We start from the raw sequence: 72,089 nt of genomic DNA, 5'->3' as shown, positions 1-72,089 counted from the left end.
TTTAATCGAAAGAGAACGAGAAATTGGTTCTCGGAAGACGCCATTAAAATACACTCGATACTGCATAACCAACTATCAGCGCCGATTTTAAAGGAAATACTGCGTTATGCATGGTATGCTTCCAAACTATCGTCTGAAAGAGAGGTTTTTGCAAATGTTAACAAGGTTTGTTTTTCCACAGAAAACGTCAAAAGACCTTGCATATGCGGAAACATTTATTCATTGCAGCTGGTGCCGTTTAACTTTATGTTTTCCATGTTTTTACGAAAAATACCATCCTGCAACTTTTACTCGTAATGTCGAAAGGGTCGATTAATTGCACATCTTTCGAAATGCGTCTGTGCCGGTCAAAACTCGAAGGTAACAAGTCGTTTCGGGTTCCTTCCAGGTATCAGGCATTTCTCAAATCACGGACAACCACACATTTTCAGTATGACTTTATGCATTTGGTCGTTTACTAGTCGATAGTTATGAATATTACATTATTTGTGATAATAAAAATTAGTAGATTGCCGAATAACATAATTTTCATAAAATTTCACCCGATTACACAGATTTTCCCCATTATATAAATTGTAATATAAATAATGAAGAAAATGACTTTGTTGAAAATTAAAAAAAATATGTATATAAAAAACTGACGAACGGAACTCGATGCAGTGATCCAGCGACTTGAACGCCAAACATCAAGAAGAAATTGTTCTATATTGTTCGTTGAATTTGTTCAGGGTGGACGTCCGATGACACCCGTTCAGTTTGTTCGTTCAGTTTTTTTTTTATTATTATTACAAAGGGTAGCTAACGCTCTGACCGAACACGCTGAGCTACCGTGCCGTCACCCCTTGGCTGACGCCGCTTCATGGTTAAAAGGGACACGCACAGATATATATTCGACGACCAAAATTATATTGTGATTTTCTCAATAACGCTTGAAAAGTACGCGCTACTGCTTACACATTTTGTTGTCCTCATGAAGTACTACAATTGTACGAAGTTTGCAGTAAATCCGCGTTCCCAACGTCGTGGCGTCCCCTTCTGAGACACGGACATGTTGTAACTTAAATTTCAGTAGTGCCGTTCCCTTTGTGGGGCTGGTGTTCAAGTGGTCGCTCAAATAGCTGGGGCCTAAATGCGGCCCTGCTCAGTACCACTAGTTTGGCTACCTTGTCTTGGACATCGTACGTCAAATAAAAATTTTCTGCTGTAAATGGCGGCGGGATGCAGAGTCGGCTGGTTCCAGTGGGATCCGTGTACAGAAAGCAATTATAAAATGCTCAGGAGTAAGTGGTGTTGTTTATGAATAAGGTGCGCCGCGCGCCGTACGCTGCGGCAGGTGTTTTCCCCAGGAAGGCGAGATCCCGAAATCCCCGGGAGGCGCCGTTAGGGCCTCATTAGCCCCGCGCTGCCTGCTTGCCCGCCTGCCGGCTTGCCTAATGCGGGATTTGCCTCCCAGGGAAAAAAGTATCCGCGGACTCTCCGTTCCCTCCCACTGGCCGCGAGTGGCCTCCTCGCAACGAAACAAGCCACGAATCGATTCCTACCGCACAGTAAACAGAAATACAAGAAAAAGAAGGAAACGTAGAGGGGAAGGAAAAGAGCACTGCCTCTGCACGTCCAGAAAACTTTATCAAACCCCATGTTTCCCTAAGGCGTGCCAAAGTGAAGCTAATAATAGCATGTTTCACGGAAAAAAGTCGTGATGTACTGTCACTCGCCTCTTTTGGGGTACAAGTGTTTAGATACCTTGTCATCTGTTACACTGAAGCTTTTTTACGTCACTCTTCAGACGGGTTTAATGAATCCCATCACAGCTTCCTTTCCCGTAGCAACCCCTTCATCTCAGAGACGCCTCTACATCCTTACATTTGTCCTCTAGCTATCCCTGCTTAGCCATTTTGTACTTCCTGTCGATCTCATTTTTGAGACGTTTGTATTCCTTTTTGCCTGCTTCATTTATTGGATTTTTGTATTTTCTCCTTTCATCAATTAAATTCAATATCTCTTCTGTTACGCAAAGATTTCTATTAGCCGTTGTCTTTTTACCTACTTGAACCTCTGCTACCTTAACTATTTCAGCTCTCAAAGCTACCCATTGTTCTTCTACTTTATTTCTTTCCCCCATTCCTGCCAATCGTTCCCTAATGACCTCCCTGAAGCTCTCTACAACCTCTGGTTCTTTTAGTGTATCCAGGTCCCATCTCCTCGAATTCCCACCTTTTTTGCAGTTTATTCAGTTTAAATCTACAGTTCATAACCAATAGATTGTGGTCAGAGTCCACATCTGCTCCTGGAAATATATTACAATTTAAAACCTGGTTCTTCAATCTCTGTCTTACCATTATATAATCTATCTGAGACCTTCCAGTATCTCCAGGCTTCTTCCACGTATACAACCTTCTTTCATGATTCTTGAACCAAGTGTTACCTATGATTAAGGTATGCTCTGTGCAAAATTCTACCAGGTGGCTTCCTCTTTCATTCCTTACTCCCATTCCATATTCACCTACTACGTTGCTTTCCCTTCCTTTTCCTACTACCGAGTTGAGTCACCCATGACTATTAATTTTTCGTTTCCCTTCACTACCTGAATAATTTCTTTTATCTCATCATATATTTCTTCAATTTCTTCGTCATCTGCAGAGCTAGTTGGCATATAAACTCGTACTACTGTAGTAGGCATGGGCTTCGTGTCTGTCTTGGCCACTATAATACGTTCACTATGCTGTTGGTAGTAGCTTACCCGCACTCCTACTTTTTTATTCATTATTAAACCTACTCCTGCATTACCCCCTATTTGATTTTGTATTTATAACCCTGTATTCACCTGACCAAAAGCCTTGTTCCTCCTGCCACCGAACTTCACTAATTCCCACTATATCTAACTTTAACCTATCCATTTCCCTTTTTAAATTTTCTAACCTACCTGCTTGACTAAGGGATCTGATATTCCACGCTACGATCCGTAGAAATCCAGTTTTCTTTCTCCTGATAACGACGTCCCCTTGAGTAGTCCCCGCCCGGAGATCCGAATGGGGGACTATTTTACCTCAGGAATATTTTACCTAAGAGGACGCCATCATCATTTAACAATACAGTAAAGCTGCATGCCCTCGGGAAAAATTACGGCTGTAGTTTCCCCTTGCTTTCAGCCTTTCGCAGTACCACAACAGCAAGGCCGTTTTGGTTAGTCTTACAAGGCCAGATCAGTCAATCATCCAGACTGTTGCCCCTGCAACTACTGAAAAGGCTGCTGCCCCTCTTCAGGAACCACACGTTTGTCTGGCCTCTCAACAGATACCCGTCCGTTGTGGTTGCACCTACGGTACGGCTATCTGTATCGCTGAGGCACGCAAGCCTCCCCACCAACGGCAAGGTCCATGGTTCATGGGGGGGATTATTTTAACAACACAGTTATTATTACTCATCTACATGCCTTCAGAAGTCGTTTCTTTATCGAATCTAAACGAGAGACACAGTTTCCTGTTCTGATGGATTCTCTTCTCTTTGATCTTTTTGCGTCAAAGTGTCACCATCTTCATTAGATTCATCAGACTCTGTGTCAGACTCGATGGGATTAAGTCTCTCCACCAATTCAACGATAGCTTCATTAGTTAACCTGAGAATCAAATGGAAATAGTAGTACTACACTTCAACTGAGATAAACAAAGTCGTCAAAGGTTCCCCAGATATCACATGCGATACCCAAAAGTTAAAGCTTATAAATCTGTTATACAGTTAATTTACGGTTCGCTGTTAACTAAGAGGTATCTGTATAATTTTAATACGATATTAAAGCATATAAAAACAGATGCAATTAGAAGAAGATATCTTTTTAGCTGAGACTGTGTACTTGCAGAATCCGAAGCTTCCAGCCAGTGCTGCCACCTCATAGCGCTTGGCAGAAGGAGGAGCAAGTTATCTGCCAAAAGCTCGATGTCTATTAAACATAAAAAAATTTGCTGGTTTGGGTCACGAGAAAAAAATAAAACTAGGAAGTATCGTGTATGATAACACGGAATTGAGAAGGTCAGTGTTTCCCACATACTTCTTTCTTCACTGTTTCTGCAAGGAATTTCTTCATTTCGTGCCTTGTCTGTGAACTGAATTTTTCGTATCCTTCCGTAGCAACAAAAATCAAAATACTTCCATATACTTCTTTTTCGGTTCTCCAATAACCCGTGATGGACTTCCATCGAGTATTGTGCTCCACATGCACGTTTTCAGACATATCTTCCTGAAGTTAAGACCTATGATAGACTGCTCAAAAGAAGTAGAGATCATGACTTCGGGCGTCTGCCATACTGCATTGAGCAATAGTTGAGGGCTGAGTGTCTTACGAAATTATACCGTTATCTTTCAGAATTTAAGTACTTAACAAAACGTCGTCACATCCTCGATAAAAACAACTTAAATGTCCGACTGGTATCGGAAGCAAAATGGAAACCATCATCCATCTTGCCATCGTGGGTGCTTTTCATCGGATTTTGAGAGCTTCAATAAGGCGTATGCACTCCATGAGCTTTTATCACTGCATGAAACCTACTTGGCATGCTTCTTATATTGCTACGGAGGTCCACCATCTGCTATCCATTCCAATTCTTCAATGAGAGCCCACGAGAGTTCTTGGAGAATCTGTGGCGTAACAGGTCATCCACAAATACGTTTGGCAAGCATGTTTCACTTATGCACGATTGGGACTTACGTTGGAACTCGGCGCCAGCCATCCCATTACTTCGATGTCCAGGATTCGTAAGACATCCCTGCTAACATCCGCTACATAGGCCAAGCCATTAGGAGGAATTCAGGCCACTAACGTTTACGGCAGCAATCTAACAAGATCTATTAGATGTACTGCTTGGCAGTAAGGCAAGCATGGACAACGCAAAGATCCGTATAGCTGTTAACAATGAAGCCTTCCACAACATCACAGATTCTTGGAAATCTATCGATTTCCTGGACAATATTTGGCAAGTACGGCTCGCCACAGATCTCCGCACACGAATACTGCCATAACCTTGCGTAAGAGGATATGTGGATTTCTCTGTGTACGAAGCCTTTTGCCAGCGACGAAGTTGTCAGTTGTCATGGAAACGGCAGAACTGCAGGCGAGCGATGGTGTGGGCCAGAAGAAACCTGTTGTTGAGGCCACAGACAATGCTACAGCACCCTTAAAGTTATGTAATGTGTAGTTTAGAAAGCTGATGGAAATTTTACTTATATGCATACATTATGCACAAAATTACACTGAAAAACAAATTTAAAAAATTGGCTGGTATCTTGGTATGCAAGACTTGTTTTATGACAAGTGGAACATGCTGATTCAAAATGCGCAAACCGTTTGTCACCATCACCCACTGCTTTCAGGTCTACTCCTTCAACTACTTATATCTCACTAGAACATTGTTACACCGAGTACAAATGACCATGTGACATTAGTTAAGAAAATAGTGAGACTGAGTCACATGAGATGTATTATGTATAGTAATATCTAATTCATGATGTAATACTAACGCAAAATCCATATAAACCGAAAATACTTCCTATGGTGTGCTTGGTTTGAATTTTTTGGCTATAGACTTGCGTTTGTGCTGAGAATTTGGCTTGTCACGGTGACGTGTCTGGCAGAAGTCAGCCAATATTGGTGTACTACATCGATCCTGATACAGTGATACCGTCAACAAAATGTCCTTGTTAAAACGTTCCCTATGTTCGTCAATGATCAAACGTAGCTTTTCGAGGAAGAGGTCAAGACATGAGTCGAGGAGATTAATTCTTAGGAACATGTCGACATCTAGTTCTTTGTTAGTATCTTCAGAATATTACCGTAGTCAGCAAATTTACAATTTTGAAGAAAATCTACTACAACTAATTTGAATGCCAACTCAACATTCCTTTGGCTGTCATTCAGTAAGTCCTGGAAATAGATGCAGCAATTGTCAACCTTATTTGTGGACCTTTGAAGACATCTTCTTTCGCTTTTTCAAAACTAAACTGTGCAAATTTGTTGCGACGTACAGGAACGCTCCTGAGACGTTGCCTAGTGCCCTCAAGACAGTCTTCATGAGCCCCAGCTTGAAGTTAAGCGGTGGCATAACACAGTGAGTCACATTTTTATTTCCTGCGTGCATTTTGTCCGACTTATCAGTTTTTCTTTACTTAGTGTTGTTTCCTATTTCCAATGTTCTACTCACAGGTAAATCAGCAGTACTTGATGTACCCAGTCAGAATTTCCATGACAGCGTTGATGATCTTTATATTACCACGGATACATAATTCATACTCATAACAGCGTATTTTTCAAAACAGTAGCAACATAATTTTACATGTATCTCTCAGGTGGGTGGAATACCCAACTGTTATTAACGCATACTTCTTTCCTTCGTGTAGTAAAACTCCTTTCGAACTCGTTTTAGATGAGTCGACGAACAATTTCCGTTCTTCAGCGTTGTATTCCAGCCCGAATTTTGACGTGAGACATTGAACGTCAGCACAGTAGCAAACAGAGTCACTAATTGCAAAGAATTTAACAAGTTATTTGCGTCTGTGGCGAAAGTGTGGAATTCTTGTACCCGCTGCAAACGAATTAAACTCCTTAAGACTTTAACAGAGCAGTTGAGTTTCACCTTTTCCTAGTGCTAGATCCTGTACGTCGTCACAAAGATAACCGTTGTTCATTAAACAAATATCTTCTCCAGATTTGTATTCAGGATCTGATATGTTGCTGGAATATGTAAGAGAATTTTATTATTGTGTTCCTTCAGCAATTGTATATTCTGTAGGTGATACTGATATTGAAAAAGGAACGAGATCATGTGGTACTGGTTTAGAAACTTAGGAAACGTTTTATACTTTACAGTTTTGTAAGAAAATACGATGACATTTGCCAAAAAGAAATAACAATTTGTGGTCTGGTTGTTTGACTCACGCCATATAGTAGGAACACCGAGTGCCAGATAGTTGTTCTTCTTCGCCTTTCTTGTCTGTCTGCGCAAATTTCACGCACATGTCACAAAGCTGAACTGTGGTTGTTTTACAGCTGTATGTCTTTTTTTTTTTTCATCAGTCTTTTGAATAGTTTGATGCGGCCCGTCATGAATACTGTGGCAGCCTCTAGATCTCACACTTGCCAACTGCGTCCTCAAATATTTGTCGGATATATTCCAATTTTTGTCTTCCTGTACAGTTTTTGTCCTGTACAACTCCCTCTAGTACCGTGGTAGTCACTCGCTGGTGTCTTAACGGATGTTCTATCATCCTGTCCCTTCTCCTTGTCAGTGTCTACCAAGTGTTCTTTTCCTCGCCGATTCTGCGCAGTACCTTCTCATTCCTTATCGTATCAATTCACCTAGTTTTCAACATTCGTCTATAGAACCACACCTCAAATGCTTGAATTCTCTTCTGTTCCGATTTTTCCGCAGTCCATTTTTCACTACCATACAATTCTGGGCTCCAAACGTAAATTGTCACAGATTAAGGCCTATGTTTGATACTAGTTGACTTCTCTTGGCGAGGAAGGAGATTTTCGTCAGTTCTAGTCTGCTTTTTGATGTCCTCCTTGTTCCTTCCGTTATTTTTTTTTTAATTTGCTGCTAAGGTAGCAGAATTCCTTAACGTCATCTACCTCGTGACCATCAATACCGATGTTAAGTTTCTCGCTGTTCTCATTTCTGTTACTTCTCATTACTTTCGTCTTTCGTCAGTTTACTTTCAGTCCATAATCTGTTCTCATTAGACTGTTCATACCATTCAACAGATCTTGTATGTCCTCTCCTCTTTCACAAAGGATAGTAATGTCATCAGCGAATCGTATTATTAATATTCCTTCAGCTTGAATTTTAATCCCACTCCTGAAGCTTTCTTTTATTTCCATCTTAGCTTCTTCGACGTACAGACTGAACAGAAGGGGCGAAAGAATGCACGCTTTTAACCGGAGCACTTCATACTTGGTCGTCCACTCTTATTATTCCCTACTGGCTCTTGTGAATATTGTATAATACCCATTTCTCCCTATAGCTTACCCCTATTTTTCTCAGATTTCAAACATCTTGCACCATTTCACATGGTGGAACGCGTTTTCTAAGTCAACAAATACTATGAACGTGTCTTGATTATTCTTTAGTCTTGATTCCATAATTAACCGCAACGTCAATATGGCCTCTCTGGTGCCTTTAACTTTCCTAAAGCCAAACTGATCCTCAATTTTCTTTTCCATTCTTCTTATTCCTGTCAGCATCTTGAATGCATCAGCTGTTAAGTTGATTGTGCGATAATTTTCGCAATTTCAGCTCTTGCAGTCTTCGGAGTTGTGTGGATGATATTTTTCAGAAGGTCAAATGGTATGTCGCCAGACTCACACTTTCTACACAACAATAGTCGTTTTGTTGCCATTTCCTCCAATGATTTTAGAAATCCTGCCTTATTTGACTTTAAGTCCTCCAAAGCTCTCTTAAATTCTAATTTTATACTGGATCCCTTATATCTTCTAAATCGGCTCTTGTTTCTTCTTCTATAGCATAAGACAAATCTTCCCCCTCACAGAGGCCTTCTTTGGACTATCTCCCGCTATCCACTCTCTCCTCTGCATTTAACAGTGCAATTCCCACTGCATTATTAATCTTACGACACTTGCTTTTAATTTCACCGAAAGTTTTTTAGCTCTCCTATATGGTGAGTCAGTCCTGCCGACCATCATTTCTTTTTCTATTTTTTCACATTTTTCATGGAGCCACTTTATCTTAGCTTCCCTGCACGTCCTGTTTACTTCATTCCCTAGTTACTTGTATTTCTATATTGCTGAATTTCCCTGAACATTATTGTCCTTCCTCCTTTCATCACTGACCTAAGCATTTCTCCTGTTACCCATGGCGTCTTTGTACCTAAGTTTTTCTTTGCAACTTCTGCGATTGCCCTTTCTAGAGATATCCATTCCTCTTCAACTCTACACTGCTTACTGAGCTATTCCTTATTGCTGTATCTATAGCCTTAGAGGACTTCAAGCGCATCTCGTCATTATGTAGTACTTCTGCATTCCACTTCTTTACGTGTTGATTCTTCCTGACTACTCTCTTAAATGTCAGCCTACTCTTCATGACTACTACATTATGATCTGAATTTATATCTGCCCCTGGGTACGCCTCACAATCCAGTATCTGATTTCGGAATCTCTGTCTGAGGATGATGCACTGTAACTGAAATCTTCCCGTATCACCCGGCCTTCCCAAGCATACCTCCTCGTCTTGCGATCCTTGAACAGAGTATTCGTTATTACAGCTGAAATTTATTACTGAATTGAATTAATCCTTTTCCTCTCTCCTTTCTCACTCAAGTCCCATATTCTCCTGTAACCATTTATTGTACTGCTTTCTCTACAACTGTATTCCAGTCCCCCACGACTATTACATTTTCATCTTCCTTTCCGTACTATATTACCCTTTCAGTATCCTCAGATACTTACTCTATTTCTTCGTTTTCAGATTGCGACGTCAGTATGTATACCAGCACTATCGTTGTCAGTATTAGCTTGCTGTCGATTCTGATAAGAACAAAACTATCATTGCGCTGTTAAAAGTGACTCAGTCTCTGTCTTACCTTCCTATTCATAACGAATCGTACTCCCGTTATACCACTTTCTGCTGCTGTTAGTATTACCCTATACTCATCTGCCCAAAAATCCTTGTTTTCTTTCCATTTCACTTCAGTGACCTCTGGTATATCTAGATTGACCTGTATCTCGTAACCAATAAAACGTGGAAATGTTACATGGAATCTCTCTACTTTTCCTACCGTTTTAGTGTCCAACCCTTACGTTGGTTTGGGACAGTATTTATTCCTAATTTCATACCACATCGTAAAATATTTGCTATTCTCTCAAGCTCTGCAATCACTAAGAAATCCCACTTACTCCCACTTGAAAAGAAATCTGAATATGCTTAGGGCGACCGTACGCTTTTCATGAACTTTATAAAAAGCATTTGATAATATTAACAGAAACTGTGCATGGATGACTAACAAAGAACTAGGAATCCCAGAGAGATTAATACAGCTGGTAAAAATGTGCATTCCATATTAAAATTTTAGGGTGCAGTATGGCCTCTCAGTAAGATACCCTGTTATTTCCAGAGCCAAACAAGGAAATGTTTTGTATACCATGAATTTTCAACCTCGATATATAACAGGTCATCAGGAAACTAAAATCATCACAATTCGAACAAATGTAGTGCACATTGTAACACACTGCACAAGCAGATGGACTCGTAATCTTAGGACAAAAAGATCAAGAAGTAAATTCATTCAGCACAATATTGTATAACAGCTCACTTGGGCCGGAACAAGAAATTAATACTAGCAAAACCAAATAATTCAGTGTCTCCCAACAAACTAAAGCAGATCAGGCGTTTAAAATTGGTGCAGACAATATCGCAACAGTAGCCCGGTTGATTTACCTTGTATCCTTCCTACTTACAGACAAAGAAAAAATAAATACGAGAATACGAAAAACTAACAAATGTTATTTCGTGTTACTGGAAGTATTAAAAAGCAAACTTATTTCATGAAATGCACGCAAGACTCGGATATATAAAACTCGTACATGTTTTGACATATCCTTGTGATACACGGACATTAATAAAATCAGAAGAAGTGTATGAAACCATAAGTTAATTACAAATTTCTTCCGTGCCCAGACACACTCATACCCAAAGATAAGACATTTAGTACGTTTGGAGGAATTACACTCCTCAGTTATTTTACTTGATGTCCAGTTATTCACTGTCTTCTTCTACGCTCTTCTGGTGTTGATATCTAAGGGAATAGGACGGAATCCCTCATTCCTCACACAAGAGGAATTCATTAAATTTTAACTGCTATATTGATAGAGAATCGAAGCATTTGGTGCCACAGACGAATGTTGAAAATTAAGTGGACTGATAAGGCAAGGAATGATGAGGTTCTACGCAAAATCGGAAAGGAACATACGGAAAACACTGATAAGGAGAAGCGACACGATGATAGGACATCTGTTCAGACATGAGGTAATGACTTCCATGGTATTAGAGGGAGCTGTAGAGGGCAAAAACTGCAGAGGAAAACAGAGATTGGAATACATCCAGCAAATAAATGAGGACGTATGTTGCAAGGGCTACTCTGGGATGAAGAGGTTAGCACAGGAGAGGAATTCGTGGCGGGTCGCATCAAACCAGTCAGAAGACTGATAACAAAAAAAAAAATACTGATAGGCCAGGAGTACAGGCATTGGTGTACTTCTTTTGCACGGTATGCAGTGGTTTAACGTTAATCTGAAAAATATGATAATTACTTTTACTTCGTCGTATTCTTTATAAAATTTTGAACAACTGTTTGAGAAAATCAAAAAGCATTTAAGTATTGGCAGTCCCCGTATACCCTCAGAGATGTAGACTCCAAAAAGATAGTAATATCATGAAAGATTCGGACCCGCAAGTACACACTGTTATTGCTAATCAAACCAAGAAAGCCTACGAGCACTCTTCAGTGACGTAGCTACGAATCTGAGCTGGTTCATTTTAATTAATGCTTGCAGTCAATAGCTAATATAAAAAAATCTTTCCATAGATTTGTATATGAAACGTATATTATTTTCAATGTTGCACTCAGTCTTTATGAAATGCGAATATTCACGTATCTTTGTATCCTTCTTATTTAATACACACAGACGCTACAGAAGCAAAATTAAAGAGTCCTTGAAAGGAAAATCTTGTGGAGGAGTTTTGGCGGGTTTCAGGATACGAATACATCTGAACAGAAAATAGTAACAAACAAAGAAGTATATGATCTGTAAGGAGAACCAGACATTGTATCCAAAATTAGAGCTAGGAGTCTTCTTTGGACAGGACGCGCAGTTTGAGCTCAAAACGCAAGGAAAATGCATAATGTATGTAGAGAACATCCTCAAAGAGGAAGACCCTTTCAAGACTACGTCAGTTCGGCAATAACAGTGAAGATGTGAAAATCAAACTTGTGGCGCACCGAAAAAGTAAATGCGAAGATACAGCTAGCTAGCAAATCATTGCGACGTCAGCAATAAAGAGCTCTCATGGATTGTGAAGTTAGTTAATAATAATAATAATAATAATAATAATAATAATAGTATAGTCAAGGGAAAACACACTAAACAAGAAGATTACATATTGGATAACCACAGCGACTGCACAGAAGCGATGGTAAAAACAGATGCTTATAAATATCTAGGATACAGACAAAAAATAGGAATAGATAATACAAATATTAAAGAAGAACTAAAAGAAAAATATAGACAAAGACTAACAACGATTCTGAAAACAGAATTGACAGCAAGAAACAAGACAAAAGCTATAAATACTTATGCTATACCAATATTGACCTACTCATTTGGAGTAGTGAAATGGAGTAACACAGACCTAGAAACACTCAATACACTTACACGATCACAATGCCACAAATATAGAACACATCACATAGATTCAGCAACAGAAAGATTCACATTAAGCAGAAAGGAAGGAGGAAGGGGATTTATCGACATAAAAAACCTACATTATGGACAGGTAGACAATTTAAGAATTTTTTTTATAGAACGAGCAGAAAGTAGCAAAATACACAAAGCAATCACTCTTATAAATACATCGGTTACACCGTTGCAATTTCATAACCATTTCTACAACCCTTTAGATCACATAACATCAACAGATACGAAGAAAGTAAATTGGAAAAAGAAAACACTACGTGGCAAGCACCCGTATCATCTAACACAGCCACACACAGATCAAGACGCATCCAACACATGGCTAAGAAAAGGCAATATATACAGTGATACGGAAGTATTCATGATTGCAATACAGGATCAAACAATAAATACCGGATATTACAGGAAGCATATTATCAAAGATCCCAATACCACAACAGATAAATGCAGACTTTGCAAACAACAAATAGAAACAGTAGATCACATCACAAGCGGATGTACAATACTAGCAAATACAGAATAAACCAGAAGACATGACAATGTAGCAAAAATAATACATCAACAACTTGCCACACAACATAAACTAATAAAACAACACGTTCCCGCATACAGGTCTGCACCACAAAACGTACTGGAGAATGATAAACACAAATTATACTGGAACAGAACCATTATAACACATAAAATAACACCACATAAAAAACCTGACATCATACTCACCAATAAAAAGAAGAAATTAACACAACTAATCGAAATATCCATACCCAATACAACAAATATACTGAAGAAAACAGGAGAAAAAATTGAAAAATACATCCAACTGGCTGAGGAAGTCAAGGACATGTAGCATCAGGATAAAGTTGACATTATACCAATTACACTATCAACTACAGGAGTTATACCATACAATATCCACCAGTACATCAACGCAATACAGCTACATCCAAACGTATATATACAACTACAGAATTCTGTAATTATTGATACATGTTCAATTACCCGAAAGTTCCTAAATGCAATGTAAAATATACCGTACAGTTAAAAGGAAGTCACGCTTGATCAAGGTCCGCCTCACTTTCCATTTTTAACCAGACATAACGTCTGAGAAAGGAAAGATAATAACAAAACGATAGTAATAGTCACGCATCAAAAGACTCAGAAGAATTCTAAGATTATTTCAACAAATTTTGAGGATAGTTTCCGTTAGTTTCGTCTTTCTTAGACTGTCTAATACATAGCAGGGAGCCTGTTAATTCTACGGACGACAGCTCGTAATGCAGTGAGGCGCCGGGCTCCGGCGACAGCCTACTTCCTTAGAGTTAATTGGAACTCGTCCCCGGTCCTGGCCGCGCCGGCCCTGGGGCGCCCTCTGCGGCGCCTCCTCGCCCTTTAAAGAGAGCGCGGCCGCCCAGTGACCTCACACCATCCCGCCCGACCCTCGTCCCGACCGCCATTTCCTCGGCCGTGTCGTCTTCCGTTGGTCGCGGAAAGCTCTTGCCCGGCAATCGAATTAGAAAAACCTCGGCCCGCAGCTCCGAGCCGCTCGCCGATGCCGACATCTGTGGAACTCTGGGGGAAAACCGACTCTTTTTACCAGCCGCTCTCTTCTTTATCCTCTGCACTACATCAGGACGAAAATTCTACCTTAATGGCTGTATCATAAACATATTAAACGGAAGTCTTAGGAAGTCAGATCCAACCATTCTAAATATTTCATTATACGCTTTTGCAGCCAGAGCCCATTTCAGTACACTGTCCCTGGTTGTGTGACTTAAAATCACCATCGCTTCTGTTATTATTACAGGCAGCCTTCACCAGCGTGAAACACCAGTCTGAACGTTCGTAATTATTTTCTTACGACACGGTCACGCAGCCATAAAAATTTCGTTAACATCCTGAATGTTGTTGCACACTGTGTAAGATGAGCTTTTCGTTCACTATAATATATACGACACAGATACGAAGCTCTGGGCACATTAACTCTGAACCGCTGTCGTGTTTGTTTTTGAAATATACTCTGGTTTGCAGTACTGGTGGTACCTCAGACCGTTACTTCATTTTTCACGCAGCAGCTTCAGTGTACGAATTTAATGAGGAACGTATGTTAATACTGCTACTATGTATCCTTTATTTACAACAAAACAAATTCACATACACAAAGCCAAATACTGAAGTGATTAAAACCGATTATCTCCGTTATGTACTAAATCAAAACCGCAGCACCATAATTATTTGCTAAAAATTTCAAATCACAACTTTGGTAATAAGAATAACACAGTTTTACGCATTAATATCTACAGTACAAAATTATGGTAAAGTACTGAAGGAAATGTCTGTTTCAGTCCATTCCACAAACCCTGAACTTGAGTTAATTTTCACTCATCGAGAGACTCGAAGCAGACTGAGCGTCTGAAGGGCTCTTCCATTTTGGTGTACCAACTCACTGACCTGTAGGAGACACAGATTTATTGAGATTACGTCCAATTGAACTTCTTCGTTCATGAAGCTGTTTAGAAAGGTTTTTCAGGAAATCAAATCATTGATGGTGAGCTACTGTCTCTGGATTTACAACAGCAATGTTGACAATTGCAGAAGCACTGCCACTGGCCAGTGTGCCATACACGCAATTTTTCTGACAACCTGCCAGCGATCGGTCGATCGAGTGCCGCTTTCCGATTTTGGCCAAGGCATTTACTGAGCTGAAATAGACGCACCTGAAATGAATTAGCTCTTTTTCATGACTCACCACTCATTTACAATAGAAAATAAATGAAAGGCACATTGCCCTTTAAACTTGGTTTATTCCAGTACTATACCTGTATTTTGATCTTATTTGATCCTATTTTGAAGTAACACAGATAATGAGTAAGGATTTTGTATTGTTTATTGAAATTTCCACGATATGACAAAGTTTTGGATTATTGATTTATTTTGCACTATCGTGGTTTTTTGGGTGATCGGAAAATGTTGTAACTTGAGATTTACATTAACAATATATTTGGCTATAATGTATTAAAATTTCATTAACCTCATACAAATACATCGCAAGCCATATATTTTTAAAGTGAACGTTTGCTTCCGAAGACGCCTAAAATCGCAAAATCCGTACCAGAATAAGAAAAAAAAATATAAATTTGACTGTAAAACGAAAGTGCTGCATATAGCCTTACGCAGAATAAAACAAGGAAAATATTGGTGTATCACATTTTGCGATACGTTTATCGGTTCGCTCGTAATTAAAGCGTAAATTCGAGAGCCCATAATAAAAATCGTATAGTAAGAGGAGTCGTCAGGAACCTAATCTAATCAGTTTAAACAAAGAAAAATAAAATAAAAACAGTTGATGTATACATAACATAATAATGAAATATACATAGCGGTATTACTACAAAGAACAATATGCAGTAGAGACGAACTCCGATGCAGAGGCGCTGAGTCGAGCAGGTCGAGCCGCGAGCTGTATTACTGCGTGAGCTGAGACCGCAGAGACCAGAGTGACACCTGAGTCGCTTTTCTCAACGCTCTGGCTAGAGTCGAGACGGTGGGGCGAGCGTTGAGCGGGCGAGTTCCGTGGGTGGTGGGGGGGGGAGCGGTGAACTCACCTGCTCCGAGACAAATCGTCCGTTCCCTTGCGATCAGGTTGTTGCAAGTAGTTCCTATGTTATCTGCTAGGTGGCTCTCTGTCCTGTTGCTCGCATCAACTGCCCAGAGGGCAGGACGTGCGACTGAAACGATCGCCGACAGAGTGCGATGCGAAGTTACGCTGCGCCAGACACTGCAGGCGGCAGACGCCGCACAGAGACGGCACGGCATATGTGAAACACAAAATCCAATGGGGCACTGCACAATGCAGGCAGCCAAGGTAGAAGCAGGGCAGAGGCCGGCGCTGGCTGTGTTGTGTGGCGTGCACTGTGCTCTGACCAGCAGAGGCGCTGCTGATATGCTCCGTCTCTCTCTCTCTCTCTCTCTCTCTCTCTCTCTCTCTCTGCCGTGGGAAACGTTTGGAGCTACCGTTCTTTTTTTCTGAATCACTGATTGTTCACTCCTTTGAAAGATGCAACTCTATGCATTAGTTCAAGAGCGGATCCCCCATCTCTACTGCTTATATCTGCTGAACAAAGCTTGGATGTAGGCTGCAGATACCGGAGTAGGCAGTTGTTGATCCATGGCAGTCTCATTGGACAGCCATCTGAAATTACACGGACGGCGGCTGAGCGTTTGCCGATAGGGCTACAGACCGAGCGAGGTGTGCAGTGGTTAACACACTGGCTTCGCATTCGGGAGGACGGTGGTTAAAGCCCGCGTCCGATCATCCTGATTTGGTTTTCCGTGATTTTCCCTAAATCGCTACAGGCAAATGCCGAGATGGTTCCTTTGGAAGAGCGCAGCCGACTTTCTTCCCATTCCTTCCCTAATCCAATGGGACTGATGACCTCGCTGTGTGCCCCCCTCCGCCCCCCCCTCTCAAATCAAGCAAGCAACTAGCGTAACTTAACGTTGCAGACTGGAACTTAAGGTGAGCATTCCAGCTCCTGGTCATTAAGCAGATTTTTACATTTCTGTCGCTGAGGCATTGTGCTGAGTCGTGTTCGTTGGCTGTGATTTAGTCTGAGTGAATTTAGGCCATTGCCAGTACCTGTTAAATTACCAAAAACCTACTGAACTTTTATACAATGTGATCCTAATTAACGTGTCGGTAGGTCCCGTATGTAGTAATCCTATCCACTGAGCGTTCAGATTCGTATTTTGTAGTTACTGTGATACATAAATTTTCTGTTAACTGGAGAGATTAGTCAACGCTTAAAATTATCTTCTTGTCTTGTGGCGATGTTGGTTCAAAACCGTAAGGACTGATTTATGTCAGTGATAGTTCACTCACAATTCTTTTCACCATGTGCATTCGGACTTGCATATTGTACTACAGAAATTTCATTTCTGTCTATTTCCGTTGTCAGCAGACTGCGCGTCGGTAATGGTTTCTATATTACACTGTGTAGTGCCATGTGGGTCACTCCATCGAATCTAACAGACTGTGTTATGTCTGTTTGGGTGCGGATCATGATCAAACAAGATAGCAAGTTAAGCAGTTTTTAAGCTCTTATACTTGAAACAAAGATTCAGGTTTTAGACAGTTTGGTGTTTAAGTGTTCCTTTAGATTTTAGAAGTGCTTACCGTTTTATTTTCGATAGCTGGTAATTGCTGTATTGTATATTTCAGCTATTACCAAGTTGTTTTAAATGCATTAAGGTAGAACATAGATTGAGATTTTCAGTCGGCAGCGGAATGTGCTCAGCTCAGTTGGTAGAGCACTTGCCCACGAAAGGCAAAGATCCCGAGTTCGAGCCTCGGTCCGGCACACAGTTCTAATCTGCCAGGAAGTTTCATTTTAGAACATAGATGTTTGATTACCTAAGTGGCGTGAATACGAGAGAGCGTAAAAATTAGTTTTATGCCTTGCTAGCCCGTGTGAAAAAAGGTACATCTGTTGGTCTACTGTTTCAATCTCTGTGTCAGTAAACTGTTTCATTGTGTTCTGGGTGAAAGGTTAATTGCTGTTGAGAGTTGGCGTCTTTTGGTGTGCCTATCCGATATGTTTCACTGCTGTCATCCACCGGTTAAGCACGTACCTGTCTTAAATAGTAAATTGAGGCGTTTGCTCGGCAGTTAGAATTGAGTGCTGAGTAGCGAAATGTAGCTTAAAATTATCTCATGGGCCGAGCGCTGTGAAGTTTAAGTAATTTGGAAATTCTTTGAATAATTGTCTTGGGTAAGTTTCCTGAAACACCTAGTGAGTATAAGCTGTTGTTCTGTGGTATTAGGCCTGAAGCAGCTGTTGCTGCCAAAACGTACTTGTACAGAGCGTGTCGATATTGTTTATCAATACATTGTGATTTTGTTGTCTATTCAACTAGTATATCTTTGGCTATTGGTTACTCTGTTACGAATTTCTTTGCATACAAACTTGATGTAAATTCTGGAGCAGCCGTCAAATGTGTATTTCTGAATCCTTTTCAATTTAACTGAATGGCTGGCTTGGTCTTAATTTCAAAACAGCCGCCGTTATTGATCTCTGAAGCTTGAATAATCTTTGATTGATTACCTTAGAGTAGTAAATACAGTAAAATTCCGGTAATTTTTGGTTGGCCGAGGGCGGTGTGCCATGTAAGGACCCCTGTAATTTGTCAAGATATCGTGTACTCTGATTCATTTGAACAGCGGCACATTACCGCTCTAACCAATCTGTCTACCGCCTGAGCCAACGGTAGATGCAACTACTACTTGAAAATGCCAAACATTTCTGATCGAATCCATAAGAATCCATAGACGCCCATTTTTGTTTGATGGTAAAACAATATACAGTTTCTCCTTTCCCAGATCATGCAGTGATGTGTAGATGAAATTAATAGGACAACCTTATTTTCCTTGGGCCGATAAGAAAAACATTAGTGTCATTAGTAAAACCATATTTAGATGGCCCTTTTTAAGATTCTTTTTGACAAGAATTGTAATGGAATATTCCAAATGAAAATCAGAGATCTTATTGCCCTTCACCATCCACTTATGAAGCTAAACATTTTAGTCTTATGTCTCCATGTTCCTAGCTCCTGCACTTTCTAACTTACCATTTCCATTAATATACTGTTCCACATTTGAGTATATGCTGACTCTGGACACAGGGCATTCTTATAAACTTTACTATATTGTATATAATAATGACAGATGTTTAGTGAATCTTTTAAACAAAATATTCACTCTGTATTGCCTCTTGTAATAAATTAATCTCCATTAGGTCAGCTACCGAAAATTTTGAGGTTCTACTACAATCATATCGTTGTATCTGTGACTGATGTTCGATTATCATCTGTTCAACTTTTATTTATTAGAAAATGTATCATTATCCTTCACTAAGGATATGCAAAGCCACTTTTTATGTCTCAGTTTTTAATAACAATGGCAAGTGCTAAGTTTGATGATGTGTCGATTGCACGTCGTCTGTGAGACACTACTTGTATATTTGTGTTTCATAATTAGAACCTTGCAAAATAAATTCCTTGCTAAAAAAACCGATTACTGTTTTTCTTTGCGTAATGAACATTATTCTGTTGCATTATACATCATATTATCATGGTCTGCAGTCACCAAGCTTTTCTGTTTCTGCCCCCTACTACAATGGAAACATAGATACCAAAAGGTAACAGAGCTATGGTGAAGTAGTAGGAGGTCTAAATACTAATGATATCATTTTCTTTACAGTACTTTTCCTGTGGTCATTGTGACCAATTACCGTTCAGACGAATTAAGTTCAACCATTTCATTTAATCCCTTCTTTTTTAATGGGATACGTTACAATCTACAGAAAAGCTATTAAATGCTACCTAGGTGTCAATAACTGCAGCAACTTCATAACGAAGCTGTGCTGCACTTATCATAACTTTCAGTTTAGGAGATGTATCCTTAAAACCAAAATCAGTCCTATGCATTTTTCGCAAAGTCTGAAACACCTTCCTGGTGATCCAGAATTACCGCCCTCTGAATAAATTCGGAACTGGCCTCTTTTCTAACCCGTATTGTATTTTATATCTCAGTAGAGCATTTATAGTATTATTTACCGGTTTTGGGACGAGATAAACCACCGCAATAGGATCATCACACATTACGCAAACTAGCTTCAGCCCTATTTCTTGCAGAGAATTTTTAAACTAGTACTTGAAACTGAGTTCTGAGTGGAGTAATATGCAACAACCTGTTTCCAACTTTTATGTGTGGCTGTAACCATGAGTACTGATACATTGTTTGCATGTACACTTGGCCTTCCTAAATGGCTTGGTTCCTGTAACAGTGTTATTTGTTGCTTGCTTGCATCGTAAGGCAACCCTCTCCCCTGAGAGGTTCCATCAAACGCCAAACGCAAGTAGATACCGTATGTATGTTCAAGCACAGCCACGGCCGGGGGCCCTCGAGCTCTTACCAGTGACGTCAGAATGATGTTATATGATGACGTTATTGATAAGAGTGCTGAGTGTCTTATCAGTGGCATCATCAGATGATGTCATGTGATAAGGGTCCTGCCATGTCTTATTGGTGACACCATCAGATGATGTCATGTGATGAGGGTCCCGACATGTCTTATTGGTGACGTCATCAGATGATGCTATGTGATAAGGGTGCTGAAGTGTCTTATTGGTGATGTCATCAGGTGACGTCATGTGATGTGTGTTGATGTATGTTATCTGTAACGTCATTGAATGTTGTCGTGTTTTTACTTGGCGTTGCAAGTTCTAACATGTTTTTTTCCTGTAGCTTATGGACTTACGTCTCAGTTTCTGTTAAGAGTAAAAAATTAGTAATTTTCAGAGATGTGACGTTATAGCCCTATGGTCTGTACCCTTGATAACATCCATTGTTGTTTTGCTGTATGCATTCTAGCCTTAAGGCTAAGATTTTAATATTTTGATTTTCTTTTAGAGAGGTCATTGCCTTCAAACTCTCTCTCTGTTCCTCTCTCTAACACACGCACGCACACACACACACACACACACACACACACACACACACACACACACACACACAAGGTAAGAGACATGTTGAAACTCGTGTAGCTGTTATGATCAGAGTCTATGATACACTCCTGGAAATTGAAATAAGAACACCGTGAATTCATTGTCCCAGGAAGGGGAAAATTTATTGACACATTCCTGGGGTCAAATACATCACATGATCACACTGACAGAACCACAGGCACATAGACACCGGCAACAGAGCATGCACAATGTCGGCACTAGTACAGTGTATATCCACCTTTCACAGCAATGCCGGCTGCTATTCTCCCATGGAGACGATCGTAGAGATGCTGGATGTAGTCCTGTGGAACGGCTTGCCATGCCATTTCCACCTGGCGCCTCAGTTGGACCAGCGTTCGTGCTGGACGTGCAGACCGCGTGAGACGACGCTTCATCCAGTCCCAAACATGCTCAATGGGGGATAGATCCGGAGATCTTGCTGGCCAGGGTAGTTGACTTACACCTTCTAGAGCACGTTGGGTGGCACGGGATATATGCGGACGTGCATTGTCCTGTTGGAACAGCAAGTTCCCTTGCCGGTCTAGGAATGGTAGAACGATGGGTTCGATGACGGTTTGGATGTACCGTGCACTATTCAGTGTCCCCTCGACGATCACCAGTGGTGTACGGCCAGTGTAGGAGATCGCTCCCCACACCATGATGCCGGGTGTTGGCCCTGTGTGCCTCGGTCGTATGCAGTCGTGATTGTGGCGCTCACCTGCATGGCGGCAAACACGCATACGACCATCATTGGCACCAAGGCAGAAGCGACTCTCATCGCTGAAGACGACACCTCTCCATTCGTCCCTCCATTCACGCCTGTCGCGACACCACTGGAGGCGGGCTGCACGATGTTGGGGCGTGAGCGGAAGATGGCCTAACGGTGTGCGGGACCGTAGCCCAGCTTCATGGAGACGGTTGTGAATGGTCCTCGCCGATACCCCAGGAGCAACAGTGTCCCTAATTTGCTGGGAAGTGGCGGTGCGGTCCCCTACGGCACTGCGTAGGATCCTACGGTCTTGGCGTGCATCCTTGCGTCGCTGCGGTCCGGTCCCAGGTCGACGGGCACGTGCACCTTCCGCCGACCACTGGCGACAACATCGATGTACTGTGGAGACCTCACGCCCCACGTGTTGAGCAATTCGGTGGTACGTCCACCCGGCCTCCCACATGCCCACTATACGCCTTCGCTCAAAGTCCGTCAACTGCACATACGGTTCACGTCCACGCTGTCGCGGCATGCTACCAGTGTTAAAGACTGCGATGGAGCTCCGTATGCCACGGCAAAATGGCTGACACTGACGGCGGAGGTGCACAAATGCTGCGCAGCTAGCGCCATTCGACGGCCAACACCGCGGTTCCTGGTGTGTCCGCTGTGCCGTGCGTGTGATCATTGCTTGTACAGCCCTCTCGCAGTGTCCGGAGCAAGTATGGTGGGTCTGACACACCGGTGTCAATGTGTTCTTTTTTCCATTTCCAGGAGTGTATGTTTGTATAAGACAATGCTAATACATAAATATCACCTCATTTTCGTACAAGGATGTCACCGAATATGGCTCAGCATGTTATTGCTAATGAACTGCATCGCAGTGCTAGACGAGTATTTCCTAGACGATCAGTCATCACAAAAGGACTTGATGATTTACATCAAGCTGATTTGGTAGAAATGAGAGATTATTCTAAATACAATTCAGGATATAAGTACATAATAACAGTCATTGATGTATTTTCTAAATAAGCTTGGGCAGTACCTTTAAGGACAAAAACTGGGCTGAAGTATCAAGAGCTTCTGAAAATCTATACAAAAATAGTAAGAGAGTTCCTGCATTACTACAAACACACTTGGGTAAAGAATTCTATATTTCTAAAGTTAGATCTTTAATGACGCGTTTTAGTATCCATCATTGTTCTGTTTATTCTAATCTGAAGGCTTCTGTTGTTGAAAGATTTAACAGAACATTAAAAGGACTGATGTTCAAAGAGTTTACAGCTCTAGGTTGTATACAATGGGTTGACTTGCTTCCACATTTAATTGATAAATATAATAAAACAAAGCATTCTACTATTAAGATGAGGCCATGTGATGTTAAAGATAACAGCCTTCTATCTACAGTATATAATAAAATACAGACTTTGGGTAAGTCCAAAAAGAAATTTAAGATAGGTGATTATGTGAGAATCAGCAAGCATAAAGCCGTATTTGATAAAGGTTACACACCAAATTGGTCAACTGAAATATTTAAGATAGTTAAAGTTCAAGAAACAAATCCAAAAACATATATAATACAAGACAATCAATCACGTAATATTACTGGCTCATTTCATGGATTCGAGCTACAGAAAACTGACTATCCGCATACGTATCTTGTAGAGAAAGTGTTGAGGAAGAGGGGAAAGAAGGTATTTGTGAAATGGTTAGGGTTTCATAAAAAAAACATAACAGTTGGATTACTATAAAATAAAACGAAATTTATTACATTGCTGTACAATGTAATACAGGTAATAAACACTATTCAGTTCTTTATAAAACGACGACTGCAGGACTTGTGAGATTCACGTCACATACCATTCATAAATATAGGACAGTAACAGATACCTTGAGTTAATATCTGCAGAAATCTGTTCTCACTGGCATGTTTTACTAGATGCTCGCACACTGAACTACTGAACTAACAGTCACTATCACAGTGGAATGTTCAGCTTACAGTCACTACGTCCACGACACAAAATATGATGAAGATGTACTTAGAAGAGCACACAGCAGCAAAAGTCGATGTCGGTATCACTGATTAAGTAGAGATGGTGGGAAGTTGTCTCTCTTCTTTCTTGTAGAAGAAAGGCAGGTTAATCATCCCATCAACATCAAGCCAATTACAGACGACTCTTTTGTTGAGGGAATCTGCTAAGAGTAGAATCGATCCACCATTTTTGAAGCAAGTCAACATTTAATTTTGCTGTTGTGGGTTGTGTCCTGCTAATACCCATTATCATGTGCAGTGCATGCAGTGATGGACATCCCTTACCTTCAAAGTAGATGATCGTAAATGTAGGTAGCAGGTTTCTTACCCAAAGCACTTTTTCTGTACCTTTAACAAGTACTGATGTTTGAGGTGGAATAATAGAATGAATTGTCTGAATCACATATTCCAGTGGCACACCAGGTGAATATACCTCCAGCTGGTGATGATGACTGCTGAACCATGCTGCTGTTTTCATATCCAGCTCTTCATAGGGTACAGTGCAGTTTATTATGTAGTATGCTGTGGAAACTACACTCTTATCACACAGTAAACTAAAAGCACTTTCTTTAAACATAAAGACATTGCTCGTCGTTTTGAAGCCCTGACAGTCAAAGATTACAGTATACATTCTGACAAATATATTTTGCTTGCACGAAGTGAAGCAAACTGAAACCGCTCTGTGAATTCGCTTATAAATACGCTCCAAACTTTTGGAAGTGATGATCTATGATGTAACAGGCACTCTGAAGCAGTACATTGACCGACCTCTTCGAATAACCTCAAACACATGATAAAATACACTCCAAACGTGTTGGAAGTGATGACCTATGATGAAACAGATACTCTGAAGCTGTACATTGACCGACTTCTTCGGATAACCTCAAACATGTGATAATACAGACGCAGTTAATTAGTACATTGACTGCCCTATTCAGATAACCTCATACATGAGATGAAACAGTCACTGTTAATTAGTACATTAGCTGACCTATTCGGATAACCTTATACATGTGATAAAAAACACAGTTCATTAATACGCTAGCTGATCTATTAAGATAACCTCATGCATGTCATGAAAGCTGTATTTGGCTAAGATAAATGATCTAAGCATGATAACTCCTTTAGAGTCTGACCTCTACAGATAAAGTTCTAAGGTCCTTCACTCCTCTCATGTCAGTGGAGCATGCGATTTTTCTGATGTAAATGATCCCAGTATGGTAACCTCTTTATCAGCTGACCCACGTGGATAACCCTATACACATTGCAAACAGTGTACGATCATGTGAGTGGAAGTTTCAGTTGATATTGGGTCTTTGACTCCATAGAATTTTTAGATATATATTTGACTATATAAGCTCATCAGCTGATAGAGGAATCTGAAGTTGCCAAGCTTGTGGCTGTTGTGTGTATTGTGTGTAGAGACAGGACGCCAGTTTGGAAGAAGACATCTGCTACAGAAGAAGACAAAATGTAAGTACTCCCAACTGTATCACATACAGTAAAGCATTAGAATTACAGTAAGTGAACATAATTTATATTTCAAGGCAGGAACCCTTCTTTGCAGAAATTAAATGATCTTGGCAGTGGAACTGGTCGTCAGAAACCGATTACATGAGCATCCGCTCTTCCATTAAATAAAGAATTTCTTGTGATGGGAGCAAAGCAGGTCAACACACCATTTGGCCCATCTGTATTAATAGAACTTGAAAAAGAAAAACTCTTTTTACCAGCTCAGTTCTCTGACATGTCTGAAGAAGACTTAACGTTTCTCAATAGTGGAAAAGTTCGACTATCTTACAATGGTAGAGTTAATGGAATGGATACACTTACTTTCAGCACATAATCTCATTGATGTAGTAAAAGTTTTGTGAAGTTGTAGTGTGACTTAACCTTAATTTTTATTAATAATTATAAATAAATGTATTATATTTATGTGAAGAGTCTTTGAATTATATTCACAAAAGTTTATAACTTTATAGAGAATACTAACCATCACTTAAGTCCTGTTAATATATCGAAATGTCTGTAGAGTATTACGAAGTCTGCAGGTATGGAAACATTAAAGAAGTTGATCTTTACAGTAAGAAAAATGATAGTTGCATGGAATATTTTAAGAAGGAAAATATGCTTAATTTCACATTTAAAATTAATGGGAATTATGAAAACAGTGAAATTTACAAAAAGGTCATGAAATTGCTTAATGGTTTGTTTGTAAAATGTGAACATTATTTAGCATATCAAAGATATGACAAAACTGAATGTGAGTATGTGACAGAGCTGTATACATTTAATGATGAGGAGAATCATGTATATTATTTCAGGGAAATACTGTACATTTTACAAACATGTGCAAGAACTGCATCTATATTTTGTGATTACGATTATTCGGATATAGAGAGCAATTTAAGATCTGATTTTCAAAATGGGGATATAAACTGCATTTACTCAAACTGTATTCACATACTTATTGGTATTGATCAGATACATGAAAGTGTAATTTAATGGATGACAACCAGTTAAGGAGAAGAAGAGGAAGTGATGGAGGTGATATTGACTTAGATTGGGCTGACAAAGAATCAGCATTCCAAAGACGTCTATGTGCAGGTGAAATATATAATTATAATATTCAAGACCCATGAGAATTCCTTGAAAGATGTTTTAATTTATTTAGAGCAAAAGTTGAAGAACAGAATCGTCCTCTAAAAATCAATTGTAGTCTTGAATGTACATTTATAAAACTAACCTCTGGTGAAGAACATAGTATTCATCTTAACAGTCAGAACAAAGACTATTTTATTCCAAGTGATACAGAAGCATGGTACATAGAAAATGTTGTAGAAAAAATTATGGAAACATTTGATGGATTTCTGAAGCTTGGTTCAGGGCTAGGTCTAAAGGACATTGTGAAACTCTGGCTAAACCTAAATGAGAATAGAGGTTTTCATGTAGCACATGATGTTGAGTTGCCTGAATTCATTAAAAAGAAAAAAAGCGGTAGTTAACATAGAGTCTAATGACAAGAAATGTTTCAAATGGGCTGTATTATGTGCACTCTATCCTGTGGAACGGAATAAATGCAGAGTGTCTAGCTATAAGAAACATGAGGATAAACTTAATTTCTCAGGTATTACATTTCCAATTGAGCTGAAACACATTACAGTATTTGAGATTAAAAATCCGAGGGTGTCTGTAAATGTGTATGGTATTCAATATGATAATGGTGATTGGATGATAGTTGGAAAGGAGGTCGATCCTAATCGAGAATTTAATTTTGTACCTGTGTACGTAAGTAAAAAAATATGTGAAAAACATGCAAATCTATTAATCCTCCAGTCTGGTTTGTCAAACAGTTTTCATTTCTTTTGCATTACTAGTTTATCTCGTCTAGTAAGACCTTCACTTACAAAACATAGTCAGTCAATTCACTTTTGTGAAAGATGCTTGTGTTAATTTTATACTGAAAAGAAACTTAAGACTAATTTAGAAGATTGTAACACATTTAAAGCTGTGAGAACGATAATGCCAAGTGAGGAAAATAAAATAATAAAATTTGAGGATTATAGAAATAAGGAAAAGGCGCCATTTATTATTTATGATGATATAGAATGTATCCTGCAACCAGTTACAAGTATTGCTCAAACTAATGAGAAATCACATTCAGAATCTGTTCATATTCACATTCCTTACAGTGCAGCAATGTATATTCATTGCACTTATAATGAACAATAAACTCATTTTTATTCATATATAGAGGAAAAGACTGTATGAAGTGGTTTGTTGAGAAACATACTTCAGTTTCACATGAGTTAGTACAGTGCTTACAAGAAAATAAGCAGATGTATATGAATGATGATGATAGAGAATTTTTTGAAAAAACAAAAATATGTCATGTATGTAAAAAGCAGTTTTTAGAGACTGATATTAGAGTAAGATGTCATTGTCACTTTACTGGACAGTTTCGTGGAGCAGCACGTCAAGCATGTAATTTAAACTATAGATCTAGTTTAACTATACCTGTGGTATTTCATAATTTGACTAATTATGATGGTCATTTCATAATAAAAGATTTGTGTGAGTACAAATTGTTGGAAGGTGATAGAGATATTATGAAGAATGAAGGATATGTCAGTTTAATACCAAGTAATACTGAAAAATACGAATCATTCACAAAATACTTGAAATTTGCTCTTGGAAATAACTCAACAGGTTTTATAAAATATCGCTTTATAGATTCACTAAATTTTTTAGCATGTTCATTAGAAAAGTGTGTTTCTTATATGGCTCAAGACAGTTTAGAAATTACAAAAAAATTCTTTAATGATGGAACTGAATTTAATTTAGTCTGTCGGAAAGTGAATATATAACTGAAGAAGGAAAATTATTACCTCCAGTTACCTCCAAGAGAAAATTTTACAAGTTTGCATACTGGTGAAACTGTAACCAATGTAAAGTATAAACGTGCTTGTGGTGTACAGAGAGTTTTTAAGTGTAAGACTATTGGAGATTATTCAGGTATATACTTGAAATCAGATGTTCTTTTATTAGCTAATGTATTTGAGAATTTCAGGAAGTTGTGTCTTGACACTTACAAATTAGAACCTGCACATTATATCACATCACCAGGATTATCTTGGGATGCTTTACTTAAATCTACTGGTTAATAACTGATGTTACACAGTTATAGTTCATTGAAAGAGGGATCAGAAGAGGAACTGTTCTCTGTTCGCATAGACATGCTGTGGCAAATAATAAGTATATGAAAAATTATGATTGTTCTAAAGAAGACACATTTATAGCATACTTTGACGTAAATAATTTGTGTGGTTGGGCTACGACGCAGCATCTACCAACTGGTAAATGTAATTGGTTAAATGTAGATCAGGTACATGTATTTGATGTAACAAATGAATCTGATGAGGCAGATGTTGGCTATATCGTAGTTGATCTGGAATATCCTAAGGATTATCATGCTTTGCATCAAGATTTACCCCTTTGTCCTGAGAAAATGAAAACTCCAAAGAGTAACAGCAAAGCACCACCTAGACTTATGTGTACTCTGTATAATAAAAGCCGATATGTTATTCACTGCAGGAACCTGAAGCAGTTCTTGAGTATAGGTCTTAAAGTGATCAAAATTCATAGGATTCTTTCATTTACACAAAAGGCTTGGATGAAACCATGCATTGAGATTAATACAATGAAGAGGGTAAAGGCTATAAACGAATTGGAAAAAAACTTTTTTAAGCTGATGAATAACAGTATATTTGGTAAAACGATGCAAAATGTACGAAAAATGCGTGATGTTCGATTGACAACCTCATGATGTGGTAGGAAGGATGCTGGTTCATTAATAGCCCAACCAAATTTTAAGAAGAGAATCATCTTTGATGAGTCACTAGTAGCTATAGAATTGAATAAGACATCAGTATTGTTTGACAAGCCAAGTGCTGTAGGCATGGCAATTCTAGACATTTCTAAAACATGTATGTACAACTTTCACTATAATTACATGCTAAAAAAGTATTCGCCAGAAATGGTGAAAATCTGTTACACAGATACTGATAGCTTTTTTTTATCATATATCTACAAAGGATCTATATGAGAATATTAAACCTGATATCAGTAACATGTTTGATACATCTTGATATATGTTTAATAATAGGTACAATATCCCTCTACGTAATAAACGAGTAATAGGTCTAATGAAAGATGAATTTAATGGGGAAATTGTAACAGAATTCATTGGTTTAAGAGCTAAAAATGTATGCTGTTCAGACTGATTCTCACTGTGTATTGCAAAAGGCTAAAGGAGTGAAACGTTCATCTCTAAGAGAGATGAATATTAATTACTATCGTACATGTTTGTTGGATAATGTGCTTAAAATGAGCACACAGTTCAGTATTCAATCAAATTTTCATGTAGTTCGTACAGTAAAACAAAGAAAAGTAGCATTATCATATGATGATGATAAACGTTATGTGGAAGAAAATGGTATAAATACATTAACATGGGGGCATTATAGAATAGAAACAAATTCACGTTCTGTGAACTAAGCATCAATACAAAGCTGAAACATGTGTAACTGTATATGTTTAATTGTATATAGGGTGAACAAACTAAAAAAAAATCTATTTAATATACATTGTTTTTATTTATAAAATATAAATCTCCTTACATTTCATTTATATATTGTTTTTATTTATAAAATGAAAACCTCCTTACATTTTAGTTATCTACTTCATCGTAACAGTCACTATGATGTTGACTACAATTCTTATAAAGTTTTAAGAACGAATCATTTTGCATACATAATGGTAATGAGATAAATACATCTGGTATAGACATTAATTTAGGTAACAGTTGTACAGGAAACACAAAATAATCTAAAGCATTTAAATTTTGAGGTTCATCCAACCGTTGGTAAATATTAAATAATGTTCTACATACATTTCTCGATTTTAACCAGATAAATAATTCAAAAACACTACAATCATCTTTTTGTAAACCATAATCTCCTAGTTAAAGATGTGTAGTATTAGGAATAACATTCCTTAAACATTGCAAAACCTCTAGCTTCACTTGATGTCTTGAGTATACAATTGTTTTACACCTATTTTGAGCTATAAATAGTGTTGAGTGGTACTTAAGTAAATAAATTAATGAAATCAAAGTGAAGTAGAAATTGGAATATAAATGAAAAACTTGGTTTAGTTTAGAGAGTTACATACTGGCATTCAGCGGGCAGAACAGTGACAGAAGAGACAATGACCGGCTCACGTGTTTCTCAGTTGTCGCATGTGAGCAAAGGCCCTCGCCTATATTCCAAGAGCCAATGACCGACGTTAAGAAGATTCTTCGAGAATCATTTCAACGTGACAGAAGAGGCAATGGCCGTGAAGTCGTTCACCTCCAGTAAACTGAAGTGAATAAATACGCGAGACGCAGTGGGCCCAAGAGATGAAGACGAAGACGGAAGACGAAGACGGAGACGGAGACGAAGACGGAGACGAGCGACGAAGAAGACGAAGAAGTGAAGAAGCGTAGCAGTTGTTTTAAGTCAGTTTCGGTGCTGAAGACCGTCATGCAAGAAGAGACTACATCATACACAGACGCACCAAGTCCGCCGCTGTAATGGAATAGCAAGCAGCAGCCTCAGCGCCAGAAGACAGAAGTTAAAAGGTATTTGAAGTCTGATTTTACGCACCCGGGTGACTCGTGAGGACGGGAAGGAGACGGCCTCACATCAGCAGTCACCTGTGAGCTGGGATGAAGACCTGACAGCCGAAGACTGGCAAGCGGGAGTCCGTGGTTCGAGTCCAGGACACTGGCCTTCCCCCGCCGCGCCGCTCCGCTGGTCGATGCACAACACACGCGGCCGCTTAGAGAAGAGAAACAATGGGACGCCACATTCAAGGTATCACCATCCGATGCATGACGTTGCTCGCAATAATTAAACGGGCCACCTCGCGCTGCGCGTCTCCAGTCAGCTGGGCGAGACGGCGACACGAGATACACACACCTATGCGTAATCAGACGCAGCCGCCGCCGCCGCCGCTGCCGCTGGCGCAGCAGAAGGCTACGCAAACGACACGGCTGCCGCTCTCCGAACCAGAACGTCCCAGTATTGTTACAGTTGTACAAAACTTCCAATAAAAGTTATCTTATGTAAAAATGCTGTTTCATTCTACCTCATACCCGAGCCAAGGAAGAACCCACCCTGCCCACATGTTGTTAAGAGAGAAAAGTTTGTTTATTTAATATTTTCACCCTGACAGAATGCTTGAGAATGCTCATCCTGACAATTGACAGCATCAAGGAGAAAACCCAGTTACATTTAGTAGCAGAATTGTTACAATAGCGTTTTAATAAGATTTTCTAGGTCACTAGCTGAATACAGAATAATATGAACACTTAATATTTTCTCACTATCCTTAGTCAGATCCGCAATGACACAAGTTACAATATTGTGCGTTGATACAATGAGTATCACCTTATTCATTCTGACACACTGTCAGTCTTTTGATCAGCACTAAAGAAATGATGGAAAGTTGTGAGCTCATATCTGTGAACGTTTCATCACACAGTTAGTAGTGGGGTTCATTTCTATAATCACATCATGTATCACAAGACAGTAAGCTAATGTGTTACTCTTAAAAGGTTTCTTTGTTTCTATTTCAGTCATCATATCTATTATTGATGATTTTAAAGATTCATTTTGATGTGAACAGTCAATAACAAATATTGGATTCCTATGGAATTCAATAGGGCTCAACAGCGGTTTACTTAATCCATGGTGCATGTAATATGAGGTTTGAAATCTAGAATATAAGTCATATGCTTGAGCCAAAGTCTTTGTTTCAAAATCGCATGGAAACTGCTCTTCTGGAAATCGAGTTTAGATACACTTTCAGATTAGTAATATCTATTAAATCAAATGAACTCGAATCTTTTTCATACTTGTTCCTATCAGCCTGAAATCCTAAAATGACATATCTAGCTGTCTCAAGAGATGTGGTAAATTTAATTTGCCATAACAAAAAATTGACCTCAGGTGCTACACTTTCTACTAAATCCCAGTGAAGAAAAGCAAGTGTTAGACTTGTATCATTTTTCAGGATGTTCCACAATGGAATTTGCATTTTATCTGACACATGTACATGAGGCATTTCCCACCATACCTGTGTGTGATAAACAGGATAACATTAGGACTTACTTTTGCATGGGACGATGTTATGATGTAGATTCCTTCTATTTGTCTCATACATATAGTCGAATTCCAAAGCAACTAATGCGAGGTAATGCAAACTTGATTATACTCTTCAAACAAGATGAGCTTATTCTGAGACATATGTACAATGATCATGTGAATACAGATACGGATTATGCAGATTTTCAAAGCATGTGTAAGCAGGTTTAGGAAAGTGGACCACATAACTTCTTAGTTATCAGTAAAGATGATAACATAAACAATGGTCGATATCGTAAGACTTTCGATGAGTACTTTTGTATATAAAGGATGTCATAACCTTCTACACTTAGTTAGCATGATGGCTTCTTCAAGAAACATTCATCTCGTCCTCTCTGAACGAGAGGCTTTAAGCGATATTGCTACAAAACAATATGTTGATAAGTCTTTAGGTTCTATTAGTAACTGGATACCTCAACTAAAGTCATTTCTAAGTGTTCTACACGTCTATCCTAAAGCAATAGATTTTGGTAACAAACAAGTTTCGGGTTTGAAAGATCCATTAAATAATAATGATGCATCTACTAAGAGATATGTTGATAGATCTGTGGCTACTGTTAGAAGATTAATTGACAATGTAGTGTCATGGAACAAACTTAATGTAATTTTAAAAACATTCGATATACATGCTGATACTATCAGGCTTAATTCAAAACGGATTAGTAATCTTTCTACACCATCAGAAAATAAGGATGCTAGCACAAAAAAATATGTAGATGATACTTGCCTACAACTTAAGAAACAGTTGGAGCAAAAAATTGATTTAAATCGCAAAAATGTATTACGTCCAGATAGTGGAACTAATGTAATACAGCTCAAAAGTAAGCAGTTATGTGGGGTTGCAGATGCATTAACTATGATTGATGCTGTTACTAAAAAATATGTAGATGGTATTTGGAACCAATTAGAATCAAAAATAACACTTCTTCTGCATGGTTTTGATCGTTTAAATCAGTTTTTGAAACATGTTTGTTATAAAGCATGTAGAGTTTGATGTAAGAAATCTGCGCATTAAAAATGTTTCTGGTCCTATTCATATGCATGATGCTGTTAATAAGAAATATATTGAAGATATTATAAAGAAAATTTATCATAAAATATCATCTCTGGTAAACAATAGCAACGATATTCGCAGAAAAATGTTACAAACAACTTTAAATATGATAGATCTTTTCAATGTAACAGATCGAGTGTTTAATATACAAAATAAACGTCTAATACATATACAAGAACCAGTATTAGATACTGATGCAGTAAACAAAGCATATGTAGATAAGAAATTTTCAAAACAGAAATTGATTTTGCGAATAGATAGCATACCTTCCACAAATCCAAGTGACACACGGTAATTGCTAAATAACAGAAGATATGAATATAATCTAGTATACACTAGTCACATGATATTGCGTCCTGTAACACCTGACATAGAAGTAATAACATTTCAACATAATGGAATCAAAGCCAATCTTCAATTACAGATACCTATATGTGTGAAGGAAGGAGATACATTTAGTTTCAATAAACCATATCCTATCCAACTAGGAAATTATGGCTTACATTTAGAGTTTGAGTATGAACTAGTGAACTAGTATAAAACCTTAACATTTCAGATATCTGAGCCAGATGAGACTTAACCTCATAAACTGTCTCACTTGATGTAAGATGTTTCAACGAATTGCAGTCGCAAAATGAAGTTGAAAAAACAAATTATATCTGCTAGAAAAAATATATGGAAGATGTTTCTATCCCTTAAGGCAAAAGAAAATAAGAGGAACGTAGAAATGGAAGAAAAATTAGACCAGTTTCTGAGCCACTGAGAGAACTTCTATCAATCAGCAAAAGGAAAGAAGTTTCAAATCCTGTATCTGTACAAACAGATATCACTAAGGTACAAAGTACTGATGTTAAACCCAAACTTGACTTACATGAAGAACCTTTAGCTTCATCAGTTTTAAACAAAATTCCTATTAGAGAATGTGATGAAGTGTATCGAATGATATATGATCCTGATAATGGGTGGATGATAGGAAGTGAGAAAGTGATAACTGATGGGGACGATTTAGTTATTAATGGTATAACGTATAATGGAACAAAAGGACTGTACCATTTACTGTTTAGAAAGAGACCCTCCAAGAAAACATATACAAAAGCTGATCTTTCAATGTACGGAAAAATTTTGAAAGCTACTAATGCACATAGGATAAACTAAACCTGTTAATGCTAATAAGAGTGTCAAGTACAACAATTATAAAAGGTCTCCAGATGTATATGGAACCAGATATAAGACTAATTTGTGAAGAATCTAGAGCACAATTATTAGAAGAACATTGTTAACTGAGTGATGATACTTCAGAAAGTAAACCTAGTGTTCAAAGTGGTAAAGGTATCACAGTAAAAAGAAGAGAAAAATTCCCTGTTGTAAAGCAGTGGAAAATATACAATAACAATTTACCTGTACATTACGTGTATTGGAATAATCCAAATGAACTTGTTCAACGACTTTTCTTCTTACATGGTTCAAGAGCTGCAGGCATTACATCTCATGACTATGAAATTATTTCTATCGAAGAAGAGTTGAGAGAAGCTGGAATAATTATGTAACTTTATGAGTTACCAGATACTTGGGTAGGGATTCTTGATACATGTAAAATATAAGTCATGAGCATCAAACTAGCAGCTGCATAGTGTTTGCTAACTGACTACAGAGAGCAAGCTTCATTATGTACCTCACATTTCTTCAGTGGTTGGAAACCTTTCAAAACGGAAATTGGTTCAAAGAATTTTTGCAGTCTGAGGAGCTAGCACATGCTGGTTTCTACAGACCTAATCGCCAACATGATGATGATGATGATGATGATACTGTCAAATGTATCTATTGTGAAACTGAACAGAGTGATTGGCAACTAGGTAAAGATCCACTAGTGAGACATTTATATCACTCTCCAAAATGCCCCTTCTTGTGGTATGCAGCTATTGATTTATGTAAGCAATTCATGTTTAATGAACAGAAGCTGGCACATATCAGACTACCTGCATGGCCTCAGTACTGTTCTCGGATAGCACGTCAAGAATCTTTCAAAAATTGGTCAAAATATCTAATAGTACGACCAGAAAAGTTAGTAGAGGCTGGTTTCTTCTATACTGGCACTGGTGATTCTACAACCTGCATCTATTGTGGTGGAGGACTACATGATTGGGAGGTGGGCGATGATCCATGGCAGCAGAACACATTCTGGTATCCTCATTGCAAGCACTTACGGCTTAAGGACAAAATAATACATGAAAGAAAGTCATATGATGAACATGATTAAAATAATCTGTCAATATATTGTATCTACATATTTTTTACTACAATAAACAACGCTAAGAAAGTCAAAAATTTAGTTTTTTATTACCCTATCATTGTGTGTGTGTGTGTGTGTGTGTGTGTGTGTGTGTGTGTGTGTATGTATGTGTGTGTGTGTGTGTGTGCGCGCATTAGAGATAGGAACAGAGAGAGAGTAAAACAAAATCTAAATATTAAAATGTTAGCCTCAAGGCTAGAATGCATACAGCAAAACAACAGTGGATGTTATCAATGGTACAAACCATAGGGCTATAACGTCACATCACTGAAAATTACTAATTTTTTACTCTTAACAGAAATTGAAACATAAGTCCATAAGCGACAGGAAAAAACATGTTAGAACTTGCAACGCCAAGTAAAAACACGACGACATTCAATGACGTTACAGATAACATACATCAACACTGTTATCACATGACATCACCTGATGATGTCACCAATAAGACACTTCAGCACTCTTATCACATGACGTCATCTGATGACGCCACCGATAGGACACTTCAGCACTCTTATCAATAACGTCATCATATGACGTCATTCTGACATCACTGATAAGAGCTCGAGGGCCCCTGACCGTGGCTGTACTTGAACATACATACGCTATCTACTAACGCATTACTTATTACTGTTGTACATTATTAATTACATTGCTCATTTCAGGATGCAATACTGTCTCAAAAGGTAAAGCAGGGAACAGAGATTTCAAATACCTCACAGAAGGAAGAGAAAAGCGAATTGACAAATATATGTATAGTCGATGGATTAGCATATATAAGGAGCGAACAGATGTCCATTGCCTAACTTTTTCTGGTCGATTAGTGTTTCTTAACTGGCTGTATATGGAATATCTGACATGCGAAAGAGAAATATTGCTATCGCACAATTCTTTTAGCGTTTCCATGATGTAGCTACGTCTTAAGTTTTGCTGAGCTTGTTAAAGTATTCTTACGAAGCTAGTACATATTCGTCTTTCTAAGGCATAAGTCTCTATTTGATCTCCATTAACCAAAATCACAGTTTCTTCAGTACAAGGTGTTTCACAAAAGAATGCATTCAGCATCCGTAAATTTATTCTTTGGGGGGGGGGGGGGGCAACAAAAAAATTTAAGAAGAGTGTTACTCAAAGAAATTACTCTCTTCATCACAAGGACTGCTGCGTAATTTAATGACACCATTTTCACTTCTGGTGTTATCACCAGCTGTATAACAAACCTTGCCGCAGTGCAGCTAATGCTTGGTAATTCACTAACATCAGTTTCACCTGATCCACTTCTGGTATTAGTAGCTACATAGCGAATTGTCAGATGTTTTCCAAACACACTTCTGATTTTACAGTGCCTAGTTATATTATTTAAGTCTTTTTCGGGACAATAGTCATCAGAAATAAAAGCACTAGCTCAGTTCACATCAAAAACGTGATGTGTTTCATATGCAGATATCTAGCAAAGTTATGCCCTTCTACTTTTCACACAGAAGGTGATGTTACCCTGTTGCATACATGTGGTAGCTATGTACTGTCGTTAATTCTACAGTACTTCCACCTGTACGCTGCTTCTCGTAGACATCGAGCTACGGTGGCGTAATAAAACGATGTATTAATGGAAGCCTCTATGTGTTCTATTATTAATTACTTTGGATTTTGCGTGGTCTGTGGCATATTCTGTGGATTATTCAAGTCTCCATCCACAATCGATAGCCTTTTCGTAAGTAATGTATGTAGACAGATGGTTGGCTACGTTACTATATTCCCTAGGCATTAATTTCTATATTAGTCTGTAACTTATACAGTACTGGCCATTAAATTTGCTACACCACGAAGATGAAGTGCTACTGAGGCGAAATTTAACCGACAGGAAGAAGATGCTGTGATATGCAAATGATTAGCTTTTCAGAGCATTCACACAAGGCTGGCACCGGTGGCGACACCTACAACGTGCTGACGTGAGGGAGGTATCCTACCGATTTCTCATACACAAACAGCAGCTGACCGACGTTGCCTGGTGAAACGTTGTTGCGATGCCTCGTGTAAGGAGGAGAAAAGCGTACCAACACGTTCCCGACTCTGATAAAGGTCGGATTGTAGCCTATCGCGATTACGGTTTATTGTATCGCGACGTTGCTGCTCGCGTTGGCCGAGATCCAATGACTCTTAGCAGCATATGGAATCGGTGGGTTCAGGAGGGTAATACGGAAAGCCGTGCTGGATCCCAACGGCCTCGTATCACTAGCAGTAGAGATGACAGACATCTTATTCGCATGGCTGTAACGAATCGTGCAGCCATGTCTCCATCCCTGAGGCAACAGATGGGGACGTTTGCAAGACAACAACCATCTGCACCAACAATTCGACGACGTTTGCAGCAGCATGGACTATCAGCTCGGAGACCATGGCTGCGGTTACCCTTGCACTGCATGACAGACAGGAGCGCCTGCGATGGTGTACTCAACGACGAACCTGGGTGCACGAATGGCAAAACGTCATTTTTTCGGATGAATCCAGGTTCTGTTTACAGCATCATGATGGCCGCATCCGTGTTTGGGGACGTCGCGGTGAACGCACATTGGCAGTGTGGATTCGTCATCGCCATACTGGCCTATCACCTGTTGTGATGGTATGGGGTGCCATTGGATACACGTTTCGGTCACCTCTTGTTCTCATTGACGGCACTTTGAACAGTGGACGTTACAATCCAGATGTGCTACGACCCGTGGCTCTACCCTTCATTCGAACCCTGAGAAATCCTACATCTCAGCAGGATAGTGCACGACTGCATGTTGCATTTCCTGTGCGGGCCTTTTTGGATACAGAAAATGTTCGACTGCTGCCCTGGTCAACACATTCTCCAGATATCTCACCAACTGGAAACGTCTGGTCAATGGTGGGCGAGCAACTGGCTCGTCACAATACATCAGTCACTGCTCTTGATGAACTGTGGTATCGTGTTGAAGCTGCGTGGGCAGCTGTACCTGTACTCCCTATCCAAGCTCTGTTTGACGCAATGCCCAGGCGTATCAACGCCGTTATTACTGTCAGAGCTGGTTGCTCTGGGTACTGATTTCTCAGGATCTATGCACCTAAATTGATTGAAAATGTAATCACATGTCAGTTCTAGTATAATATATTTTTCCAAAGAATACCCGCTTATCATCTGCATTTCTTCTTGTTCTAGCAATTTTAATGGACATTAGTGTATTAATACGAGATAAAGCAATGATTGAGTTTTCATAGGTTTGTGAGCCAGCACTACGTTTTGGTTTCTTTGGCTACAGACTTCTATGTACTCAGTCAAACGTGCGGACTGTAATCACTTTTCACGGTTTTCCATTGGTTTCCTACGTAGTATTAATGCTCCGATACAGGCTATCACATCACCTAGTATTTTGGTGCACTAAATTTAATGTGTTGCACTGTAATGGTATAACTTACATATTCGTTGATGTTGGGCTGAACACCGATGTATTTTAATTTTAATAATTTACTAAAAGAAATTAGCATACATTCTACCTTATGCTTCTTGTCATTAGTTTCAAAAATTCTTTTGTAATGATCTTTGTTGCTCATTTAGCGATACTGTCAGAAAAGGTACTTGCAGTTTAATAATGATTAAACGCAAGAGTTCTAAATATGGTGTATAGTGTTTCTTAGCAGTTTCCTACCATGAATAAATCATAAAAAATATTTTACAAAGATTTCAGAATTATATATATATATATATATATATATATATATATATATATATATATATATATATATATATATATATATATATATTCGAATCATGATTTTTAAGTCACTTATTTCGCTTTTACTGATAGAATCAATGTATTGGAGCGTCATCTGTTGTGCTTGTGGTCAGTTCGTCTCATGCACTGGCTGCTGGCAGTCCTGTGACGCCGTGGTAGGCACAACGTTTTACGTTTTGAGAAAGATGTTTTGGCGAATTGTTATGAACTAAGCAATTATAATCGTGAAGTGCCAACGCATCGCTCCTTTCATGTCTTCTGTTCCTCGAAATTCAATGGGATGATTTTATGTGTAGCTGGCACAGGATATCTGTAATAACCTTTATGATGGTATGTTGTCATTTGGTTCTTCTCTGGGTTAATCACTGGAGTGAGACAAGACTGAAGCTTTTTCATGGTGTTATTAAATCTGCACATTAATGAAGCAGAAAACCAAACCAATGACGAATTTGAAGAAGGAATTTAAGTCCAGGTAGAAGAAAAAAAGAATCTGAGGTATACCGATGACATTGTAGTTGTTTCAGAGACAGCTGAGGACTCCAGAAAACAGATGAATGGAATGGACAGTTTTTTTATAAGGAATACGGAGCACGAACATTAACAAACACAGAACAAAGTTAGAGGAATGTAATCCAATTAAATGGAGCAGTGCTGTGGGAGCTGGATTAGGAAACGAGACGCTGACAGCAGTAGACGAGGTCTGCTATTCGCTATTTCGTAGAAGTAAACAAGATATAAAATGTAGACTGACAATGCCAAGAAAAGCGTGTTTCAAACAAAGCAATTTTTTGACTTCAAATATAGATTTAAGTGTTAGAACGTATTTCCTGAAGGTCTGGAGTGTAGCCTTGTATGAAAGCGAAACGTGGACAGTAAGCTGTTCCGAAAGAAGAGAATAGAAGCTGATAAAATTTTCTGCTATGGAGGAGTGCTGCAGATTACATGGGTAAATCATTTAATGAGGAGGTCTTGTTTAGAATTGGGAACAAAGAAAAATTCTGGTAGAATCTGAGTAAACGTTCTGAGGCATCAAGGGATTACCAGATAAGTGTTGGGGGGTTGTAGGCGTATAATAGGTGTAGAGGGTGTAGAGGGAGACCAAAAGATGAATGCAGTAAGCAGTTTCAAAATGATGTAGGTTGCAGTACTTACTCTGAGATGAAGAGGCTTGCGCAGTATAGAGCAGCGTGGAAAGCTGCATCAAATCAGTCATCTGATTGAAGACCACAACAATAACAACAATATCCAGTCCGTTCCACAGCTCTTCTTTTACCGTCTCTGCGAGGAGAATTAAAATATTATGCCACACCTCTAAGTTTTTTATTTACTCTCAGTTTCATCTTCATCTTCTTCATCTTCCATTTCCATACTACTCTCATCAGCTTTGTTCCCTCTGCAGAGCCCTTCCACATATTCGTTCCGCCTTTGAGCCTTCAGCTCGCCGATTAGTAATGGCTTGCCATCTGAGCTCTTAATATTCAATCACTTCCATCTCCAAAAGTTTTATTAATTCTCCTACAAAAGACATAGTCATACATGGTTCTACACTATTGTACATCTTCTCTAGCATTTCTAGCTTTGCCCAACATGCACTTTTTGTCGGTCTTTTTTCTTAGGTGTATATGTTCCCTTTTGGATGATTCATGCACTGTATCCTTATGTTTACTCCTTTCGTCCAGTAAATTGAATATCTTTTGTATCATCCAAGAATGTTTCCTGGAGCTTGCCTTGTTACCTATTTGATACTCTGCTGCCTTCACTATTTCATAACTCAAAGCTGTTTTCTGTTATGTATGTTCCCTAAAGCTCCCTTTGAATCGCTCAATAATCACCATTCTTTTCATTTAATCCAACTTTTATCTCTTTAATGAACTACCTTTCAACCACATATTTCAGTTTATTATACAATTTGTAACGGGACACCCTCCCCTAGCATTACCTTTCCTTAACAGTAGTTGTCGACACCGGCATTAGTTTTCGAATTTTGAACAGGTCAATATTATCGCAGTCGCTTTTCTGACAACTTACACGTATTTTTTATACACAGCATGTTACATTAAGCTAAAATTTATTTAAAGGAATTACTTTATAAAACATTTTAGTTTCGACGTTATAATCGATAAGTACTAGTTCTGAATGTAGAGTTAAAATTATTTTTTTACAAACATTTGGAATTACGAATTATTTGCACACTTAAAATTTTTGCTATTAATGGCTCTAAGCACTATGGGACTTAACATCTGTGGTCACCAGTCCCCCACAACTTAGAACTACTTAAACCTAACTAACCTAAGGACATCACACACATCCATGCCCGAGGCAGGATTCGAACCTGCGACCGTAGCGGTCACGCGGTTCCAGACTGAAGCGCCTAGAACCGCACGGCCATATCGGCCGGCTTTGATATTAATCACGCAATTCTGTACTGTTTACTATGTTTATTTCTGTATTCATTTGTGAAATAATATTCTAAATTAATAATGTAACGAAAACTAATAGGAATTAATTTGTTAAGAAAAATTGTAAACCTTTCGGAATGTTGTTATTTCCGCAGCGTGAGAGAGTCGTAAGCCTGCCTCTGGTGTGATGGGACGTATTTTTGTTTATTAGGTGCGAAAAACGTAATTTCGGCTTTGTTAATGCGAAAAATCAAAATACTGTATGGTATACTAAAATATGAGAATATCAATGTACAATTTATGTACGTAAATAATTCTGCAACAACAATCTTCCAATTTATTTAGTTCAAACCAACCATGAGGACCTGATGTCAGATTTTCAGCTTCAAGTATCAGATCCGTAGACAAGAGGAACTGTAGCCGTCTCAACATGACGAGTCAAATAAATTTGAAAGTTTACTGTAATCCTCGCTCCTCTCAATCTTCATAAAAGAGTTTGTTTATTAATTACTTGAACTGGACGTTGTTTGAGGTGGACAATAAATCGAAGACGGGAGGAGGGGCGAGACTACAAGTCCACAATAACTAAAATATAATCGGAGTTCTTATCTGTCCGTGTAAATTTTTTGCACTTCAAGATATGGTTATAAATGTCAGTCTTACCACGTTATTACCTATTTCAAGCCAACCATATTCTTACACCTACACAACACTCTTTCATGATACTAAAGCTAAGGATGAAACTGCTACGGAGATAAGTGTTCAAGTAATGGATAGAAGATAGATGCTGATTAGGAAAGATGGGAAGTACATACATATAGCTTTCACCGACAGCAAGATCATTGTAGACTGAGCATTAGCGCCACTTCTATATCGACTCACAGAAATGAAGTAATTTGCATGTCACTGTTTTTCACTAATAGTAGAATTATTTTAAATTACATGATGCGGTAATTTCGAACTACTGATTGTGAAACGTTTCACTGTGCGTCAGGAAAACACACTGACGTAGTACTCTTTCAGTATAGTTTGGTCCGACTATTCCATATTTCAGACAGTAGATTCTTTAACTACAAAGATTACACTCTATGCGACATAATGGAACCACAAACCTGATTTCAACAGCAATATGTAAGTAGTCAGTCGAAATGCACATCATAAGTCACATGAGATGCTGTATGTGATGTACTATATTTACAGGTAGGATTTCACCTGGATTTTAGGGAAAAATGACGATACCGATGACAATAAATACTGTTTCCTGATAATCGGATACCAACACGTATAGGGTATTGTAATTGTGGCCGCCATAAATTATGCTTATTTTTTGTTACATGAATTTCTTAAATCCTTGTTTCAGTAAAAATGGCCACTCGTTGGCAGTTTGTGCTATCGTCACTTCGATGATATTGAAACGGAACTTGTTGTACCGTTCCAATGTTTTATTAAACTGCTAGCACGCAGAAATTATTAGCAATACTAACACCGCAGCTGGTGTCCAAAAGGAGAGAATGGACTAAACAGTGTTATTTACTGAATTTTTTCCTGTTGTGTACCACGTTTCCTATTTTCCTTTCATTTGTGCGGCCTGGACGGTATAAATGAGTGAGTGTGTGAACTAGCAGAAAGCTTTAGGCACAGATTGTAACACTGCATGAATGGTCGTTCTGGGGTAGGGTAGTACCAAACCCCCAAGCGTGAAGAAGTTTAGCAGAGACCAAGTTTGCAGGTCAGGGCGAAGATGACACGAAGGCGCACGTATTGGCTCTGTCAGGTTGGCACGCCACCCCCACCACGTTTGTAAGCGGAACGGTTAGGCGAATTCGGTTGGAAGAGCACTTGTTCCTGGGTCGTGGTGCTGGACAGGCATGGAGACGCAGCTCTCGTTTTGGTAATGTTAACATAGATATAGATTGTCTGAAATCTGCTCTGTAATGAAGTCCAGATGTTGAAATCAGGTGCGAAATTACCACTGAACCCCATAAGGGAATTGATTTTCTTAACTTACTTGAATTTCAGTAGACCTTACGTTAGTGCCTTGTTCAGGCAACGCACCATGTGCCTTATGCTCACGGTCACGTTATTGCTCTGTGCTTAACGGGAATTCACTCATTCAGTGTATTTTAATCTGATCTTCCATTTCCATTTACAGTAATATTTTGGGGATTTTTATTTATTTTCCATATGTTTTCTTTGTGAACTTGCTTTCGCGCCACGTGGTCGGTTGGAGCAACCGCCGCATTTAAATTGTAGTTTCGGTCTGAAAATATATTGTACACGATGAATAATCATACGATAGTGAGCGAGAGTAAAATAGGGAAGGAATAATCGTGTGTGTCCATATTTTTTTGGGTTTCTGTTGGCTACTGAAACTTGGTCTTGTGGGTTGAACAGCATTGAAGTGATGTTTCTTGTGCACCCCCATAACGATTTGATTTGTTGGCGATGTTGTGCGTTAAGTAAAATACTCGTGCCAATAGGAAAAATATCGGATTTTAATGCCCACTGATTTGATAAAGATTTGCGAAATACTCTTCCACTCTGACCTAGTTTTGCTTGTAGCGTCTTTGCGGAAGTTGTTCTGAGTAATCTATAGCAACTGAATGTAATAACCTGGGTTTAGGTATAGTTGTGCGGTTGTATAAAATTACATTGAAGGCAGGTCTGCGCTCCTCAGTCCCATTCCATAATTACGTGGCGAAACTGAACCATGTTTACTAGAGACCGGTTTTGATGATGTATATTGCAAGAGAAACACGACTAGTTGTTGAAGTACCATCGGTACTGAATAAATATCAATTAATCTCTACCCTCGACTGATTATTTACTCCGTCCATCATAAAGAATAGGTGGCAGTCAGTACCACAGTAGAATTGTGGGTCATGAAAGCAAATAAAAGCTATATACAGCCTATTAAGCCCTGTATAGGTGCCTTCTGTAGTGGTTAAAAAAAATGCGTTATCCGTTGCGTTCAAATTTTTACCAGTTCGTTAAAACCTTCCGCTAGAAATTATTAATACCCAGCAATAACTCGCAGGGGCCAGTAATTTCGTGGACCACACGAATTTAAGAAACCATTTACTATAGACGGTAGCTTACAGGATCGGTAGGACAGGTCAAAGCGACGGTAACCTACCTACTTAGGTAGACTTTTACCACCACCAGTACTGAAGGTTATGTTGCAATATAATCTGTTTATATATTTCGCGAGACCTGTGTGTCCAATTTTAGTAGATATTTTTCTTCGAATACCATGAACTGTAAACTATGTCTGTGAGGCACGCTCAATTTTGTACGAGAACGAAGAATTACATGGTTGGGATTACACTTTGTCATAAAGGAGTGATTCGTGTTGATTTGTATGTAAGTGTGGGTGCGAGTGCGCTTTTGTGTGTGTGTGTGTGTGTGTGTGTGTGTGTGTGTGTGTGTGTGTCGTTTAGGATGGTGAGGATTGGGAGACGGAGAGGAGAAAAAGAAAGAGAGAGAGAGAGAGAGAGAGAGAGAGAGAGAGTAGACAGAGAGACGCCGAGACAGAGGGAGAGAGGGAGGGAAAGAGCGAGAGAGGACGAGAACAACGTCGTAGAGTACATACTGGTATGAATAATGGCCACGTTAGTGGCCTCGGTAATTCTTCTCATTCAGCCTGGGAGTAATATAGAATCACATGGCGCACATTTAGCATTTTAACGGCCGTGTTCTGTTGTCTCTAATTCCCGTTGAAAATTCCTACCTGCGAGGCTCTTTCATCTTCTCGTCCGGAACAAAGAACTAGGTATTTTGGAGGATAACGGGTATCGTAAATTGCATGAGAGTCAAGTGTCATATTTTTATATTTTCATATTTCACCTTGCGCGTCATTAGAAAATATTTTAATAGCATAAATATAACGGCACAGGGATAAACTGTTATTCAATGGTACTATGGGGAAGCATCGCAACACCTGCTAGAAAACATGAGAAGGAAACGGCCTGAAATGTGAAATAATTCGTGGCTCTTGCATCATGATAACGCACCCGCACATTTATCCCTGTTGGTGAGCGACTATTCCACAAGAAACGAAATCACTGTGCTACCTCATCCTCCGTACTCTCCAGGCCTGGCTCCTGCGGAACTCTATTTTTTTTTATTTCCAAAGTTGAAAATCCATTGAAAGGACGAAGATTTTCAACGACAGACGAGATAACGGCGCATTGCGCGATTCAGCAGGAGACGTACCAAGGTCGCTTCCGGAAGTGCAAACGGCGTTCGGAGCGGTGTCTTAACTGTGGATGAGAGTATTTCCAAGGAGACCATGCACAATAAGTGAAAGGTAAGCATAGAAAATGTTGTGGAGGAAGTTCCGGAATTTTCTGAACACACCAACTGCAAAATAGTTCCCGCAAATGAACTTGCAAAGTCGTTTGAGCAAGCGCGAACAAGTAACTGTCTCAACAATAATCCTGGCAGCCATAGCTACATCTACATCTACATCTACATCTACATCCATACTCCGCAAGCCACTTGACGGTGTGTGGCGGCGGGTACCTTCAGTACCTCTATCGGTTCTCCCTTCTATTCCAGTCTCGTATTGTTCGTGGAAAGAAGGATTGTCGGTATGCCTCTGTGTGGGCTCTAATCTCTCTGATTCTATCCTCATGGTCTCTTCGTGAGATATACGTAGGAGGGAGCAATATACTGCTTGACTCTTCGGTGAAGGTATGTTCTCGAAACTTTGACAAAAGCCCGTACCGAGCTACTGAGCGTCTCTCCTGCAGAGTCTTCCACTGGAGTTTATCTATCATCTCCGTAACGCTTTCGCGATTACTAAATGATCCCATAACGAAGCGCGCTGCTCTCCGTTGGATCTTCTCTATGTCTTGTATCAACCCTATCTGGTATGGATCCCACACTCCTGAGCAGTATTCAAGCAGTGGGCGAACAAGCGTACTGTAACCTACTTCCTTTGTTTTCGGATTGCATTTCCTTAGGATTCTTCCAATGAATCTCAGCCTGGCATCTGCTTTACCGACAATCAACATTATATGATCATTCCATTTTAAATCACTCCTATGGTGTATTAACTGCTTCCAGTTGCTGACCTGCTATTTTGTAGCTAAATGATAAAGGATCTATCTTTCTGTGTATTCGCAGCACATTACACTTGTCTACATTGAGATTCAGTTGCCATTCCCTGCACCATGTGTCAATTCGCTGCAGATCCTCCTGCATTTCAGTACAATTTTCCATTATTACAACCTCTCGATACACCACAGCATCATCTGCAAAAAGCCTCAGTGAACTTCCGATGTCATCCACCAGGTCATTTATGTATATTGTGAATAGCAACGGTCCTATGACACTCCCCTGCGGCACACCTGAAATTACTCTTACTTCGGAAGACTTCTCTCCATTGAGAATAACATGCTGCGTCCTGTTATCTAGGAACTCCTCAATCCAATCACACAATTGGTCTGATAGTCCATATGCTCTTACTTTGTTCATTAAACGACTGTGGGGAACTGTATCGAACGCCTTGCGGAAGTCAAGAATCACGGCATCTACCTGTGAACCCGTGTGTATGGCCCTCTGAGTCTCGTGGACGAATAGCGCGAGCTGGGTTTCACATGATCGTCTTTTTCGAAACCCATGCTGATTCCTACAGAGTAGATTTCTAGTCTCCAGAAAAGTCATTATACTCGAACACAATACGTGTTCCAAAATTCTACAACTGATCGACGTTAGAGATATAGGTCTATAGTTCTGCACATCTGTTCGACGTCCCTTCTTGAAAACGGGGATGACCTGTGCCCTTTTCCAATCCTTTGGAACGCTACGCTCTTCTAGAGACCTACGGTACACCGCTGCAAGAAGGGGGGCAAGTTCCTTCGCGTACTCCGTGTAAAATTGAACTGGTATCCCATCAGGTCCAGAGGCCTTTCCTCTTTTGAGCGATTTTAATTGTTTCTCTATCCCTCTGTCGTCTATTTCGATATCTACCATTTTGTCATCTGTGCGACAATCTAGAGAAGGAACTACAGTGCAATCTTCCTCTGTGAAACAACTTTGGAAAAAGACATTTAGTATTTCGGCCTTTAGTCTGTCATCCTCTGTTTCAGTACCATTTTGGTCACAGAGTGTCTGGACATTTTGTTTTGATCCACCTACCGCTTTGACATAAGACCAAAATTTCTTAGGATTTTCTGCCAAGTCAGTACATAGAACTTTACTTTCGAATTCATTGAACGCCTCTCGCATAGCCCTCCTCACACTACATTTCGCTTCGCGTAATTTTTGTTTGTCTGCAAGGCTTTGGCTATGTCTATGTTTGCTGTTAAGTTCCCTTTGCTTCCGCAGCAGTTTTCTAACTCGGTTGTTGTACCACGGTGGCTCTTTTCCATCTCTTACGATCTTGCTTGGCACATACTCATCTAACGCATATTGTACGATGGTTTTGAACTTTGTCCACTGATCCTCAACACTATCAGTACTTGAGACAAAACTTTTGTGTTGAGCCAACAGGTACTCTGAAATCTGCTTTTTGTCACTTTTTCTAAACAGAAAAATCTTCCTACCCTCTTTAATATTCCTATTTACGGCTGAAATCATCGATGCCGTAACCGCTTTATGATCGCTGATTCCCTGTTCTGCGTTAACTTTTTCAAATAGTTCGGGTCTGTTTGTCACCAGAAGGTCTAATATGTTATCGCCACGAGTCGGTTCTCTGTTTAACTGCTCAAGGTAGTTTTCAGATAAAGCACTTAAAAAAGTTTCACTGGATTCTTTGTCCCTGCCACCCGTTATGAACGTCTGAGTCTCCCAGTCTATATCCGGCAAATTAAAATCTCCACCCAGAACTATAACATGGTGGGGAAATCTACTCGAAATATTTTCCAAATTATCCTTCAGGTGCTCAGCCACAACAGCTGCTGAGCCAGGGGGCCTATAGAGACATCCAATTACCATGTCTGAGCCTGCTTTAACCGCGACCTTCACCCAAATCATTTCACATTTCGGATCTCCGTCAATTTCCTTCGATACTATTGCACTTCTTATCGCTATAAACACGCCTCCCCCTTCACTGTTCAGCCTGTCTCTGCGGTATACATTCCAATCTGAGTTTAGGATTTCGTTACTGTTTACGTCTGGTTTCAGCCAACTTTCTGTCCCTAGTACTATATGGGTGTTGTGATCGTTTATTAATGAGAGCAGTTCTGGGACCTTTCTATAGACGCTCCTGCAGTTTACTATTAGCACATTAATATTGTTATTCCCTGTTGCATTTTGCCTACTCCTATCCTGCCGCGTCTCAGGAGGCGTCTTGTCAGGCCTAGGGTGGGGATTCTCTAACCTAAAAAACCCCCATGTGCACTCCACACGTACTCCGCTACCCTTGTAGCCGCTTCGAAATGCCCATCTCCATATCACAAGACAAATACCTGTACTTCAAAACAGGGTGTAGGAAGAACAACATCAGGTAGAAGTTCACAGAATGAGAGTGAATGTCTAGCCGCTGCCCAACCGAACTTATAGCCTCGATGACAAGAAAAATCATTCCCCAGCTACATTCCAGGTCAAAATACTGCTAAAGAGTTGCCTTAGAGTACTGAACGTTACACTAGCAGGAAAAAAGCGTTAAGTAGAGGTTCTTTGAATTATACGGGTGATTCGAAAATCCCGTGAAGATACATGACTTGACACTCATATGAAACAGACGACATTCAGTTAATACTGACAAATCTATTTGCTTCCAGTCTGTAAGGGTGAAGATACCTCTATACATAAGTTTCACCTGATTAATTGGGTTCTTGGTATTCGGAAACTTCATTAAATCAATGTACATAATTACCATCTCGGTAGCCGAGTGGTCAGTATGCATGAATGCCAAACTGAAAATTAGGACTCTGCTGTTCCTATTAACAACACTTTTCCGCGATTGGAGGGTTGACACATGATGCTCCCAGGTAATATGATGAACTACTTTTATTGAAGCAGTGGCCCAGAATTTCTAAATCCTTTTTTTTTTTTTGGTCATCAGTCTACTGACTGGTTTGATGCGGCCCGCCACGAATTCCTTGCCTGTGCTAACCTCTTCATCTCAGATTAGTATTTGCAACCTACGTCCTCAATTATTTGCTTGAAGTATTCCAATCTCTGTCTTCCTCTACAGTTTTTGCCCTCTACAGCTCCCTCTAGTACCATGGAAGTCATTCCCTCATGTCTTAGGAGATGTCCGATCATCCCGTCCCTTCTCCTTACGTTTTCCACATATTCCTTTCCTCTCCGATTCTGCGTAGAACCTCCTCATTCCTTACCTTATCAGTCCACCTAATTTTCAACATTCGTCACTAGCACCACATCTCAAATGCTTCGATTCTCTTCTGTTCCGGTTTTCCCACAGTCCATGTTTCACTACCATACAATGCGGTACTCCAGACGTACATCCTCAGAAATTTCTTCCTCAAATTAAGGCCGGTATTTGATATTAATAGACTTCTCTTGGCCAGAAATGCCTTCTTTGCCATAGCGAGTCTGCTTTTGATGTCCTCCTTGCTCCGTCCGTCATTGGTTATTTTACTGCCTAGGTAGCAGAATTCCTTAACTTCATTGACTTCGTGAGCATCAATCCTGATGTTAAGTTTCTCATTGTTCTCATTTCTACTACATCTCATTACCTTCGTCTTTCTCCGATTTACTCTCAAACCATACTGTGTACTCATTAGACTGTTCATTCCGTTCAGCAGATCATTTAATTCTTCTTCACTTTCACTCAGGATAGCAATGTCATAAGCGAATCGTATCATTTATATACTTTCACCTTGTATTTTAATTCCACTCCTGAAACTTTCTTTTATTTCCATCATTGCTTCCTCGATGTACAGATTGAGAGTAGGGGCGAAAGGCTACAACCTCGTCTTACACCCTTCTTAATACGAGCACTTCGTTCTTGATCGTCCACTCTTATTATTTCCTCTTGGTTGTTGTACATATTGTATATGACCCGTCTCTCCCTATAGCTTACCCCTACTTTTTACAGAATCTCGAACAGCTTGCACCATTTTATGTTGTCGAACGCTTTTTCCAAGTCGACAAATCCTATGAAAGTGTCTTGATTTTTCTTTAGCCTTGCTTCCATTATTAGCCGTAACGTCAGAATTGCCTCTCTCGTCCCTTTACTTTTCCTAAAGCCAAACTGATCGTCACCTAGCGCATTCTCAATTTTCTTTTCCATTCTTCTGTATATTATTGTTGTAAGCAGCTTCGATGCATGAGCTGTTACGCTGATTGTCACTTGTCAGCTCTTGCCGTCTTCGGAATTGTGTGGATGATGCTTTTCCGAAAGTCAGATGGTATATCGCCAGACTCATATATTCTACATACCAACGTGAATAGTCGTTTTGTTGCCACTTCCCCCAATGATTTTAGAAATTCTGATGGAATGTTATCTATCCCTTCTACCTTATTTGACCGTAAGTCCTCCAAAGCTCTTTTAAATTCCGATTCTAATACTGGATCCCCTATCTCTTCTAAATCGACTCCTGTTTCTTCTTCTATCACATCAGACAAATCTTCCCCCTCATAGAGGCTTTCAATGTAGTCTTTCGACCTATCTTCTCTCTCCTCTGCATTTAACAATGGAATTCCCGTTGCACTCTTAATGTTACCACCGTTGCTTTTAATGTCACCAAAGGTTGTTTTGACTTTTCTGTAAGCTGAGTCTGTCCTTCCGACAATCATATCTTTTTCGATGTCTTCACACTTTTCCTGCAGCCATTTCGTCTTAGCTTCCCCGCACTTCCTATTTATTTCATTCCTCAGCGATTAGTATTTCTGTATTCCTGATTTTCCCGGAACATGTTTGTACTTCCTCCTTTCACCAATCAACTGAAGTATTTCTTCTACTACTCATGGTTTCTTCGCAGCTACCTTCTTTGTACCTATGTTTTCCTTCCCAACTTCTATGATGGCCTTTTTTAGAGATGTCCATTCCTCTTCAACTGTACTGCCTACTGCGCTATTCCTTATTGCTGTATCTTTAGCGTTAGAGAACTTCAAACATATCTCGTCATTCCTTAGTACTTCCGTATCCCACTTCTTTGCGTATTGATTCTTCCTGACTAATGTCTTGAACTTCAGCCTACTCTTCATCACTACTATATTGTGATCTGAGTCTATATCTGCTCCTGGGTACGCCTTACAATCCAGTATCTGATTTCGGAATCTCTGTCTGACCACGATATAATCTAATTGAAATCTTCCCGTATCTCCCGGCCTTTTCCAAGTATATCCCCTCCTCTTGTGATTCTTGAACAGGGTATTCGCTATTACTAGCTGAAACTTGTTACAGAACTCAATTAGTCTTTCTCCTCTTTCATTCCTTGTACCAAGCCCATATTCTCCTGTAACCTTTTCTTCTACTCCTTCCCCTACAACTGCATTCCAGTCGCCCATGACTATTAGATTTTCGTCCCCCTTTGCATACTGCATTACCCTTTCAATATCCTCATACACTTTCTCTATCTGTTCATCTTCAGCTTGCGACGTCGTCATGTATACCTGAACTATCGTTGTCGGTGTTGGTCTGCTGTCGATTCTGATTAGAACAACCCAGTCACAGAACTGTTGACAGTAACACACTCTCTGCCCTACCTTCCTATTCATAACGAATCCTACACCTGTTATACCATTTTCTGCTGCTGTTGATTCTGACCAGAAATCCTTGTCTTCCTTCCACTTCACTTCACTGACCCCTACTGTATCTAGATTGAGCCTTTGCATTTCCCTTTTCAGATTTTCTAGTTTCCCTACCACGTTCAAGCTTCTGATATTCCACGCCCCGACTCGTAGAACGTTATCCTTTCGTAGATTATTCAATCTTTTTCTCATGGTAACCTCCCCCTTGGCAGTCCCCTCCCAGAGATCCGAATGGGGGACTATTCCGGAATCTTTTGCCAATGGAGAGATCATCATGACACTTCTTCAATTACAGGCCACATGTGCTGTGGATACACGTTACGTGTCTTTAATGCAGTGGTTTCCATTGCCTTCTGCATCCTCATGTCGTTGATCATTGCTGATTCTTCCGCCTTTAGGGGCAATTTCCCACCCTTAGGACAAGAGAGTGCCCTGAAACTTTATCCGCCCCTCCGCCCTCTTTGACAAGGCCGTTGGCAGAATGAGGCTGACTTCTTATGCCGGAAGTCTTCGGCGGCCAATGCTGATTATTTATCAAAATTTAGGCAGTGGTGGGGATCGAACCCGGGACCGAAGACGTTTTGATGATGAATGAAAGACGCTTCCCCTAGACCACGGGTACCTCCTTAGAGAGGCAGAAAGCAGGTGAATATACACACATCAAACAAAGTTTTGCATCATCCCGGTTCCCAGAAGTCCTGAAGATAGACGTTGACTGTGGACATTGTAGCACAGACACAGTCCCTTTGACTATTCAGAGATGTCACTAAATCCGCCCAAAGATGTAAACAACCATGCATGAGGAACGTCTATTAGACGAAGGGGGTCTGACAGCCGATCAGTTCCAGTCATTCCACCAGGAAGGAAGTACACAGATCGTGTTGTCTGTAGTTCAACCAGATCTAGACGGTCAATACCGCGGTTCGATCGCGTCCGCATTGTTACTTTGTACCAGGAAGGGCTCTCAACAAGGGAAGTGTCCATGCGTCTCGGAATGAACCAAAGAGATGTTGTTCGGACATGCAGGAGATACAGAGACACAGGAACTGTCGATGACACGCTTCGCTCAGGCCGCCCAAAGGCTACTACTGCATTGGATGACCGATACCTACGGATTATGACTCGGAGGAAACCTGACAGCAACGCCACCCAGTTAAATAATGCTTTTCGTGCCACCTCAGCATGTCGTGTTACGACTCGAATTGTGTGCAATAGGCTGCATGACGCGCAACTTCACTCCCGACGTCCATGGCGAGGTCCATCTTTGCAACCACGACACTAAGCAGCGCGGTTAAGATGGGCCCAACAACATGTCGATTAGACAGCTCAGGACTGGCATCACGTTCTCTTCGCTGATGAGTGTTGCATATCCCTTCAACAAGAGACGAGTTTGGAGCAAACCGGTCACTCTGAACGCCTTAGACACACTGTGCAGCGAGTGCAGCAAGGTGGAGGTTCCCTACTGTTTTGGGCTGGCTTTATGTGGGGCCGACATACGCCGCTGGTGGTCATGGAAGGCGCCGTAACGGCTGTAAGATATGTGAATGGCATCCTTCGACCGATAGTGCAACCATATTGGCAGCATGTTGGCGAGGCATTCGTCTTCATGGACGACAATTCGCGGCCAGATCGTGCACATCTTGTGAATGACTTTCTTCACGATAACGACATCGTTCGATTATAGTGTCCAGCATGTTCTCCAGACATGAACTCTATCCAACATGCCTGGGATAGGTATAAAAGGGCTGTTTATGGACGATGTGACTCACCAACCACTCTGAGGGATCTACGCCGAATCGCCGTTTCGGAGTGGGACAATATGGACCAACAGAGCCTTGATGAACTTATGGACAGTATGCCACGACGAATACAGGCATGCATCAACGAAAAAGGACGTGCTAGTGCGTGTTAGACGTACCGGTGTGTAAGGCAATCTGGACCACCACCTCTGAAGGTCTCGCTGTGTAGTAGGACCACATGCAATGTGTGGTTTTCAGCAGCCATAGAAAGGGGGGAAATAATGTTTATCTTGAACTCTATTCCAATTTTCTGTACAGCTTCCGGAACTCTCGGAACCGTGGTGATACAAACCTATTTTCGATTTCTTAACTACTGTTGCTAGTAAATTGTCAATACATATACTACGTATTTCGTAGTGGAGCCTCACAATAATGACAGTCTAATGAACCCTTGAACCGTTTCTTTTTAAATAGTTATCCAGACTCTAGAAATGTTTTGTTGTGAATAGCAGCTCCTTTTCTTACTTCACGTTTGACACCATGCAACGAGTAGTTTCAAGACCGTTTTTCAGTGTTTTCCTGCATCGCATTCTACATTGGTTTATTCATTAGTTAATAACAACATATGGGAACGGTGCTTTTCTTATTAGACAAACTATTTCATTTCCCTTAGCAGCCGGTGATTATATTTGATGTGTTGCATTTATTTCCTTTACTTGTCAGAATTAAAAAAAAAAATCTCTTCTGGTGTATCTTTCACGCTTCTTAATCTTATCATAGTATTGACGCACTTATAATCAAACTTACACTATATGATCAAAAGTATCCGGACACCTGGCTGAAAATGACTTACAACTTTATGGCGCCCTCCATCGGTAATGCTGGAATTCAGCATGGTGTTGGCCCACCCTTAGCCTTGATGACAGCTTCCACTCTCGCAGGCATACGTTCAGTTAGGTGCTGGAAGAGTTCGTGGGGGATGGCAGCCCATTCTTCATGGAGTGCTGCACTGCGGAGAGGTATCGATGTCGGTCGGTAAGACCTGGCAAGAAGTCGGCGTTCCAAAACATCCCAAAGGTGTTCTATAGGATTCAGGTCAGAACACTATGCAGGCCAGTCCATTACAGGGATGTTACTGTCGTGTAACCAGTACGTCACAGACCGTGCATTATGAACAGGTACTCGATCGTGTTGAAAGATACAATCGACAATCCCGAATTGCTCTTCAACGGTGGAAAGCTAGAAGGTACTTAAAACATAAATGTAGGCCTGTACTAAGATAGTACCACGCAAAACAACAAGGGGTGAAAGCCCCTGCATGAAAAACACTACCACACCTTAATACCACTGCCTCCGAATTTTACTTTTGGAACTACACACGCTGGCAGATGAGGTTCACCTGGCGTTCACCATAAACACACGCTGCCATCGGATCACCACATCGTGTACCGTGATTCGTCACTCCATACCACTTTTATCCACTGTTCAATCGTCCTATGTTTATGCTCCTTACACCAAGTGAGGTGTCGTTTGGCATTTACCGGCGTGATGTGTGGATTATGAGCAGCCGCTCCACCATGAAATCCAAGGTTTCTCACCTCCCGCCTAACCGTCGTAGTATTTGCAGTGCATCCTGATGCAGTTTGGATTTCCTGAGTGATGGTCTGGATAGACGTCTGCCTATTACACTTTACGACCCTCTACAACTGTCGGCGTTCTCTGTCAGTCAACAGACGAGGTTTGCCTCTACGCCTTTGTGCTGTTTCACTTCACTATCACATCGGAAGCAGTAGACCTAGGGATGATTAGGAGAGGGGAAATCTCGCTTACAGATGTATGACACAAGTGACATCCAATCACCTGACCACATTCGAACTCCGTGAGTTACTCGGTGCGCACCATTCTGCTCTCTCACGGTGTCTAATGACTACTGAGGTCTCTAAGATGGAGTATCTGGCAGCAGGTGGAAGCACAATGCACCTATTTTGAAAAACATATGTTTTTGGGGGTGCCCATATTTTTGATCACGTAGTGTATTATTTTATTATTCTTATGTATGAATTTTTGAAGTAATTCATTCGTAAACAGTGTATCAGTTTTACTTAACGTTTGTCGCTCCCCATGTGATTTCATCTTTGGACGTCACATTTTGCCTATCTCTCAGAACCTAACCTCCTTTCTTGGTGACATTGATTCTCTATTCCTAGGATAAGAACGACTGAGGTCCGGTCCTTTATAGAGCCTCTGTTCCTATTAGCCTAATCTCAGAAGACAGTAATAGGGCAGATGGATTCCAAATTGGGGATAAATGAAAGTGTGTTATCAGAACGAGTATTGACTTTGCATCGAAGGAATACTTATCGGTAACCTTGGTTGTAACCAGGGTAATGAAGCTATACTGGTGTGCAAAACTGAAGGACGAAATTACGAAATTAACTTTCTCGCGATGTGTTACTACCAAGTAACGTAACTTTATGGAACCGGGACCATATATAGAAAGGACTTCTGCATTATGGTAAGAAATGCACAATGAGACAAACAAAAATGCCAAATTTATTCAAAGACAGAAATTACACTGAAGTCGCAGTGATTAATGACGTCCTCCTCGACATCACAAAAGGCAGGGTATAGTTCTTAATAAGGTGTGTGATCACTACGGATGGTGATATTTGTTCTCAAGTAGCTCGCATGCTGGCCAGGAGTTTGTTAAGGAGTTGCTGGTGTAGCTCGTTCCATTCCTCCAACTGACGGATGGTCGTTGAGGCATGTACGCTTGTTACAACACATATTTCTCGTGTCCTTCTCCTGCTCGATGCAATATAAACAGGATGAACAGACAAGCCAGTCCGTTCGTCGGGTATTCTCTCGTTCCAAGAGCGTCTCCATTGGCGTTGTTCCATGTGGTCGAGCATTGTCATCCATTGAAATGAAGCCAGGGCCGAATATACGCCTGAAAATGCGTGCATGGGGAAGGAGTACAGTGTCACAATACCGTTGGCCAGTGAGTGTACCGTGTTCAATGCTTTGGAGCTCAGTACGCCAATGCAGCTCTACGTCCCCCCATGCCGTAACACGCCGACCGCCAAAACGGTCTCTTTCAACAACACTCCTGCGTGCAATACGTGGTCCCGCCTGTCGTCTTATGAGGGTACATCCAGAATCAGTTTTCATACCGAATCTGCTGTCACGTGAGAAGACCATGCAACCCCACTCTCTATGCTCTTGGCACCATTACATACACTGCCGCCGATGTAGCGATGTCAAATGACCACAATGTAATGGTCGTCACCCCATGCAGCCACTCTGACAGAGCTGGTGTGCCTTGCGTGCAATTGCAATCGTTATCGGAAGGTGGTCCCTTCTTGCCTGTCGCAAAACCGCATAATGTAGCGATCATCTGCTGCTGTAGTTGACCGTGGTCGACCACTTCTCCTCCTTCGACAGCTGTGCCTATGCATCGGAACCCTCTCCGTCGACGTGAAACAATGTTATGAGCAGTGATTATGAGCAATGACAAACTCCTGGGCTACACTCGTCACATATTGTCCTTTTTCTACTTTTCAGATGACACTTCCCCGTGTTATACGAGTTGCATTCAAGTTCTAAGGGCTCCGATTTTTTTCTAATTAACTACTCACCCGAAATCGATGAAACTGGCGTTACTTCTCGACGTAATCGCCCTGCAGACGTACACATTTTTCACAACGCTGACGCCATGATTCCACGGCAGCGGCGAAGGCTTCTTTAGGAGTCTGTTTTGACCACTGGAAAATCGCTGAGGCAAAAGCAGCACGGCTGGTGAATGTGAGGCCACGGAGAGTGTTGGAAAAAGCCAAAAGTCACTAGGAGCCAGGTCAGGTGAGTAGGGAGCATGAGGAATCACTTCAAAGTTTTTATCACGAAGAAACTGTTGCGTAACGTTAGCTCGATGTGCGGGTGCGTTGTCTTGGTGAAACAGCACACGCGCAGCCCTTCCCGGACGTTTTTGTTGCAGTGCAGGAAGGAATTTGTTCTTCAAAACATTTTCGTAGGATGCATCTGTTATCGTAGTGCCCTTTGGAACGCAATGGATAAGGATTATGCCCTCGCTGTCCCAGAACATGGACACCATCATTTTTTCAGCACTGGCGGTTACCCGAAATTTTTTTGGTGGCGGTGAATCTGTGTGCTTCCATTGAGCTGACTGGCGCTTTGTTTCTGGATTTAAAAATGGCATCCACGTCTCATCCATTGTCACAACCGACAAAAAAAAGTCCTATTCATGCTGTCGTTGCGCGTCAACATTGCTTGGCAACATGCCACACGGGCAGCCATGTGGTCGTCCGTCAACATTCGTGGCATCCACCTGGATGACACTTTTCGCATTTTCAGGTCGTCATGCAGGATTGTGTACACAGAACCCACAGAAATGCCAACTCTGGAGGCGATCTGTTCAACAGTCATTCGGCGATCCCCCAAAACAATTCTCTCCACTTTCTCGATCATGTCGTCTGACCAGCTTGTGCGAGCCCGAGGTTGTTTCGGTTTGTTGTCACGCGATGTTCTGCCTTCATTAAACTGTCGCACCCACGAACGCACTTTCGACACATCCATAACTCCATCGCCACATGTCTCCTTCAACTGTCGATGAATTTCAATTGGTTTCACACCACGCAAATTCAGAAAACGAATGATTGCACGCTGTTCAAGTAAGGAAAACGTCGCCATTTTAAGTATTTAAAACACTTCTCATTCTCGCCGCTGGCGGTAAAATTCCATCTGCCGTACGGTGCTGCCATCTCTGGGACGTATTGACAATGAACGCGGCCTCATTTTAAAACAATGTGCATGTTTCTATCTCTTTCCAGTTCGGAGAAAAAAATCGGAGGCCTTAGAACTTGAATGCACTTCGTATCACCCACATGATTTCAGAATGAGATTTTCACTCTGCAGTAGAGTGTGCGCTGATATGAAACTTCTTGGCTGATTTAAACTGTGTGCCGGACTGAGACTCGAAGTCGGGACCTTTGCCTTTCTCGGGAAAGTGCTCTGCCATCTGAGCTACCCAAGCACGACTCACGCCCCGTCCTCGCAGCTTCACTTCTGCCAGTGAAACACCTAAATGTGGACTCCGGACCATTTTGTAATTAAATACACCACCAGAGTGGACCTTAACTGCTCGCTGATTGACACACATTGACTTTCCATGTTCCTTCAGCTGCCTCGTGTAGCGCGGCCAGCCATATTTGGGGCTATAGTTAGGCTGTCACGGTATGTGCACGACTTGGAGACCTCGGGAAATATGTTCCCGCACTTCCATTCAGTTCCACCGAGTACTTAATATTTCATCCTTATGTTCCGCAAATCAATGTATTTTTATTACTGGGAAAATGTTGCCCGTTGAAAGCTCCATGAAACCCATCACGATAAAAATATACTTGTTCTGCAGTTGACATATGTAAATGTTTTATAGATATTTAAAACTTCTTTTCAATGGCATCTTCTGGACGTGCAGCTTCACAGTCATGCCGTTGCTCCGACTGCTGTCGTAGTTACACTTGGACTGTCAGCAAATGTGCTTGAAGCCTGGATTGTTTTTAATATTACATCATATTAATACAGCCAATTTGCGACTATGATTCAAGGAACACAGAGCAAGCGATGGACACCACAACAAGGAAAGCTATAAGAAGGCCATTCCCTTACTCGTGACTGCTGATCTTGATAGTGTACCTCATTATAGCAAAGGGCTCCTGTTAACTACAGCTCACATTCTTAATGCTACACTGATAATAATTTGCAGAGCGCCATCCTAGTGATCGGGAGTACAACTCAAGTCTTTGTTATTTGCTTATTACTTGATAAATCGGCACCGAGAGTGATTGTTGTTGTTGTTGTTGTGGTCTTCAGTCCTGAGACTGGTTTGATGCAGCTCTCCATGCTAATCTATCCTGTGCAAGCTCCTTCATCTCCCAGTACCTACTTCAACCTACATCCTTCTGAATCTGCTTAGTGTATTCATCTCTTGGTCTCCCCCTAATATTTACCCTCCACGCTGCCCTCCAATGCTAAATTTGTGATCCCTTGACGCCTCATGACATGTCCTACCAACCGATTCCTTCTTCTAGTCAAGTTGTGCTACAAACTTCTCTTCTCCCCAATCCTATTCAATACCTCCTCATTAGTTACGTGATCTACCTACCTAATCTTCAACATTCTTCTGTAGCACCACATTTCGAAAGCTTCTATTCTCTTCTTGTCCAACTATTTATTGTCCATGTTTCACTTCCATACATGGCTACACTCCATACAAATACTTTCAGAAACGACTTCCTGAAACTTAAATCTATACTCGATGTTAACAAATTTCTCTTCTTCAGAAACGCTTTCCTTGCCATTGCCAGTCTATATTTTATATCCTCTCTACTTCGACCATCATCAGTTATTTTGCTCCCCAAATAGCAAAACTCTTTTACTACCTTAAGTGTCTCATTTCCTAATCTAATTCCCTCAGCATCACCCGACTTAATTCGACTACATTCCACTATCCTTGTTTTGCTTTTGTTGATGTTCATCTTATATCCACCTTTCAAGTCACTGTCCATTCCATTAAACTGCTCTTCCAAGTCCTTTGCTGTGTCTGACAGAATTACAATGTCATCGGCGAACCTCAAAGTTTTTATTTCTTCTCCATGGATTTTAATACCTACTCCAAATTTTTCTTTTGTTTCCTTTACTGCTTGCTCAATATACAGATTGAATAACATCGGGGAGAGGCTATAACCCTGTCTCACTCCCTTCCCAACCACTGCTTCCCTTTCGTGCCCCTCGACTCTTATAACTGCCATCTGGTTTCTGTACAAATTGTAAATAGCCTTTCGCACCCTGTATTTTACCCCAGCCACCTTTAGAATTTGAAAGAGAGTATTCTAGTCAACATTGTCAAAAGCTTTCTCTAAGTCTACAAATGCTAGAAACGTAGGTTTGCCTTTCCTTAAGCTTTCTTCTAAGATACGTCGTAAGGTCAGTATTGCCTCACGTGTTCCAACATTTCTACGGAATCCAAACTAATCTTCACCTAGGTCGGTTTCTACCAGTTTTTCCATTCGTCTGTAAATAATTCGTGTTAGTATTTTGCAGCTGTGACTTATTAAACTGATAGTTCGGTAATTTTCACATCTGTCAACACCTGCTTTCTTTGGGATTGGAATTATTATATTCTTCTTGAAGTCTGAGGGTATTTCGCCTGTCTCGTACATCTTGCTCACCAGATGGTAGAGTTTTGTCAGGATTGGCTCTCCCAAGGCCGTTAGTAGTTCTAATGGAATGTTGTCTACTCCCGGGGCCTTATTTCGACTCAGGTCTTTCAGTGCTCTGTCAAACTCTTCACGTAGTATCGTATCTCCCATTTCATCTTCATCTACATCCTCTTCCATTTCCATAATATTGTCCTCTAGTATATCTCCCTTGTATATACCCTCTATATACTCCTTCCACCTTTCTGCTTTCCCCTCTTTGCTTAGAACTGGGTTTCCTTCTGAGCTCTTGATATTCATACAGGTGGCTCTCTTTTCTCCAAAGGTCTCTTTAATTTTCCTGTAGGCTGTATCTATCTTACCTCTAGTGAGATAACCCTCCACATCCTTACATTTTTCCTCTAGCCATGCCTGCTTAGCTATATACGTATATGATATATAATGTCCTCAAGACCAAAGTACTGTGAAATTCTTTCGAAGAGTTTTCGAGCCTTAAGAGACCGAGAGTAAGATGTCGTTTTATGTAACTACATTACATGTGTAGTCGACTTGTTCTGCGATGTCTAAAGTGCTTTCTAATGAAGAATAATAATCAAAAGAACAGATAGCTATTTCAAACACTCAGATCTGGGTATATACAGTATATTGACAAATATTTCCACCAATACTTAAATATAGTGAAAACAGTCGTTAATTATACAGAATTATTCTACGAGTAACTTCACCTTAGTAGGAGTATATTGTCTGCTCACAAGTATCTGGACACCTACTACCTGAGACTCATGTGTGATGTTCAAAAATGTGTGAAATCTTATGGGACTTAACTGCTAAGGTCATCAGTACCTAAGCTTACACACTACTTAACCTACATTATCCTAAGGACAAACACACACAACCATGCCCGAGGGAGGACTCGAATCTCCGCCGGGACCAGCCGCACAGCCCATGACTGCAGCGCCCTAGACCGCTTGGCTAATCCCACGCTGCTAATATGTAATGTGTCCACTCATTTCCTCTATGACGACCTAAATGCTGGGGACACTTTGAATGGCGTTTCTCAATGTCTATGAGAAATGGCAGCCCATTCTTCTTCAAAGCCAGACAAAAAAAAAAAAAATGGTTCAAATGGCTCTGAGCACTATAGGACTTAACTGCTGAGGTCATCAGTCCCTTAGAACTTAGAACTACTTAAACCTAAATAACCTAAGGACATCACACACATCCATGCCCGAGGCAGGATTCGAACCTGCGACCGTAGCGGTCGCGCGGTTCCAGACTGTAGCGCCTAGAACCGCTCGGCCACTTCGAACAAAGCCAGACAAAATAGTTTTGTAGGACGCTGGGGTCTGGTGTGAAGTCGATGTTATAAGTCATTCAAAGACTTTTCCATTGGGTTCGGTTAGGGACCCTGGGCAGACCTGTCCATTTCAGGAATGTAATAGCTCGCAAACCATTACCTCCCAGATGCTGGTTTATAACAGGATACTCTGTCATGCTTATACTTTCATCATTTCTGAAATGTTTAACTATCATACACAATGCACAGTGCTGTAAAATATGTTAATACATTTCCGCGTTTAGGGTTGTCTTAAGAGCAGTAAAGGGATCAATCAATAACCAAGAAAGACACCCTCGTATCTTGTCATCATCTCCTCCGCACCTTTATGTTTGCGCCATACGTAATACATTGTCAAAGCGAAATGCTTCCATCGAACACCACATGGTCTGTAGTGTGTCATCATTCCAAAACACTCGTTTCCTCCTATTCTCTATACCATCTCTAGTGCCCTTAGGACTGACTTCAGAATTGTGTACTTTATGAGGTGCTACTTTACGGTGCCGGAGTTAGAGGCCATGTGTGCATGAGGTGTGTATCCTTGTATGAACGGATATGTGTGGTTCCTTTACTGACGAAGCCTATGGACCGCAAGTTAATGTATAACTGCCTTCCAGTTGTGCCTGTCAGCATCTTAACGTATGGTCTTTACTTTAAGTAGAAACCGACCTTTTCCTTATATGTCCTTATACCAACCTGGAGCTTCAATAATTTGTTTAAGAATTATCAAATAGTTTACAAATTAATTCAGTTTCATGGAGTAAGTAGAGAAGCTATCAAGGCCACGGAAACTGTAACGGTACAACCCTGCAGTTGCTTGGACAATGGGTCTCCCGGCTACGGGAATACGATCCCAATAATGCGGTAGACAGTACCCACACTTATACAGGGTGTTACAAAAAGGTAGGGCCAAACTTTCAGGAAACGTTCCTCACAGACAAATAAAGAAAATATGTTATGTGGACATGTGTCCGGAAACGCTTAATTTCCACGTTAGAGCTCATTTTAGTTTCGTCAGTAAGTACTGTACTTCCTCGATTCACCGCCAGTTGGCCCAATTGAAGGAATGTAATGTTGACTTCGGTGCCTGTGTTGACATGCGACTCATTGCTCTACAGTACTAGCGTCAAGCACATCAGTACGTAGCATCAACAGGTTAGTGTTCATCACGAACGTGGTTTTGCAGTCAGTGCAATGTTTACAAATGCAGAGTTGGCAGATGCCCATTTGATGTATGGATTAGGACGGGGCAATAGCCGTGGCGCGGTACGTTTGTATCGAGACAGATTTCCAGAAAGAAGGTGTCCCGACAGGAAGACGTTCGAAGCAATTGATCTGCGTCTTAGGGAGCACGGAACATTCCAGCCTATGACTCGCGACTGGGGAAGACCTAGAACGACGAGGACACCTGCAATGGACGAGGCAATTCTTCGTGCAGTTGACGATAACCCTAATGTCAGCGTCAGAGAAGTCGCTGCTGTACAAGGTAACGTTGACCACGTCACTGTATCGAGAGTGATACGGGAGAACCAGTTGTTTCCGTACCATGTACAGCGTGTGCAGGCACTATCAGCAGCTGATTGGCCTCCACGGGTACACTTCTGTGAATGGTTCATCAAACAATGTGTCAATCCTCATTTCAGTGCAAATGTTCTCTTTACGGATGTGGCTTCATTCCAACGTGATCAAATTGTAAATTTTCACAATCAATATGGCTGACGAGAATCCGCACGCAATTGTGCAATCACGTCATCAACAGAGATTTTCTGTGAACGTTTCGGCAGGCATTGTTGGTGATGTCTTGATTGGGCCCCATGTTGTTCCAGCTACGCTCAGTGGAGCACGTTATCATGCTTTCATACGGGATACTCTACCTGTGCCGCTAGAGCATGTGCCTTTACAAGTACGACACAACATGTGGTTCATGCACGATGGAGTTCCTGCACATTTCAGTCGAAGTGTTCGTACGCTTCTCATCAACAGATTCGGTGACCGATGGATTGGTAGAGGTGTACCAATTCCATGGCCTCGATGCTCTCCTGACCTCAACCCTCTTGACTTTCATTTAAGGGGGCATTTGAAAGCTCTTGTCTACGCAACCCCGGTACCAAATGTAGAGACACTTCGTGCTCGTATTGTGGACGGCTGTGATACAATACGCCATTCTCCAGGTCTGCATCAGCGCATCAGGGATTCCATGCTACGGAGGGTGGATGCATGTATCCTCGCTAACGGAGGACATTTCAACATTCCCTGTAACAAAGTGTTTGCAGTCACGCTGGTACGTTCTGTTGCTGTGTGTTTTCATTCCATGATTAATGTGATTCGAAGAGAAGGAATAAAATGAGCTCTAACATGGAAAGTAAGCGTTTCCGGACACATGTCTACATGACATATTTTCTTTCTTTGTGTGTGAGGAATGTTTCCTGAAAGTTTGGCCGTACCTTTTCGTAACACCCTGTATATAAAAGGAACTATGAATTTAGTAGAAAATAAAACTTAGTTCTTTCGATATATATTGTCAATGCCCCTAACTTGGTAAGAGATAGCGTTTAAAAAAGACCGTGTGCCCCAATATCATCAATCATTTGCAGGTAATAGCACTGCTCGAAGCACGCGCTCTGAAACCCTTAAGTGGAAAAAAAAATGGAATTAAAATCAATGCATCTGCATGCATTATTTATAATATCATAGCCACGTCATCTGAAGCAATTGTCGATAACAGAGAGAGAAAGTTTATGCCACAGCACGTTGCAGATGTGCTGCACTTCAAGTTAAATGCGATGTTATGTAGGCCAAATAGGTAAATATTTTATCATTATTGACATCCTCAAAGACTAATGGTATAACAGTGAAAAGACCTAAATTTATGTGAATAATGCGCCAAATTTATAATAGTTACGCAATATAACATACTTTTCCTCCATTGAGAGATGTTGTATTATTCCATCACGCCTTCAGATCGTGCAAAGAGTGTCTTTGCATCGTGAGTGGAGGAGAAGGAACTGTCGATGAAGTTTCCTTGTATCTGTTGATGTGAATGCGAGATGTATGACAGTCACTTCTGGAGTGGTAGAAACCAAGAGCATCAACTTATCGCAGACTGTCGCGAAGTGACACGAGAATTTTTATCTACAAACTTTGTATATCTTTCTTGTCTGCAGCTTTTGTTCCTTCATCATTTTTGCTTTTAATTTTAACAAATACATTTGCACCGACACATAAATTAATGACTACTGTGCAGCTGTGATGCCATGTAAAAGTTTCTTCCCATACCTAAGAGCGATGATTCCTGAACTTTTGCGTCCTATGATCCCCTTCCACAATAATCTGCTATGTGCGAACTCCAAAGTTAGAAACAAAATGTACTTACTGTAACAAAAAAGTGATTGAATTCAAAACAAATAGTTTAATAGCGCTAATGCTTTTATATTGTTTAGATTTTAGATAGATCTCATCAAAATGGAAAATGAGGACTTTTGCATAGTGACTAGGTCTAGTAGGCTGTGTTAAAGTATTTTACATTTTTCTGTTAATTTAAAAGTTTTCATTATTTAATTAACTGCCTCAACACTTTCTTGGAGTTCGATGAGATGCCTCCACCCGCTCTGAAGTCAGGGCCACATAAGTTGAAGACTGTCCCAAATTACTTTGTGGGAGAAGTAAGTTTCATCAGTATCTATTTTTTGTATAACTGCGAGAAGGAAAATGTATTATGCACAAATATGTGGACCAGGTAGGAAACAAGATTGTTATCACTTTATTTGATAGCACTGGGAAAGTCGCCTTTAAGATTAACCAGGAATTTATCGGTGACAGTGATTTATAACATTTGTGCAACTTAAAGACACTGTAAGTTACAAGGAGTTGACTCTTTTAATTTAAAATTCGTATGTATCATAAATTACAATCTCTACAAACAGATTGTGAACCACAGTTGGTATCATTAGACGCAGAAGGTAAATAGTCTTCGGAAATTTTTCTGTGTCCATTCATACGTTCTTTAACTACGATCTTGAAATTTTCGTCCAAGGAAAGATGACTTTCCACTTGAAAATCGTGAAAAGTATCGAAGTAGTCTACTAAATTTTATTGGAATTCAAACAGACATTCCAAATTATAAGCTCCCTAATGAGCGATTGAACGTGGTCTTGCGGAGTAGGACGGTTTGTGTTTGGTCACTGAAGTAATAAATTTAAACAGATCATTTTTGTGAAAACGTCTGCCAAATAAGCCACAGTGTGAAGCAACACATACCCTTGTGAAAGGAGTAGCTGCTGAGAGAAAGATAAACGTAACACAATATGAGAACATTTTTGCCGCAAAATAAGGACCTAAATTCCGTGTGTGCCAATAAAAATTTTAAATACTTGCAATTTGCTAATACAGCCTCATGCAGCATTGGAAAGACTACGTGATTGGTAGGACGACTCACGGCAAGTGAGTGACAGCCTTTTTCATAAGAACTTAACGATACGTTGATTTACCAGTTACAAGCAACGTAGGAAATTTAAGGAATCATCTAGTTCTTGGTGTTACAGTCATCAGTTAATTATGTATAAGACCGGAGGTGATATCTGTGTCGATAAGTGCTATGCGAAGTGAACAGTTGCTTGCAAATGGGCAACAGAGATTACGTTTCGCGCCATCCACAGTGTAGCGAAGGCAGGCGTCTGTCTTCAGGGGCAGCCAAGCAATACGGGCGCCTGGGCAGACCTGGGCGCCGTCGGGCCTCTGCACGGCCTGCTGGGCCTCGGTGCACCTCCACCGGCGGATTCTGAACAGCACGACTCTAGGCTCGGTCGGCAGTCGGAGACAGGTGTGTGTGTGTGGGGGGGGGGGGGGGGGTGGAGCGGAAGCTCGATACAATCCTTTGTTCGCTCTCTGCATTATGTTGTCTGTCTTCAATACACAGCGAAAAACGTAAATCAGCGTACGGAAAAGAGCAGCTTTCTGATTTTGCTTCAGGACTGGCCCCTCTTGAGTATAGTTACGGTCATATGAGCAGGAACCACCAAAGGGTCTAAGCCAACAGCGCTCAGGACTTTGGTGGTGTGCGCTACGAACTATACAGAATTGAGCTTAGTCATTGGTCAGGTAGATACACTAGTGACCCGAAACGTTGTGATCACCTGCTAAATGGCGTGTTGGTCCGCCTTTGGAAGGTAATATAGCAGCGATACTGCGTGCTGTGTATGAGACAAGTCTTTGGTATTTTTATGAAGTCACGTGGCACCCCATTTCGAAGCACAGATCACAAAATTCCGATATTTTACTTACTGGCTGTTCAAGGACAAGACGGTCAAAGTCTTCATGGAATAATAGGTGTGGCTGCCTATGGAACTCTGATGGCACCCAGGAGTGTACCTCTTCAAGGCCACGAATGTCTTTCTTCATAACTCCAAAAGTATGGAAATCGCTTGGGCAGATAACTGAATTGTATGGAGGATATGTAAGGGTGAAACTGCTGCAACGTCTTCCAATCTTGACAACATCAACATGTGAGTGGACTTTTTCCTGCGTCAGAACGATGCCGTACATCAATCTTCCTGGCCATTTGGGTTTGCTGGCGCTCTTCAACTTTTGCACAATGTCTATGTACTGTCATGCGTTAATTGTGGCGCCGTTATCCAGAAAATAAACCAGCAGCGGGCCCTTGCAGCGAAAGAAAGAAAGAAGTCATCCTAGCTTTCGTGGATCAGGAACGCACAGCTTTCCATTTTTTTCGGCGGTGGTGAATCCATGTGCTTCCACTGTTGGCTCTAACGACTGTCCTCCGGCTCAGACTGATGACACAATGTTTCATCTTTCGCGACGATACCAGACAGGAAACTATTTACTGGGAAGCCGTTCCAGGTGCTGCATCGAGGTCGACATTCTGTTCTAGTTCTACTCCTCCGTCAGGCTTTGGGGGACCCAATGCGCACAAATTTTCTGGAATTTTAAATACTCTATGAAGATGGCATGAGCGGTACCGTGACTGATGCCCGACATTAGCCGAGTGCCTTCCACCGTCCGTCGCCATTCATTCTGACTGCACCTGTCACAGAAGGTGTAATGATACGATGAACCTGTCACGGCCGACTGCTGTCTTTCAGCGACACCCGATATTTTAGAAATCTTTTATTCCACTCATAAACGCGCACATCTAACGTACTGTGTTCGCCATACACATCAGACATTTGAGCATGAACTTCACTTCCTGACACTCCTTCCACAGTCGAAAACAGCAGAGCACCTTGGGCATGCTATTCCTCTTTCGCTGCGTCCATAGTGAAGTCGGACGCACACACATCTGGCTGACCTCTCGTCGACAGATGGCACAACAGTAAACGTTCACCCTGTTCTTTCCTGATTCCCAGTAGAGGACACTGCTGTATACACACCCACCTGTGTTACAAACGGCCGCGCCACTCTCGTCATGTAATTTGCATCGTTTTCACTTCACTCCGTCTTGTAAGATCTCTGCATCTTTACCGACGTATTGCTATAGGAGCCCAACGGATTTTATATCTTTATCATCGTACCTATACAGTATATCTATGTTGTAATTAAATGAGGCTACTTAAGATGCTGAAATTATTTACTGCTACAAAAGTCAAATGTGAATCCATAATCGATCAGTAATGATAATGCTTGGTTAAAGAATCATGCCAGTAATACTACGTTAACAGTTATTTAAGGGATTTGATATATTTCCTCCTTTTCTCACTACAAGCACTCTGAGATTATTCTATACCATAATATTAGTAAAATGTATGTGTGATCGTGAAAACTAGATTTATTTGTGAAATCTAAATTCTATCATTGTCGTGGTGTTTCAAAATTTCGTAATAGTCTAGTACTCTGTGTCATCAATTTGTCAGTGACGGTAGCTTGCCAACAGTGGATTTTATACCCTGCTTCAAACATTCTTTTTAGCTTGCCAACAGTGGATTTTATACCCTGCTTCAAACATTCTTTTTAGCTTGCCAACAGTGGATTTTATACCCTGCTTCAAACATTCTTTTTTTTGTGACAAGGCATAACAAACAAGAACTAAACTGATAACTAGAACATCATTAATAGCCGCGCACTCATCAGCATCATCATTATCTTCACTTTAGGGCTTTTTCATTTTGCCTGTTACAGTAGACATGGCTTCCACGATCTTCCTTGACTTCTTCCAAATGGCTTAAATCTTCTTTTACGGAAAAATTGTATTTCTCCACTCATTATTTCGAGATGTTCATACTGGGTTCGTCTAGCTTCTTGTATTTTATTGAGGATAAATATATTCAGTTCTTCCTCAATTTCCGAAGTTTGAAGTCTGTCGGCTCTTGTAGACCCCTTCACTGCACTTGGAAGCCTCACCTCTGTTGCTTGTCTGCGACTTTGTTGACGTTTCATTATAACCTGCGACTCACTACCGTTAATAAGTAATGAAACTGCCATTGTCTCACGAAATTTCAATCTTGTTCCTGTCCTCTTTCTATCTTTTAGACTGTTTATTTTTCCACATATATTTCCAAACTTCCCTAGTTTCTTCTCTATGTCTTCCTCATACACATATGTGACCTCACAGCCTAAATAGTTAAAATGTTGACCTGTTCTATTGTTCTTTTGTTAATTACAGTTGTTGAACGTACAGATTGTTTCCCTCTAAAAGTCATTGATTTTATATTCTTTTCTCAAATAGTCAAAGGACACTCTTCACAAATTGCACCTAGTAAATGTATTCTCCTTCACTCATCAGTGTGGAATCTCCTCCATACACAAGGGAGTTCAAGCGGGAATTTGTGTTAACCTTAATTCTTCCGTTAAAAATCTCCTTCCAATTCCAAACTGGGTCATCTAAATAATGAGTGAAATGCCACACTCTTATATAAGTTCTTTGTTTGTGCCTATAGGCTGTGTTAGAGTACCATTAATTTCTCAGAATCACAGTCTTATGTTTGCTCAGGCTTTTAGAACGATTATTATGTGATTTGAATATCATCTTTCTCTCACAATTCTCCACAGTTTCTTTCTATCCACATTATCCAATGCCTTATTAAATCAATGATTTCTGAATGGGTTTCCCTTTGGCAGTATGTTTATCGATTATTTGTTTAACTGTAAATACTTGAGCAGTTTTCGAACTCCTTTAAAATATCCCATTTGTTCATTTTAGTAAACTCTCAGTTATAGCTTTTAACCACTTGTTCTCAATTCTTACATAACCTTATATGCAGTGTCCAGTAAGCTGTATACTCTATAGTTCTCGCAGCTATTGAAGTCTCCTTTTTTATATAGTGAGATTATCTTCGCTCGTGACCAAGCTTCTGGAATAGCTTCATTTCTCCAGCACATATCAAATACAAGTAATAACCCCTTTTGTAGTAGGGTGCTTCCATATTTTATGTTAGTAGTTCTGCCTTTAAGCTATTCATACCAGTAACTTATCTGTCCTATGTGCAGTTGAGGGCTTCTCTCAATCAATCCATAGATAAATCGTCTTCATACCTTATTTCATTTTCATTCTATTTATTCTCTGTGGAGTGTGTTTCCATGCCTCACAAGTTCTTGTAATGTTCTATAGATTTTGCCTGTTGGATGTTATTTACTTGAGCAACCTCTTTTTCTGTGTGATAGAGCGTTTTCGTTGATTTATAAGCTATCATTTGTGCTCCGTGACTATCGTCTTCTGTTACGCTTATAGGCGTATCCCAAGATCCTTGACGAGTTCGTTTCACTGCTCGATTAATATTTTCTTCCTTCTAATCTTTTTCTTCCTCTCTCAGGATTATTTAGCTGCTTTTTTAATTGCAGTTTCCATATTTTTCCATTCCTTCTCTATTTCTCCCGTGTGTTCGTTCTGCTGTAACTCTTGATTAAGTCTCTTTTGGTATAGATCTCGTATTTTATGTTCATTTAGTAGATACACTTCGTACATACCTTCCTTCACCTTTCCCTCCATAGCTTTTCGTTCCATCTCTATTTCGTGTATATACATTTGGGGTATCACCAAGGAATGGTCATTGCCTACGTCATTTCCCTTGTATATTCGTATGTCTCTTACTTTGTCCTCTAATTTTGCGTTAACTGTAATTTCCTCGGAGCCGTACTGCGTTGG

Source organism: Schistocerca cancellata, chromosome 6 (assembly GCF_023864275.1).
Source record: "Schistocerca cancellata isolate TAMUIC-IGC-003103 chromosome 6, iqSchCanc2.1, whole genome shotgun sequence".
NCBI classification, from domain to species: Eukaryota; Metazoa; Arthropoda; class Insecta; order Orthoptera; family Acrididae; genus Schistocerca; species Schistocerca cancellata.
This window is presented reverse-complemented; position numbering follows the sequence as displayed.